This window comes from Gymnodraco acuticeps, unplaced genomic scaffold (genome assembly GCF_902827175.1).
Source record: "Gymnodraco acuticeps unplaced genomic scaffold, fGymAcu1.1, whole genome shotgun sequence".
Lineage (NCBI taxonomy): Eukaryota > Metazoa > Chordata > Actinopteri > Perciformes > Bathydraconidae > Gymnodraco > Gymnodraco acuticeps.
The window spans coordinates 3,643,964-3,716,052 of NW_022992160.1; the positions used below are offsets into that span (position 1 = coordinate 3,643,964).

General features: G+C 42.5%; 1 protein-coding gene and 1 long non-coding RNA gene across 3 annotated transcripts; both read right to left on the reverse strand.

Annotated features, from left to right (window-relative positions):
* Positions 1–17,133: 17,133 nt before the first annotated feature.
* LOC117538638 lies at positions 17,134–19,853 on the reverse strand. The gene is made up of 4 exons (XR_004567886.1): positions 19,740–19,853; positions 19,144–19,549; positions 18,339–18,406; positions 17,134–17,729 (listed from the first exon to the last, which is right to left on the reverse strand). It is a non-coding gene; the product is annotated as an uncharacterized LOC117538638 (long non-coding RNA).
* Positions 19,854–23,887: 4,034 nt separating this feature from the next.
* LOC117538639 (G-protein coupled receptor family C group 6 member A) lies at positions 23,888–32,343 on the reverse strand. 2 transcript variants are annotated; one of them, XM_034204507.1, is made up of 6 exons: positions 32,095–32,343; positions 29,908–30,199; positions 27,322–28,164; positions 26,958–27,173; positions 25,820–25,937; positions 23,888–25,334 (listed from the first exon to the last, which is right to left on the reverse strand). In XM_034204507.1, the coding sequence occupies exons 1-6, from the start codon at positions 32,283–32,285 to the stop codon at positions 24,232–24,234; spliced, it is 2,763 nt and encodes a 920-aa protein (XP_034060398.1). In that variant the 5' UTR covers positions 32,286–32,343; the 3' UTR covers positions 23,888–24,231. The 2 variants fall into 2 exon arrangements, with proteins under 2 accessions (XP_034060398.1, XP_034060399.1); XM_034204508.1 differs by lacking the exon at positions 32,095–32,343 and adding an exon at positions 31,199–31,286.
* Positions 32,344–72,089: the final 39,746 nt, after the last annotated feature.

Below are 72,089 nucleotides of genomic sequence, written 5' to 3' on the forward strand. Positions count from 1 at the left end.
ATTGAGCCCTGAGACCTCCTTGACCACATCCCCAACTGCCAGCTCTAGACGATGATTGGAGCAGTGCCACACAAACAGGCTTGGGAATTTACTACACAACTGGGTAGCAACGCCTGTTCTCTTCCCTAGCATGACTGAAGCCCCATCACATGCAAAAGAAACGAAACACTGACCTAAAAAGTCCTCGTTAAAATCTCTTCCAAGACACTCCATTAACGCCTTTGTGATGTCATCAGCCGTTGTTCCATCCAACTCGATCAGCTCCCAAAAAAACGTTTCGGGCTCAGCATCAGCTAATGCTGAGCGTAGACACACAACAAGCACCGTTTTACCACTAATAGTGGTAGATTCATCGACCAAAACACAGAGTTTTCTTTGGTTTTCTGTAATGTCTTTTGCCATTTTTTTCTTCAGCTCATGAGCTATGTGGTCGATGATTTCGCCACAGGTTTTATTGGAGTGCAAAACCCTGCCCACGTTCAGCCCATTCAGTTTCTGTACATTCAAATCAATTGGCATGTCTGTGAATGGCCGGCTATGTTTGCCAATTTTATATGCCGTTCGAAAAACTCTGATAGTGGTGTCTAATTCAGATGTATGCATAGACTGCACTTGATGTTGAATAGTTTCACGTGAAGCAGATGTAAGGATGTCAGCAGCTTTTACATGGGCTTGTGATTCTTTATGTTCTTTGATTTTTTTTCTCAGGCTAGCTTGTTGTTTGCCCTTGTCAACACCGAAATGAGACACTGCACACCCCATTCACCCCATTCAGTTGACAGTTTCAGTCCTTGTCCACTGTGTATTCCCAAAGATTTGACATCTCTGCATATCCGACATCCTAGCTTCTTATCTTTAAGAAGGAGCCATGCATTGGTCTTGCAAAAATATTGCACCTGGTCCGTTGTCCAGCAGTCAGGTGCATCGCTTTGCCCGGTGTTGGTGGTGGCAGTTGCTCCAGCAGCAGCTAACGTTAGAGGCTCTGGAGGAGGCGGCGGAGCTAGTGCTAATGCTAATGCACTAGAACTTGGAGCAGGAGGATCAACCAAAGAAAGCTCCCCATCAGACACAATTTCCAACACAGGCACAGCATTCTCTGTATTTGAAGTTTCTTCCGGCGACAACCGCTGTCTTTTTGCACTTTTATTAATCCACGCTAACATTTTAGAAATGCTAATTTGTGACGTAACTTGCTTTCCTTCTCTCGGGGGCGTGCCTGCTCTGTTCTATCACTCTACATAGCCACCCACTGGGTGGGAGTTGCACTGCATAAACACAACACACGTGCATCTAGGTATGTAAATTGTAAAGCATTAAAACATGGTTTTACTAACAGTTTTCAGTATGTTGTTACTTCGGCATTATTATTATTATTATTATTTTGAAACGTGTATTACTATTAAATCACGGTTAAATAGGTTAATTTTGACAGTCGTTTCCACCACAGTTTTTACATGGAGAAGATAAGCCCCGCCCCCTCTCCAGCACGTTCTGTTTGAATGACAGGAGTAAACAGCTGACAGCCGCTGTGAAACTCCAGCGGTTAGAGCGATGAGAATGTCCGTTCGGCACCTCATGACGCATCTACTGAGTACCGGGCGGCTGTATATATATATATATATATGGATGTATAATAAGAACGGCGGGAGAATGTTGAGTACTGGCACGGTGCATGAGTACCGGAGTACCGCCAGCATGCCGGTACTGAGCAAGAAGTGCCGGTACTCCATGGGTCAGAACCAGAAGTGCCGGTACTGCGTACCGGTGAGTACCGGCCCAATTCCAGCACTGGTACCGGTACCAGTAAAGGAGGTAGGGAAGTAACCAAACATGAGACAGTTAGAGCAGGAAATAGCACCCGAGGGTGGGGAAAGAGCCATGGCTAGCTATCAAGCTAAAGTAGCTACCGTTAGCAAACCCGAAAAGAGTGTAGGCAACTGTGGAGTTACAGTCGCTAAGAGAAGGAGAGTTGTGAGTGCTTAAGTTATAGTAACGTGTGATTACAACGTCAGGCAGTTGCCGTGATCAAGAGTTTTAAAACGATCGATTAAGTTAAGATAATAAGCTATCAGCAACAGAACAGGCACACGGGATACCCGGAGATGACAACAACCGGAAGTTACAACATGCTTACCGCAATAGTGGTCCGTGTAGAAACAGTCCCTAACATCACGGTTCCACAAAAATCAGACTGACGCACCTGACATACCGAGACCTTCTGGATACGGAAGTCCACAGACGAGGACAAGGGACCCACAAAGGTGGGTCGCAGGGTTGCACAATTTAACCTGCACCCTGGGAGAAACCTGTGCTGCGATATTTGATTTTTGCATAATTGCCCCCTGTACAGATGTGGCCAACGCCGAAAAGATAAAGTTCACTGACAAGTATCTCTGCATGTTTTATGAGAACACCATGTCTGGGAGACCTTGTGAGTCATGGGAACAGAAAGTACAGACTGACACTGAGGAGATTAGTGCCACCTATCCATTGCCAACGGTACGACTGTAATCCAGTACGACTAGTGATAAAAGATGTGAAAGAATGTGATGCAAGGGTGTTTACACTGGGGGCATATTCCGTGGGAACAGATCCAGTGGGTTCCTTTTTCATAAAGACTGTACCTGCACCAGCTGAACGATCTGCACAAGTGGAAGACATGCCTACAACTGTACAACCAGCCTCACCAATAAGCTATTTGAATGTTAACTCAATCAAACAATTGATAACTGTTGAAACAGGTTATGAAGACAGGAATGTATGGTTGGATTGGATGATTTACACTGCTGAACGCATTAACATAAATGACTGTGTTGCTTGCGCCCCCTCCAGACCAGTTTTAGGCACTGTTCCATTTAAGTCATCTCCCTGGGAGGACCCAGTGGGATTTGAATGTGCTTTGAAACTATATTCCTCCCCTGAACCGCCTGTAAATCCAGCATGTATTGCCTTACACTATGAGATGCCGCCATTGGAGATAGATACTCAGTATGTACCACCTTATTTCACCCCTTATGCTGCTAACTACACTTGTTTTTATAGAGAGAGCGAACCGAGTGTGAGTGTAGGAGACCTGCCTTGGTGTAAGGCAGTGGTTCTCAAACTTTTTCTGTTAGGCCCCCCCTTTGGAGAAAGGGGGGGGGCACAAATAGTCAGGCTCAGTGGCGGCGCCAGAGATTTATTTTGGGGGTGCTGTGGGGTAGCTTGACATTTCATAGAGGGTGCTCAAACATTTAGGGTTTCCCATTAATGTACCGGTCGCTACAGTGGAATGTTCCACTGCAACAATCCCCAAGCATATACAGTACACAGTGTACCTGAGACTGTTACAATGAAGGCTCGATATCAGCTCACGGCATATAGGTGTAAGCAGGGGTAAAGTGCTATTTTTATGTGTTGTGTGGACCTCACATAGGGGGGTCCGGGGGCAAGCTCCCCCGGGAACAATTTTAAATATTGAAGTTAAAAGCATCAATCTGGTGCACTTTGAGAGCAAAATGAAGAGATCTATGGATACATCTCTCAACACCCATTTGAAACAGAACTGTAAACAGATTTACTTTTTCTTTATGGATATTTTACAAATCACTCCCTTTTAAACTTTATTCTTTTTTTAATGTCATAGGCTATAGTATTTCATACCTGTTTTCATTTATTCTCTTATTTTTATATAACTATAATGATCATATCAATGTGTGCCTCGGAAATAATTGTTTACATTAATGGTGACCAAAACGTTTGAGACCCACTGAGATAACACTGAGAGAGTCCTTTAGCTCACTGAGGGCTCTCCTCCACCTTGTTGTTGAAAAAACTCCTTATATCCGTTAGCGTAGCTCGCTAGCACCAGAAGCTAACAACAACGATCTCCGGTACCGGTGCGCTCTCTCTCTCTTGCTCGCGCACACACACAAAATGGCTCGTTCCACACACACACAGAGCCGAGCTTTAATGAAACACAGAGACCCAGACGTAATAGTACTGTACTGCATCATATTATTTTCTAATCAATAATCTTTAAAACAATTTTTTTTAGAAATAACCATTTTTCCTCCTGGTCTCTCCCTGTCATGCCTCTGCGCCCCCCTCTTTGAGAACCACTGGTGTAAGGAGACACAATGTCATGGTCACAACAGGAGGGTACGAGGCGTCTTGGTTCAATAGACACACCACTGCTCGAGCTGACATGTGGTGGTATTGTGGGGGTAAGAGATTATTCCCCGTACTGCCCTTTAACTGGGCAGGTAGCTGTGCTTTGATACAACTAGTGATGCCGTTCTATGCCCTACCAGTGAGTGCCAGCCAAAGACCTCCTAGATCCCGTCAGGGAGCCAAGCAGGATAGATAGCCATAAGAAAAGGTCCGCCTACACGCCACCTGGGAGTTTTAACCCATCAATAAGGCGCGTTCACACCAAGTACTTTTCCCACAAAGGTTCCTGAGAACTTAGTTCTAGAGAACTCTTTTAGTTCTCTAGAACTAAAAGATCGAGTTCACACTGAAATTAGTTCCTGGGGGAGGATTAGGCAAATTAAGCCGCTGACGTCACTTCTTCTTCTTCTGCTTTGAGTTTACTGGCAGGCCGCAAACAACTTAAAGTTGCAATCCGCCATAAAACCGAGAGAAGAAGAAGAAAAACTTCCGCTTCCGCTGTATGCGTCTGTTTACCTTCCGACCTCAGGTATGGAGTTGACTGAAGTTGTGGTGTTGGTGCTCGTGTTATACAGCTTCGTAACTGAGTTATTTAAGCCAATAAGTCAGCCACAAATACAGCATGTTGCGTATTGCATAACCTGTGTGAGCGTCGTGGTGATGAGTACAGGGAGGAATGGACTGCCTTACCAGCGACCCAGCTTGATTGGCCAGCGCCAGCCATTGTCAAGACTGGGGGGCAAAACACGTGCACTTATGAGTTATCTGAACAGCATGTAAATTGACAATAAAGCTGATCTTTTGTACAGTGCATTTGGTTCTCTCTTTTATTTACCATAGTCAACAGACAAAATTACAATAGTGCAGACACACCTTAGTGCAAAGATAAAATGTCAGTATCAAAACAGTGTGGCAATATAATAACAAACTGCCAGGTGTGTCATATGCACAGTAAATAGGCTCATCAGTTAACACACCTTTATTATATATCCTCCTGAGAGGAACTCAGTACACTAACTCCTAAAATGTTCCCTTACTGATGTAAAGTAAAGGTTGTAACTGTTTGCAATAAAGTTGTGGGGCGCTGAACTGTTCTTTTGAATCTTTTGAATTTTGATATATGATAGTAATTACTTGTCTTTCAAATTTGAAGGAGGGTGAGCAAGCATCTTGAGGAACATTCATCATTAACTCCTCCAAAAAATAAAAATATATATATTCAATAATAAATGAATATGTGAATCATAACAGGGATTGACAGCTGATAGGAATAATATGATTGTTAATATTATCATATTCATATTCATTCATTCGATGAGACAGTTAATTAATGTATTACTTATTGCAGCAGTCTGCATTGATTTGGTACCCCTGCTGGTCTAAGAGTGAAACTTTATATTTAAGGCTTCACTGATGGGCCACAATAATGTTAACCTGATAAGCCCTGAGCCTGTTTTTCAGGTCTCAGGCTCTAAAATGACATTCCCAGAACAAATGACCTATCTTCACTTATAAAAGGGTTAAATTAAGCATCTTTTTTCTCAAAGCAAGGTTACATCTGTGAGTTGGATGTAGAAGTGTCAGAATCAATATAGATGTTTTTATTTTAAAGTAAATTCAGATTGAACACAGTAAAACAAATTAAGGTAACACTTTAAGGTACACAAATTCACCATCAACTAGTTGTTAATTAACATGCATATTAGCAGTATATTGGCTCTTTATTAGTCATTATAAAACACTTATTAATGCCTTATTCTACATGACCATATTCTCCCAGTACTAGGCCATTAGTTGAGAGTTTTTCCTCAATAATCCTCTAATTAGGGCTTATTTGTTGCAAGTAAGGAAGTTGTTGTACATGAGTTTTGGTCTTAATATGCTCTGCTCACTATGGGCCTAATAAGGCCACAAGAATAGTAATTCTCCCATAATAACACTTAACAAATATGATCTATTTTACGTAACAAGACATTAAACTATAAGTGTTAATTGCGTCTAAATAACTCAAAATTAGGCATTTATATATAAGAACATGTTCCCTATTTTAAAGTGAAGTCTTGTTCATAACCAATAAGCTAGTAATTTGACTAATTGACCTGAACAGGTTCCCTATTCTAAAGTTGCCTCCTCTTCACACTTTGTAAATACATTATAGGACACAACTACTGAAATTAACCTCAAAAGTACATGAACAAAGTAGGCACACGTTGAAATATCTGTTTTATTAATGAACTGCTAAAGAGAGGTTCAGACACATGTACCAAAACATGTCAAGTTTCTCCAAGGCTGAGAACACATAATGCAGCCTGTGCGTTTGAATAAAAACAGATTTTTTTAACAGAGTTTATGTATTTGTGATCATACTGTGTTACCTGCTTGTATGTTCTTACACAATAGGTGTACTATTCTCTCTGTGTTGTACTGTCTCAGTGTGAACATAGATTACACAGCCAGCTAAACTCTTTTGAGAGCCAGGGAATGAGCAGCCATGCTCCTTTATTGACTTATTTGCAGTCCACTGACATTCAAACGGAGTGAAACAATACACAAAGAAGATACAAGGCACTTAATGATCTCATATGCAGATTAACACATAGGATCGCTAAGTGTAAACAAGGTAAATATAGCTAATGCTAGCTGTGCAATAAGCATGTGTACAGGCTAGTATGGCTAACGCTAGCATGTTTGCTAACGCTACAATGTATGCTAACGCTAGCGCGAATGCTAACGCATTTTCTCAATGTGTTTAAACCGTTTAACCATCTCCAAATGTCATCACATAAACACAATACATGTTACTAATCCTTACAGTATAAGTGTAAGGCTTACACTTACACTTACAGTCATTGCTTTCTGACGGACTTGACCCTTTTACTCTTCAGGTTGCATAGGGGAAATTAGTAGCAGTCTACTCATGGATGTCTACTGCCATGCTATTCAGTTCACTTTCTCCTACTTCCTGCACCCGGTTTCCAGTCTAACCTTTGTTGGAGTTTTGAGGTTTTTACAACCCCACTCGGCTCCACGTGTCGTTTTGACGAGTCCTGCTTAAAATCATAACAGGAAGGAAATCAGACAGAGAACACCCAGATACCAGTTTAAACAATCTGTTTTAATTATCAAAGGTAATAATGCAATGCACTATAATACATTACAATACCATATAATACAATATACTAAAATCATATTGTAATGTTTTAAGAAGTAGCCGGCCCACTTCTGCCCTGTTCACTTGCTGCGGAGATCCTTCCGTCTTGACAGCCAGAGAAAAGAGGCCGAACTCAGGAATCGACAGAACATATACCAGAAGACAGAAGGAAGGGGTGAGGTCAGCTGGTCATCTTTTCAGGTCCCCTCATTGGCAGACGCAAAATATGCTTTGTCACAGTGACCCAGCGCTGGCCAGCAGAAAACCAAACAGGCCCATTTTACAACAAAACACATCTTATCACCCAAGTCATGTGTTTCTTTATGAAAGCCATACTTGTTGGGAATATAACAGTCACTATCCCATGACATCCTCAGAACTAGCTCCCCAACAACGCCTAACTGTCTTCATCATGTGTAATCATCTCTGAACTTTTATTCACCCGAAGTAAGCTCACCCTTAGTCTAAAAGGACCATTGTCTCTCTTAACTGTGTGACTAAATTCTCAAGGCCTGCAGGATGCGCATAATTAACTTAGAACGAATTTAGCCACTATATCTAATGGTTAACCAAGAAAAACACTCAAAAGGGTAATCTTTTCACTCAAAACAGAACTCACAAGTAATTCTGCATTTTACCCCTCAAAAATAGCCTAAAGCACCCTTTTGATGAAAAGGGTATAAGTGAAAGAAAAAGACTATTGCGCTAATCTACTTTAAAGAAAAAGGGAACATTGTTTCAGGAATCTATAAAAAACCTCTCTATATTTAAGAGGAAAAATGTATTTTGTTCCTTCAACTATTAATACACAGGAATGTATATACCCACACATATATTTAGGGATAACATTATGCAATACACCTCTTATATATTGGTGAGATTAAAATGAATATACCAAAAATATGCTGCATCACATCTTCTGCATAATTCTCTTCATAAACTTCCGCAATTCCCCCTTTTTATCTCTTTCTCCAGAGATAAACTTTAAACAAGGCATTTTGAAACATATACCCACTGTCATTCTTTTCTACTGTGTCCGTCCCCCAAACATTGTATAAATCCATCCGAAGCTGGTATTTAGAGTACTTGAAACCTTCATGGAGACAGAACACCACTTTCCATGGCAGTGCAGGAACCATGAGGGGGCAGCTGGGTGCTAGTGCAGTCTCCTTGTGTGGTGAATCATCAGCCCCCCCCCTCAGAGGAATACGCCAACAAGGGGCAGCTGATAGGGAGGGGGAGACGCGGCTAGCCCTTCACGGGTGGAACTGATCAGAGAAGTAGACTCCTCTGCTGCCTCGACAAGTCCCCTGTGCCGTCCTGGCTTGCCGTGTCTTTGTCCCCCAATCCGCTGACAGCAGCTTCTGGGCTGCCTGCTAGAGAGATGTCTTCCTCCTCCTCGTCCTCCGGCCCGCTGATGGCGTCTAGGGTCCTCGCAGGTGTTTCCCCGCCGCACACTGGCTCCCGTGGTACGAGCTGTCCCCCTTTTCTCCCAGGCAGACGGCATAAGAGGTCCGCTGGGTCACTCGGTCGGGGCCGGAGAGCCTGGGGTTGAGCCACTTTGTCCTGATGACTTTCAGCCAGACGAACTCTGCTGTCGGCCTCGTGCTTCTCGGGTCCCCCTTTTGGCGCCAGCGACCTGTGTGGAGAAATCTGATACAACTCCCTCAAGCCTACGCTCAGCTATTTTGACCCACTTGGAGCCTGTTGGTGGGGTGTCTTGAAACAACAGCCGTCTGTGAACCGGTTTTCTAAATTAATTGTAGACCTCCTATCTGCCAGTGCAGCTTCAGAATCTTAGTACTTGGATTGTGCCAACTAAATAAGAACCCCAACATCTTTAGGTAAACTAAATAACATATTTCAATAGCTCTGAATTTCTGACAAGCATCTGTGTTTATTTTTAAATGAAATCCTTGAGATCCTATTTAAAATCCAAATATAATATGAACTGCTAATGTTTCTGGCAAAGAAACACACTAATGTTATGGATTCAAAAACAACCAAAAGCATGATACTAACAAAGTGAATGATTTCCTGGTGATACTGCTTCTACCTGTCAGTGCTTAGATATTATCACGCTGAAAAAATGAATACAGAATTCCAACAAACTGTCATCAAATGTCTTTCTATTATAAATTTAGATGAAATGTATATCCTCATAATGACCTAAACAATAAAGTCTATGGCTTTTACTTCTTTACCAGGCTAGTTACATGATGTTGTCTAAATTAAATTCTGTCATTACATTACTATGTTTTAGCTTTAACTGTAATATGTTCTTTCTACATTTCAAACCTCAGTTACTTTTATACCTGTTGAAACATTACTCACAGGTCAACTTCTTCAGTATTCCATTCTGGAATGACATCTCTCACAGTAGCCCCTTGGCCACTTATTCTGCATCTGTGTTACCTGTTATAACTCAATCAATATTAGAGACATGTCAACATTCACCAAACAGTATCTTATCCCCAGATATGGAGCAGGTCAATTCTAAAACCGTCAATCAATGGTCAGATTGAACAATCGAGTTGGGGCAGCAGTACACTCCCCCTTTTTACACATGACTCATGTGTAACCAAAATCCTGTATGGGAAGAAAACCTTCAGGTAATAATGGATTCTAAGAAAATATCAAACATTTTTTCCCAAATGTACATCCATCATTTCCACAGTAAACACTCCAGTGAAATGAAGTGTTTCTCTCCATCCTTCAGTCCTAAAAGAAACAGAATCTTCATGTTTTAGTTTGAGTTCCACATTCTGCAAACTGCCACCTCCTGTGGGAGTGCACAAGTGCGGTTTTCCAATTCTGTGGAATGTTATTGAGGCCCAGAAAAAAATGTGTTAGTCCAAAAACATGCTTGATTAGTCATTGTTTTAAATCATGCAGTTGCACTGATCACATGCAGACATACACTCACATTCACACTCACACTGTCAGGTTGTAAAGTCAAGTTTGGTCAGGTCCACCCCAGAGTCAGTCATTCACAGTGCCTTGTCAAGTCACACTGTCGGTCAGGGTCAAAGGTCAGTTGGTCTCAGTCTTTTTTGGCCATGTGTCGTGCTCTGCAGAGACTTTGACATTTCAGCATAGGCCAGTATCCTTTGTCTACACAAATATGTATATATGGAGCGCCATCATTTATTAATTCACAATTACAACTATAATGTTCAAGATATCTCTAACTTTTCATTGAGACAGCTGCTTCCCACATTCCCCGAAAAGTGTTTAGCCAAAAAATGTCACTTCCTTATTGTACTACTACTGCAGTTTATCAACACCTAATCTATATTCAAATGTCTAATAGATCTATTTCAGAAACTTGTGCACATAATTATCATCTTGAGTCAAACCATTACTAGGATCTGTAAAGCTCTGCTATGTATTTCATAACTCATATTCATTTATCTTCAAATCTGGTCCACTTAAAAACAATGTTAACCTCTTTAACAGTGCGTGGAACCTTGGGTTTCCGAATATGTAACAATCACTCCTTCCTTTATCAAGGATTCTAAAAACAGAAGTCATTTCATCAATGGTTTGTAGCTAAATTTAGGAATTATCACTTATGGTAGGTATGTTTTTACTCTTTAACATCTCTAAATGTCAGTTAATTACTAACTAAATTAATGTCCATTAGGAGGTGGTGACGCTAGTCTTCCAAACTCATAATCTGGTGCCGTGCGCTTCCTGTGAAGCTGCATAAGATTTTAAAAACCACTGCAGGGTGGGTCGAGTGACCCCTCCTCCCTATTAGTCGTCAATAATATGCACCATTACAATGGGTGATTGAAGGCCTCACATTATGTCCAATTACAGCATCAGTCTTCTTTACTCTAAAATTACTTTTTAAATAGGAATATTTAGAAATGGAACAAATATTCAATCTTCAGAAAAGTTCTTAACCAATGTCTATCTAGTGAATAGCCAACATATTTGAAAATGTCAGATGTATAAAAATAAGCCTAAATACTCCCTTACCATCAAAGTCCAAATCTAGACATAAGGTGAACAGTTTTGGTAATGGACAATTTAACCTAAAAACAAAACAAAATTGGACTTGTGTCCTTGTTATTTGTTCTTCAAAATACATTAGCAAATACCTTGTGAAGTATTCGCAACATAACCAACCCTCTCTAGGATATAAAATCCATTCATCTTTTTACTCATAGTTAGTTTATATGTCAAGATTATTAGGTGTGACCTAATAATCAGATGTGTTGTTTGCTAAACAAGGATATTAAACTTTAATCTTTTCAGCATTCCAGACCATCGTTTAAACAATCAGCCTCCCTTCTCAAACACTAAACCTATTGTTGTACACCACCCTCTGGAAAACTCTTGCACAGTTATGCTGTAAAATCATCGCATAATTTCTTCAGAGTCTGAACAATCTGAGACAAGCCTGTCTCAGAACTTGTCATAATGTGAACAGTCAGTGATGCGTTGTCTTCTGCAGCTGTAGTGAATTGGATCAATGAAACTCTTGTTTTGCACTGGGATGTCCTGAGGGGGAAGGAACCTCTGGATCAATGTGGTACAATCAGCAGACACACGTTGTCCTCTGCACAGCAGGAATCCCCAAAAACTGCAGTTCCTCTTCACACCACTGTTGCCTCGGCAACAAGGCCCAAGCAAAATGTCAAACCCTCCTCAGAGATGCGTTCTTTGCACAGTTCTTCTGTTTCTGTAGTGAGCAACTCTTCACCAACACACTGATTCAGAGTACAACCCAAAGGTGGCGCACATCTATCCAGTGCTGCTATAATCACAGCAAATCAGCAACTGGAGAAAAACTCAATTTAAATCTCTCCCCCAAAGGGTTACAAAATAAAACGGCTGAGTGTCTATATGGTCAGGAATGCTGAAACATGTGAATGTTAAAACAAACCAATGGCAGTAGTCTACCCAGATTCTTTACTCCATTAAAAGTAGTAAAACCACATTGTAAAATATCTTGTCTAGTTTCTAGTGTCTAGTTTAATTCTAGTCAGAAAAAAAATAAAATAAACTTCATCTTTAAACTCTTCTTTAATTTGAAACCAAAAAAGGTCTTCCTTCTCCACCATGATCCTATTTCTACATCAAAGTCCAAACAAACTGATGATTTATCTTTAAAAACCATGAGGAATGACAGTTCTCATAAAACACTATTCTTCCTTACTTCAGTTCTAAATCAAATGAGCAAAACAGGAAAACCTCCTTAACCACTTGCCTATTCCATTATTTTTTTTTAATTGTTTATCTAACTTGTGTTACAAGCAGGTTAGATTTGTAACAGAACACAAAACTAACTGTATTTAGCGCTATATTTGAAAAACAAGTAATCTGATTACAGTTAATGAATATATATTTTGAACAGTTATTATTGGTGGAAAAGTTTCCTCACAAAATGTAATCTCCATTACTAAAGCTAAAACCTAAAGAAATCATCACGGAACAGTTTTCTGTCCTTACCACTTAATTGTTTCAATACAAACTAAAAAGCGTTGTGAAAACTCCCACTCTTGAGAACATCTCAACACTTTATTCCATCTGAGCACGAATGTTTATGACAGACACGCCCTATTAATCCAAAACGGCCCTTTAATGGTATCAATTGTGAACTTTCTAATCTAATGTGTAAATGCAACGTATGTTCTCTTTGGAACACAGATAGGACAGTAGCTGCTGAAAACTGGTTAATAGCAGCTTTCTGTTAACCTAGATAAGCATGTTGTTTTCTCTCTAGTAAATATATTTTTTATAACCTTCAGTACACATTTTACAAATATATAAATGTGCAAATATGAAACATACAGGTCAATATCACCTTGCTATTGGTAGCTGAGCTGTCATTACCCCAAAACATATTCTTATATAAATACCTAATTTTGAGTTATTTAGACACAATTAACACTTATAGTTTCATGTCTTGTTACATAAGAAGAGATCATATTTGTTAAGTGTTATTATAGGAGAATTACTTTTCTTGTGTTACTAGTGCCTTATTAGGCCCATATTGAGCAGAGCATATTAAGACCAAAACTCATGTACAACAACTTCCTTACTTGCAACAAATAAGCACTATAGGGTTATTGAGGAAAAACTCTCAACTAAAGGCTTATTACTTGTAGAATATGGTCATGTAGAATAAGGCATTAATAAGTGTTTTATAATGACTAATAAAGAGCCAATATACTGCTAATATGCATGTTAATTAACAACTAGTTGATGGTGAATGTGTGTACATTAATATAAAGTGTTACCCAAATTCAATTATAGTGTCCGTCCAAAAAAAAAATACTTATAGTGAAAACACCCTTGAATGATGGGATAGTAGACTAAAAGCTTTAGGAATCCAAACTATAACATTAATAAGTACTCTGTATCAATATTGATGCAAAACAAGTGAAATGTGACCTTTTTAGAGAGATTTAGCAAACCACTTCTGGGGCCATTTGGGTGGATTTGACCTATCTCTAGCCCCCCTTGGTCGATTTTGATGATTGACATCTCTTTTTAACCGCTAGAGCCAATAGAATCGAGAGGGAGTTCCACATACATACACACACGTTACCAAATAAGGAGTGAGAGTGACGCGTAGCCAAAACGGAAGCTGCATACACTCTGGTGGCTACAATTAGCAGCTAATATTTATTCTCCGATTTTACATACAAATGGAATTATGGATTTTCAATAATTTGACAGACACATTGGATTAACCTATGGATTAACCCTCAGCAGCGTTTTTATCGTTTTAATGCCATTGAACACGACCTTTGATCAGAATAACAGCTAAGGTGAGACGATCTCCCGTGTTTGCTCCGTAATGCTACAGCTTGTGATGTCTGTGTTTGCTTCCCCTGTCGCGAGTTCTGATCGCTCAGTGATGATATTAATACCTATATAATCTGTGGAAACTCAGCTTTATTAAGATATATTGTATGTGCAGTTACGATAAGTAATAAGGTTATCTTTACCTTGATTTCTGTGCCAAGTGCGTTAGCATTTTTTCGCTCAGGGGTCATTTAGAAGCTTCTTATGAGACTTGTGTTTTGTTTTGGTAAAAATGGTTCATATAGTCAGTTAGCTGAGTTTCTTCCCGTTAATCTGGTATGACACATTGATAGGTTTTTAAATATTAAGAAGCCCTGAGACACAGTTTCGTGAAAAATAACTACCCGCCGCAGCCGGATTAGGGACCTCTCGGGTTTAACAGGTTCACATTGATTGATATGACTGGGATTAAATCAGCATATACTTCTGCCAGGGGATGCCATCCCTCAAAATCTCCTGCCACCTTCTTGCCACCCCATGAATATTTTTCTAGATGCGCCCCTGGTGGTGTGGGAGCTGCTGCTCGTTCCAGCGGCGTCTGAGCCATGCTCTGAGCTAGCCTATGTTTCGGATATAAGGCAGGCTTCTTCCCCTGTGGATGATGATTATCTTCGAGTCGGAGATAGCGAGACACATGTGCAAAGAACAGCACCAGCAGGTAACCTGAACACATGGAGGACTGCGTAGAGCAGCAGCTAAGTGAATAAAGCAGGCGAGCAGCAGCAACATGAAACACAGCAGCAGGAACATGAACGCAGCAATAGCAAGTGAACACAGCAGTGGCAGCAGCAGCATAGCGAGGCAGAGGCAGGAAGACCTGGCAGCTTAAATAGACCGGCATGTTTAGGAGAATGTGTTTGGTTGGTTGTAAGAGAGACGAGGTGCGTCACGTTTTAATGTATCATTGGTGCTCGAGTTGACTGCCTGAACTAGCTCGCAGGCTTCGCCCCATTTAATTAAATTCAACTTTATTTGACAGATAATTCAACATCTAGTTTGGGTAATTTCATCAACAACACATGCTTACATGTGTTATCCAAGTTTAAATTAGGTAGAGCATGTCATATGACATCCTCTTGATCCTCACAGCCTGGTGAAGGCGGGTGCCGTTATCATGCACACACTGAAAACACTGAAACTTTTATTTAAATTAAATCTATAATTAGTGGCAAATAGAGAAAGGATGATATTATCTTACTGTTGCTTAGGTTTAAACTTGAAAAAGTCAATTGGTCAATTTACCCCCAGATGGCTCAATTAACACCTTTGATAATCTTACCCCAAGTTAAGCCACAAGACCATTTATTTTTCTGAGAAGTCATATTTTTAGGGCCCTTTGTGATACATGTATTATTTTCATTTTGATTGACAGAATACATCTTGAAGTAACAGTTGTTGTTGTCTTTGCCCAGAGGACCACATTGGCTCATCTCACCCCACTCTCCCCTACCAGTTACGTCTATATTATCTATATGGTCGTTTTTTTAAATATACTGCTACTTCTTTTTTTTTACCATGGTATACTTATTTGTTATTTGTTCGTTTTTTCACTTATTGTGTTTTTATTATTAATAACGTGTACCTACTATTTTATATAATATCTAAGTCTACTCTTATGAATGAATCTGCACCAGAGCCCTAGAGATAAGAGTTACGACACTCTTTGATGTCGCCGCCAGCCGGTCACGTGGTTTCAACCTGATCTCACCAGATTGCGTGACTCCACCACGACTCCTTAACACCACATTGCGTGGTGGAGTCACTAACTTTGTTACATTTACGTGTCGGCACCACGCAAACAACCCCAATGTAAAGTGAATTACCTTGGTCGTGGTGCACACACGCATTTCTACAACGTCCTGCAGTGAGCTTTGTATTCTATAAAACGTTTTTAAAATCTACTTTATAGCTTGTAGTAACTCACGAGAGGCTTCTTTTATTTTATTTGTATTCATAATCATTTGTATTTTTCGTCAGAATGTAGGTCTATTATGGTGCATTAGTTACCAATTGTTGTTCTCAAAACACAGTGCATTGTGTGTCATGCATTCTGGTGAGATCAGGTTGGACAAAGGAGCCTCATTCACTTTACATTGGGGTTGTTTGCGTGGTGCCGACACGTAAATGTAACAAAGTTAGTGACTCCACCACGCAATGTGGTGTTAAGGAGTCGTGGTGGAGTCACGCATTCTGGTGAGATCATGTTGCGTGGTTTATGTATGCCGGGATAATTCCAAACGCACTTCCGTGGCAATGCTTCTCTATGGCAAAAACAGCACAAACATGGTCAAAATAGTCATAGATTAAACCAACGCTGTTATTTTTTAAAGATTTCTTTCATATTTACATGATGTGGTTACACTTTGTATGAATTGGCACTATTTACAAGTTTCGTTATTTAACGATATTTTGAGGGGAAAGTGTGGTAGCACAAGCAGGCTATGTTGATGTCACGTCCGTAGTATAGTTGCGCTGCGCTGTCATGTTCTTCTATGGGACAGACAGACGGCAGCGATTGTGTTATTGAATGGTAAATATATATAAAAAAAACACACACACCCAAGTACTTTTTCAGCTGTAATTGCATTATTGCATACTTTTTATTGACAGTTTTGCATTTGGAGAGGCAGGGTGACAACGGAAAGCTTGGTAGCCTATTACTTAGATACGTTTTACATTTTTGGAGGGAAACGCTTGTGTTCATGTTAGCATGGGTAGCATGATCATGTTAAGACTATGAATATCATTTTATCACAACAATGGATGAACAATTGATATATGTGTTTGAACAAGAACAACAGGAAGAACAAAGTAAAAGGGACGAACACATGTGTGAACAAGTATTAAGAACAGTGTATGGAAAAAGTGACGTGTGTTAGAACAAAACAAAGTAAAATGAATGAGAAGGAGAACATAGAGGGTTAGGGTTCAACAGAAAAAGATTAATTCAGCCAAAAAACACAATTTTGATTAATCTAAAGTGTAAAACAATCTTCAACACAGACCAAATGAGTGCCCTTGGACAACAAAACATATGGTGGGGCAAAGAAACGATAAATTAAATTGAGAGAGTGGGAGACTGAAAATGATTACTATGATAAATATTCAAACTATTTACAAAACTATTTACAGAAGCTCCTGTTGAACCATGGTTCAATAGAGCAACACAAACAGGTTTGTCAATGACGAGGCCACTTTGCCAGGGGGAGGTGATCCAGCGACGAGACAATAAAAAAAAGAGAAACTGAAAAAAGCAATTCATATTAGGTTCTGTTGAGGCACTACAGGATATAAAACCTTCCAAGCCATGACCTCTGCCTGAAATCAGGACCACTCAGAGGAGAGTGCAGCACATCAAACTGGAGTCAGGAGTGTGAATAACACATTTTGGCCAAAACAAATTGTTGCTTACCAATACAGTGGCTGAACAATGGACACCAAAAAGTGAAAAACAGAAGCATAATTGTGCGAACAACAATTATTACAACTATTTACAAAAAAGCAATACAGAACTCTGGGGCATCCAGGAGCCTAACCATTTTGAAAAAAACAAAAAGGTTCCTTTGTGAAAGGGACATCCTCTTCATCTGTTTCCTGGGCCCTAAAAAGCAGAGCAAGAATAAGAACAGTGGTGAATAAGGGGAGAGAATACAGTTGGGAGCAGACTGAACATGTTACGAACTCAGACACTTAGGATGTAGGACCCAATTGCACGACCCGGGAGACAGAGGTAAAGTATTTGTAAGATACTTTATTTTCCAATACAGCAGTGAACAACAAAAACGGTAACTATCAATCTCTAGCCGAGATAACAAAAATAGCGAACAAAAAATGAAAGCGCTCACGTAGAGAGGAATGAAACTTTTTACGAGCACAAGAAACATTGACCTGACCATAGCATAAGACAATACGAACTGACGAGGAACACTGGGAGACAGGGGAATTTATACACATGACAATGAGAAACAGGTGGGAACAATCAGGGTCGGACTGACGCAGAAAGGATGCCAGGTGAAAACAATCAGGAAGCCTGGAATGAGAGATAATTGGTGAGTGAGAACACAAACATAAAACATGAACCTGAACCTCTCTAGCATTTCTGTCGGTGCACAACAGAACAGAGGACATAGCAATATTCATGTTAAAATGTTTGCACAACAAATATTATGGCACTTTCGTTTATTGCATTTTAATAGATCAGTTGTCATACCATGGTTGGATGTGCAGCATTTGGATGCTCTAATCGATCCGAGAAGGGGTTCCGGATGTATGGCTTCCCTAAGGACGTAGAGCGAAGGAAGAGATGTCAGACAAAACCTGTGTCTGACAGAGGACAACAACAGCAGAAAACTCTGTCATGTAAGTAATGTTCACAGAGGTGACATGACTTGTTAACATTTTAAAGGGCATCATATTTCCAAGTGTAGAGAATTATGACTCTTCAATGACATTTGAAGTGTGCAGTGGAAACTGATCAAACCTACCTACCTACAGGTACATTTTGAAGACGACCAATATATTGGCAACAAATCAGGAGGAAATTTGAGGTTGAGGCCAGACGCTGTTCCAACAGTATTTATACATTGGCCTAAGGAGTCAAGGAGTATGCCTCCAGCTGTTAATGTCAGGAATGATGACCACACCTCTTATGGCACATCAAACATTGGTATGATATATGAAGCTAACAATGTTTCCCATGTTATATAATTCAAGGATAGACTACACTCCTAATGTAACCTTCAGATTATACAGCTTCAAAACTACCAGGGTTCAGGGATTCTCTGAAGACTCATATACCACATGTAGATAATCTACAGATTTCTTCATACTTTAACATTGCCAATAGACGGACTTAGATGAATGTCACTATAGGAGTGTAGTGTACCCTTAAATGACAATAGGTGCACATGTAAAGGGGAATGAAAGGGACATAACAGACAGAGAGAGTGAGACAGATGTCAGCAGACTGCCAGGGGCCAGTATGTCAGGGGCCGACAATCAAGAGGCCACCTTACCAGAGATCAGTGTGCCAGGAGCCAGTCAGTCAGGGGTCAGCTATGAAGAGGCCAGTTTGCCAGGGTCAGTTGTGACCGGGCTCACGTGGAGGATCTAATGAGGCAACTGAGAAGGGAGAGATTACTAAGAAAGAGAGCAGAGAGGGCTCTGGTAAACCGGAAAAGGATTAATTCGGCATTAAAAAAAACCACAATTTGATTAATCTAAAGTTTAAAAAAATCTTCAACACAGACCAAACTAGAGCCAGATTACCGTCCATCTGATGAGGTTTTCACCCTTGTTCAGAACGTGGAGCAGCGTTTCCGTGTGAGGATGAGCGATTCCCTCATGGAGTCCTCAAATGCAGTGTCACAGCTGGAACAAGAAGCCATGTTGCTGGACAGCAACCTTCCCTCATGCCATGACCTGAAGAAAAAAATCCTCTCAACATACATCAGGCTGAGGTTAAGGATTGCATCAAAGTGCATCAGGGCTTAGAGGAAGGATAAACATAAAGGGTATCTTGGCAGCAAGAGTCAGAGTAAGAAGGCAAAGAAGACCCAACAGACCTCAACACCGAAGGTCATAACATCTAGGCCACTGCCAAACACCTTACTCGTTGCCATCGATGTACTTGGCATCTCCATTCCTGGTCCACCGTCAGCAGCCTCCAGCCTCCTCTTCTTTCAGCAGTCATCACCTGCAGCCGTTGCCAGCACCACCCTCCTCCAGCAGCAGCACCCTCCTCCAGCAGCAGCAGCACCCTCCTCCAGCAGCAGCACCCTCCTCCAGCAGCAGCAGCACCCTCCTTCAGCAGCAGCACCCTCCGCCAGCAGCAGCAACATATAAGGCTGAAAAAGTGCTTTTTTAAAAAGTGTTTATTTTGTTAAAAATAAACATTTCGGATGCATGACCATGTTTTAGGCTCATCCTTCATTCACTGCTGTAGAGTAGCCTGTTCAGTAGGCTATTATTTTTTTAAGACTGAATAATACCTTTGAAGAACAATCATTAAACTAGTGTGTATATTACAATACAAAGGAATCTATCCTAGCATGCCATCAAGCATTAAAAAGTAGCGCTACGGAACAGTACAACAAAAAACTAAGTACAGTCAACATGTCACATAATGAAATGTTAGTATATCCCAAAATTCAATGAAATATTAAATGAAATATTTATCACAAACGCCACCTCATTTCTACTAGTGCTAGCAGTTAAGTCATCATACAAAAAAAGCCGACTAAGGATGGCTGACACGGTCAGGTTCAGCAGATAAAAACCAAAATAACAATAAAAACACATAATCAATCTAAATCCTGCTTGTTAGTTACCCAGCATCATTGATATATAAGCTGCAAGCGATTAATTACTGAAATCTTACCTTCAAAACTGACGAAGTCGCGCTAGCTAACTAGCAGTCAATGCTAGCAAATTTGGTTGTAACAACCAAGATAACATATAGATAATTACGCTGTGCATATACAAATGAAGACCATTATAAGCATCATAAAGGGCCTCTGATACAATATAGACAGTTGACAATTCAAAAGAGTTCGATATTTCAGCAACTTACCTCTGGAACTAATCGACGGGCCGTAATGTAAGTGAATGAGGTCCAACGCCCAAATGACAATATTTGGAACTATTTCGATGTCCATACCCCGGAAGTAGGCACCGCCATGTTTTACAACGGAGGTCTATGGGAGTGTCGTAACTCTTATCTCTCTAGGGCTCTGATCTGCACTATACTCTTGCTGTCGTATAAGCAGGGTCGGCTCTAGAACAAATCAAATGGGGGGGGCAATCATTTACCAAGGGGGGGCACATACTGCCGTCAACAACCAACACACAAACACCAACTTCAATTTAAAAAAAACATGCTGTAAAGTCTATTGTCTTTCACACACATTGCAGGGTGTAGTGCTATTGTATAGCGCACCTATGACTTGTGGATACATGCACGGTTGTGGCACGACCACCAAAACAGAAACATATGGACATAGGCCACCATATAAAAAGTGTGCAAATGTATTTAGTATCCTATCCATGTGAACATGTTTTAGGTGGGGGTGGACCTAACCTCCTCTAGGAGGGTCTGGGGGCATGCTCCCCCGGGAAGATTATTTTTAAAATATTGAAGTTAAAAGCATCAATCTGGTGCACTTTGAGAGCAAAATGAAGAGATCTATGGATAGCCTACATCTCTCAACATCCATATGAAACAGAACTGTACACAGATTTACTTTTTCTTTATGGATATTTTACTAATCACTCCCCTTTTAAACTGTATTTTTGTGTTACTGTCCTATAGTATTTCATACCCGTTTTTCATTTATTCTCTTATTCTTTAATAACTATAATGATCATATAAATGTGTTCCTCGCAAATACTTGTTTACATAAATGGTGACCAAACCGTTTGAGACCCACTGAGATAACCTACACTAAAGTGAACTATCTAAACACTGAGAGAGTCCTTACCTCACTGAGCTGAGGTTATACGATCCTCTCAGTCTGACAGGAGAGGACTCTCCTCCACCTTGGTGTAGAAACAGCTCTTTATATCCGTTAGCATAGCTAGCTAACCAGATGCTAACAACAATATTCCACGTTACCGCTCGCGCACTGACAAAATGCGCTCGTGCCACACACAGAGAGCCGAGCTTGAATGAAACACAGAGACCCATGTACTTGTACTGTACTGTATATCATATTATTTTCCATGGCTTTACTGTATAATCAGTGTAACAGATGGACAGATCACCACCGGCTTTCATCTAAACACACAGCCACGTAATGATAACAAAACAAAAGTCGGGGTCATTGGTCAAGCAACACACCAATCAGAGAGCAGCAGTGAGCACACCTCAGGCTGTGTTTCATATAAAGAATAAATAAAGAATACAAATGTGTATTCCTTATTTCTGATGTATTTCACACAAAAAACTTTTGGTGGAAACGTTTTAACTTATGTGATTAAAAAAAAAAACCCGGCAAAGTGGCAATAAGGCTTGGGGGGGAACAGTGACTCATTTGGGGGGGCATGGCCCGCGAATGACCCCCCCATGATGCCGACCCTGAGTATAAGGGTTAATTCCCCGTTGTAGGACACATAAAGGAATTCTGATTGTGATAGAAACAATATTATTCTCATCGTATGCTTTTTAAAATAATATGCTGTTTATTTGCTGAGACAGCCCAGCACATTGAGTCTGATTGGCTGGACTCTCTGCTCTTTCCAGAAAGTCCAGGGCTGCTTCTCAGGTCGATTAAATGAAATCCTTGCTTCCCTCACTTGCGTCGTTTCCCTGCGTTTAGTCCCTCCCACCAGGGAAGCATGGAGGGACGCAAGGAAACCACGAGAAGCAGGGAAATTAGTTTTAAGAGCAATGGGACGTCCTTTCCTCCGGAGCGTCACGTGAAGCGACGTCCGTTTGTGATGACGCTGCACAGCTGATCGTCTGACAGTAGCCAGCTCTGTCCCCGTTATTTCCACACACACCCCCGCCTCTGTTAGTACACATTTACTGACACAAACATTTGTATCATCTGTTGTAGATCCCAATAAATAAAATAAATAAGAACTCATTCTCAAAAAAGATAAACGCCATTCTTAAAATGTTACATATTTGTAACTAAATGAAACATGAATTGAAACAAAACACGGTATAAACTGAGGAGTGACTCCCATGAGGTTCATGTATTTTCTTCACTCTGCTCTCATGTCAAGAAGCATGAGATCAGTGCATGCACTGCATCGTCCAATCTGTGAGCGATACACAGTAAGGGGGCGGGGCGAGTATCTGAGGATTTCATCGGAGGATGGTCAGGTGGTTCCTCCATTATCGCTCCTCGCTCCTCGATCCTCGGTCCTCGGGCAGAAATAAGAGCCATGGGACGGTACTCAAGATGGCGCAGGCAAATTAACTTCCGGTGAGACCGAGGACCGAGGAGCGAGGAAATGAAAATAGTCGACCTGAGAAGCAGCCCAGGAGTAGCCGTGGCTTGTTGTAAATAACTGTGAATCATGCACCAAACAGGGAAAAGTGGCAGCACAGCATTCCACAAATGCATGTAACACTATACCTTTTCAATCAAATGTTTCTTTTGTTTTGTTTTTTCTCTGAAATAATGTCCGTCTATTTACTGCAACTCACTGCTGTCACACGATCAGGTTGTGTTGGGACGTACAGTTTTAATATATCTTTTATCCAGAGCACACTGAAAAAATCAACATTGACTTTAAATGTATTATGTCAAGAGGTTCCACATAACTGTATTAGGTTAGTTGAAAGCAATAATAATAAGTTGAACCCATATCAACTTGTGTTGGTTTAAACGTAATATTATTGCTTTCAACTAACACAATACAGTTCAATTCTATTCGGTTAATTTTAAATATTTTTTTATGTTAACATCATTATTTGTTGATAACAAGACTAGGTTATGGTAATTCGCTATAGATATGTGTTTTCAGTTATTGGCTGTTTTTTTGTGTGTTGTCCAATCAGATGGCTCTGCATTGTGATAATGCATGGCCATCTGCACTAGTAAACAAAGGCAGCCTCCTAATCTAGCATATTAAATGTATTATCTTCATTATTTGAAGGTAAACCCAAATGTACATTGTTTGCCAACATACATGTGTATTGCTGTGTATTGGCGCATATCATAAACTTAGTAAGAGAGAATAAAATAAAAAAACTAAATAAAATAATGCAAATATCAAGAAATCCATCCCAAAAATGGAAATACAAATATGAAAATAGAAAATAGCTAATTTATTCAAATGAAAACATTTCCAAGGAATATGCAAAGGTTTGAATAATATGCAATGTTCAGAGATAAAGTCCCAACATAACAGGTTGTTGTCCTGATGGGCAGCATCCTCAGAGAGTGTCTTAAAGTCTTCAACATGTTTTTAAGAATCATTTTGAATTTCACATGAGTTGGATACAATACAAACAAATCATCCATGGTTGTCTGTATAATAAAGTTTTTTATGGATTAACAACAAAACACATTTACAAAACATTCACATTCAAAAGGGAAGCAGGTATATTATAATATCAATGCAGTACATAGCAAACCTTCCTGGAATCAGTTTTAACAGGATATACTCCTCTTACGCGTCATTTTGCGTTTTGTAACTAGTGTAGTATAGGAAGATATGCACAGTGTCCCTGAGCTACACGATGTAGGTGATGTACTTGATATGATAAAGCTGTCACTCTTTTCTGAGGATAAAGTAACTCTAGGGAAATCTATATTTATCTCTGTCACCACATCATGTTTTGGACTAGAGATGGCTCGCCATTTGTTCAGAATCCTCTCCAGTGTTTCCGTGTTTGACTTCCAAAGCACTTGGTAGCACTTCGGAGAAAAATGGCAAAAGATGATGCCATAGCTGGATACTAGAATGGCTGAAGCCTGCACAGTGGTGCTACTTTCATTGTTCATGATATATACTGGGATGAAACACACCCATACAAACAAGTACATCAACATGCTGAAGATGATGTTGCCTGTCTCACTGAACTCCTGGGGAACCTTCCTCCCTTTGAAGGCCAAGAGGAAGCCAATCAATGCTAGCAGAGCTATGTAGCTCAACATAATACCAAAACCTATGTATGTGTGGCCCTCCCTACAAGAGATTAAGTGTGTCATGCTTTGTGGGTCTGGAGGTGTGTCATCAATATCAGGAGAATCAAGGATCAGCCATAGCAGACAGATGACCCCCTGTAGCGAGGTTATCACGATGACGATCACGAGTGGCTTGTAGAGTTTATGTAGTCGCCTGCTTGTCAGCTGGCCAAAGGGAAGGAAAGCCAGGAAGGTGCGGAAGGCCTTGACGAGTACGCACGACATGCACAGGGTGAAGCCCAGGGCGTACATCACCTGGCGGGCCCGGCACAGATGAACGTTGGGCTTCCCCATGAACCATATCACACTCGCAAAGCTCACTGACAGACCGGCCATCATCACGCAGGACAATCTCACCTCAGCTCTCTTCATTGGCGGGGAATTTCTGTTCACCAGAAAGATAATGAAGGTAACCAACAAGAGCAAGATGCCAAACACTGCGGCTGCCGTCAGGATGATGGGAAGAGGGTCGCTCCATCGCAAGAAGGACTCCTTTCTTTGCTTGCATTGAGTCCAACCCTTGAGAGACCAAGTTCCATTGGGACACCTTTGGCAGGTACGCAGGTCTGTTAGAGATCAGAATCAGGATCAGAATCAGTTTCCTTAGAATTTGCATTGGTATAAATGGTGCATACAAAGACACAGAAATAATTATACGTAGCAAAACACTACTATATACTACTATATATTTTAAGACTATTGTAAAAATGCAAAACAAAGACAATATTTACACAAAATACAGTTAAATATAATACAATGGGACAAATACTATTTTCAAAGTGGAGAGCTTTGCGGATTTAAAAAGAGGTAGTGTGGAGCAGAAATGTGCAACATGTACAAAGGGTTGTGCAGGATTTACAATATTAAAAGAACAGGATATATAGATGGTTACAATAAGGCCATTATGGTTTATTTAGTTCTACAGGAGGTACACTTATCTGAAACAGCCCTATGTAATTGACTTTGAAAAGACGCAGCATGATTCAGACAGCCAAAACAACACTTGTCAGTTAATTGAACATAAATCAGTATCAGTTTCAATCAGGCATACCCCATTCAGCTGAAAAGGTCCCCGCTACACATAGGGTGCAATTGTGACAGCAGGATGCGTTCAGGATCTTCTTAAATGAGCCGGGAGCGCAGCGCTCTGAGCATCTAGACTGAGGGATCTGAGACAGAAAACAAGAGAACAAGAGTCACTTTAACTGATCACACTGTAGAGAGGGTCTACTTGTGAAAGCATTCTTTCAAAATAAGTTTTTGAAATATGCAAAAGAAAAACATTGGTTGTGTTAACAAAGGACACTCTCCATTCCCATATTGGATATTCATGGCCAAGGCCCAACCACAGGAACAAACTTAAAAATAAAACAGTGTCTAAAGTCTGCCTTAAGTGTCAGGGTCTTTGGAGGTCCATTGCACATGAAACAAACTAGGCCATGCAAGGTGTCTCCCCATCACATCTAAATGCAAAACTCCAAATGTCTGTTTCCAAATGGCCTCTATCAAAGCCTGGAATACAGTCCAACAAACATAGCTTGGTCCAGATACTACAAAGCAAGATTAGAGGGTGGGTGAGGTCATTTGAGCTAAACGCCAGAGTTTCCGTGTCAGGAAGGTGGTTCTCTTTTAACCTGGCTAGATCCCAATGGAAAATGCTTTAGACCTGGTTATGTCTACATTTACAGGTACAATATATTTATAGTTCACTTTGTCATTCATCATTATACGCTTACTTGCAAACAAAATAAAATATAGCTTTCATATCAAAAGGTCACCGCTTTGGATTATGTTTCATGCTGAAGTTGAATTTATTCTCTGTCAGCATTCTTCTCTTTTCTGTGGACAAAGGTTGCCTCAGTCATATTTTAGTCATTAGTAGGTGTCAACAATCTTATGGTAGAAGAGTCAAAGATGAACCAAATACCCCCTTTCAGGCATGAAAAGTTATGCAAGAATATATCAACTTAAGATAGAATTTCAAACTTAACTAGTTTCACAACTCCATTACAATGTGCCTGATCACTATGATGAGTAGTGGACTGCAGTTTAAAGCTTAAGGCTGGTCAAGTCTTCAGACCCCCTGACCTTTTCTTTCCTAATTACTGTCTTGGGTAAGGACACAGAGAGTGACTCACTTGACTATTGCAGCAATCAAACCTGTGGGTGTGAGAAGGCTGTGGACTCACCGTGGTGTTTGCTGTTGAAAACCAGATGAAATCTTTTTTTTCAAATTCTATTTGTTTATTGAGGACATGGTAGTTCCCAATCTTTAGGAATCTTCTGTGGTCTCCATCCTTTTCCCATATGATCAGATTATAAGAATCTTCAAAATCACCATTTTTGTCAAAAATGAAACTGCTGTTTTCAAACTCAAACTGAACTTTCTTCAGTTCTTCAAGAAGCTGCAAAGTAAAGGGTGGAATGAATGTCAATTATAATTGTCCTTTTTCAGAGATCAGTCACAGTAGCATGCCTTTACCATACAAATTAGGAGGATCTACACTTTTAAATCTAAATCTGTTCTCATCTGAAGATAATATACATTCTCACCTTCCATGGTGGGAAGTTGATTTCTCCCAGGCATGAAGAACCGTTGCACTTCAGTAGCTTTTTGAGAGCATTTGCGGTGGCCCACACAGCAAGTCTGTGAAGGAAGGCGAGACTTGTGTCCAGAGCCGTTACAAGATGGTCATCATTTTGCTCTTGGGGATCCTTGAAATTGCAAGCATTGCCAGCTTTCATTTTCAATTCATCAGGACTGGGACAATAGGACGGAGCTTTGTCTGAGAAACATTCTGGGGTGCAGTTAAATCTCAGGTTCTTGTATTCCTCAATGAAGTGGTTGTATCCTCCTGGAGTCACTGTTAGATTCTTGAGATATTTATCAAAGGATTCATTCTTGCCTGTAACAAATGTGAAGCCCAATATGTCCCCCACCTTGTTGATCCCTTCCATTTGAGCGATGGACCGGCTTCTGGACCAGGCATCACTGGCGATCCAGGTCCTCGATGTGTTGGTCCTGATCATCTCCTTCAAGAGGGCCTCCACATGCACCGCCTTGAGGATCAGCAGCACCACCCGGGCCGTGGAGGAGCGGATGCGCTCGGCGACCTGCTTAATGCGTGGCGATCTCTGTGAATTATCGAGGGAATCGGGCAACACCTCCTTGTAGTTCAAGCACACGCTGTTTTCCTCGGCATCCTTGAGGAAGCTCTGGAAAGCTGCTCTGCCATATTCATCGTCCCCGTACACAACCCCGACCCAGTTCCAGCCGAAATCATGCATCACTTGGCCAATCGCTTTGGTCTGATGCTTGTCACTGGGAATAGTGCGCAAAAAACCTGGATAGCGCCGCTTATCACTCAGGTCCTGTGCAGAGGATGTGCTGCTCAGCTGGTGATGAAAAATGTATTTCTTTAAATACAGAACCTTATTAATAATGAATTATTTGTTGAATTTAAGCTACCAAAAGTTCCTTTATATCCTCACATTTGCACCCAGAAAATTATGTTTCAATTTACCAACAAAATAAAGAACTACATATTTAAGTAGGCAATAGTTCACGATTGAATCTTTTGCAACTCTGGAACAGGAATTTCCTTTGGTTAAATAATATCGTATCTTATTTGATATACTGAAACAATCTGTAATAGATATTGTAAAATATGTTTGAAGTCTAGTAGAAGATAGATGAGGAAATCATTCCAATTTAGTTTTGGTGGGTTGAGGGAACACTTTTCCCAGTATGTGCTCAACCTTAACCTCTTAGCAAAATTACTGGTGGTAAAAACAGCTAACCTCATGCCTTACCAACTGCAACAAATTCCCTCTGGTAACAGATACAAATAAGCTGGGTCCAAGTGCTGCATGGACCCAGCTTCTGTACAGTAAACTAAACCGAAGCTAGGATCGGTACTAGACACATTACTTGAAATACAAAATGATCAAATCTGAGCTTCCTCTGCTGGCTGAATGAATCAGGAAATGAATATGTTTTAATTGTAGTCTATTAACGTAATGGCATTGCTAATGCCCTCCTCAGTTGTGCTGCATCCAGTGCAGCTCTTAGAAATTGAAGCAGTTTTCCAATCAGATTCCCCCCTGTGCAGCAGAGCTGCCCTCAGAAATGAATCGATTCTGCTGTTGAAAAAACATGTCCGATGATTATGATTGTCTTCCTTACTAACAGAGGCTAAACTAGCTATAGCCAGCAAATATCGCAGAATTAATCCAAGTTCAAATTTTGATATTTATTTCAAATTTCTATCACATTTGGATTTGAAATGAAGGGCTTTAGACCCAACCCTTTGCCTTGAAATGATGAGCAGCTTTTCAAGTTGAATTTTGTACGTATCGTAATTAGTTATTGATTATTTGGATATTTTCAGCTGGTATGAGTAACTTAGTAAGGTTGGCTGTGCCTTTTAGTGTGTGTGTGTTTTTGGCAAGGAAGCCTGTTGAATCCTGTTCGGTTTATTTGTGTTTTACTGCTTTTTCTCGTATATGAGTAAATGTGATTGGTTGTTGTGATTTTGCTCTTGTATCTTTGGTATTGACTTGTTTGGGCCATATGCAATGCCTATCTGTTCTGCAGCATCCTGTTCATACTGAATATGAAAGAATATTTTTTATAGAACACATTGTGAATTTTGGAAATAATAACATAAAGTTAATCACAGACACAAAGATTCAGGACTGCAGCAACACTTTATTCCCCCTCAATAATGGTAACTGTCACTGTGAGAAATGGGTAGTTACCGCAAATGTTTCGAAGGCGGACTAATTGGGAAGTCAAATATATTTCCAAAACTTAAACATTGACTTTAATTAAATGTATTGTGTCAACATATGTCTCATAACTGCATAAGGTTAGTTGAAAGCAATAATATTAAGTTGATATTATATATTTTATATTATATATATTTTGTATAGTCGACGGTTCAGTTTTTTCAGTGTATTAAATGCCCACAATGAATTCTTGAAATGAATTAAAACAGTTAATGTAGCAGCAAAGTGCATTAGACACCGTCAAAAGATTGTTTAGAACTGAATTAGTGATAATGAATGAAAACAGAAAATAACTTACTGAATACTTAACAATAAAATGTTGCTAATCAGACAGAATGTGAGACTTACTAGAGGGATCATGTACACACTCAGCAGTCGAGCCACAGCGATGGACACCTCAGAGGACAGAGCCCCTAAAATAATCTTCACCCTGGGCCTGAAGTCCGAGTAGTCACAGTCCACATTCAGAGACCTGTTGACAGCGAGCATGTACTCCACATTCTGCAGCGCCGTGCTGGCGAAGGAGCACGTGTCGCACATCATGTATCCCAGACGCACTCCTGGGAGGAAGCCAGCCGCATTTATCTCCTCGATTTCATGGATCACAGCCAAGGACCTCATGAATGACGGCAGATGAAAACTGAAAATGTACAGTGTAGAAAAACATTAAGTGATCAAGAAAAAGCAGGCATATCTTTCTATAAATATAAACCTGTATTCACATTTTGACAAGAGGCATTTCAGCTTTATGAAGGAAGCTTTGAAAAGAGGTGTCGGGGTGAACCTCCACCAAGAAGTTACTCAAGTACTGCATCATAGTAAAATGTTGAGTACTAGTACTTTACCTCAGAAATTCCATTTAATGCTACTATATACTTCTACTCCACTTAAAAGGGAAATAATGTTATTTTACTCCACTACATTTATTAAAAAGCTTTAGCTACTTTTAACAAAATGCATCTCTAAAAGTTACTCTAGTGGACTAACTAACCGTTTAAGTCAAAAAAGAGTCCAAATATTTAAATATTTTTATAAAAAGTCAATTAGAACTTTGTTTGTCTACAACACACTGAACAAATGTAAACATTGACTCTAATTCAATTTAAACTTTAAACTAGGTTAGTTGAAAGCAATCATATTAAAGGTGGGGTAGGTCATTTTGGAGAAACCAGCTCGAGTGCGCTGGAATTTGAAAATACACAACCGGAACAAATCTGCCACTTCCTTACAGAGCCTCTCCTCCAACACACACGTACGCGCACATGACCAATGAGGGCACGAGATAAGTTGGTCGTGCTTTTTACAGCGCCACGGCTTCCACAGATGAAATTTTTTGATGGATTTGTTGTCAAAGCACTTCAGATATTCATTGCTATCGGGATGTTAAGAGCATTCCATGGAATATAACAAAAAGTGTATCTCGAGCCGGTTTCTCAAACTTACCTACCCCACCTTTAAGTTGAACCTAATATGTTTTATTTAAACTTAATATTATTGCTTTCAACTAACCTAATACAGTTATATCTCACAGGCTCCGCCCTCTACTGGACTCTATGGGTACTACCCCTTGACCTTACTCTACGAGCGTTCACCTACTGAGATATCTTTAAACGTACCCGGCCCCTCTGGGCGGGCCTACCTGAGTGTGCGCGCAAGCCCACCCTTTATAAGGCGGCCTCGCCTCCTGACTGTCATCCTTTTCTCTTCAGCGAGCAGGATAAACAACTGAGAGCGAAAGAGAGAGAAGAAGATTGAGAAATAATGGAAAACTCCACCCACTGTTCTCGTCTGCTTTTTAATAAAACATTTTTTTGTCTTTTTAACTGCACTTGGGTCCCGATTTTCCCCATCCCTGACACAATCATAAATATTCAATGAGATTTAGGTGGTAGGCTATATCTTTGTGAAAATCTCATACATTTTTTAAAACTTTAAACATTCTCTGAGATTATAAAGTCATACATTTTAAAGAATAATCTCAAAACTCAAACTCTTCTAGTTTAAAGTCATACATTTAAGAGAAAAAAACCCCAAACATTTCTATATGTTTCTCAATGAACCACATTGTTTCACTCACCCGTAGATTTGTGAATTTGACCTCAATTTTTTTTTTATATCAAGATTTAATTAATTTTTCATGTGGGAGTCTTTTCCACTCCCCGACTCTTAATTATTTTACTCTTATTACGTACAATGGTCCAAATGGCAAAATAGCAGTCTATATCCAGTGGAAATTAAAAAATCTTTTGCACAAATAAATAACACACACTGAAAAAACCTAAACGTTGACTTTGTTTAAGTGTTTTATGACAACATATTTCACGTATAAGAGTAGCAGTTTGAAGCAATATATTAATATTTTTTATTTAAACTTAATATTATTGCTTTCAAATAACCAAATACAGTTATTTGAAATCTGTTGACCTAATACATTTAATTAAAGTCAACTTTTCAGTTTTTTTCAGTGTATATTTAAAAGGAAAGATATCCCTTCTGAATATCTAATTGAACAAACATATGTGTTTTTATACTCACTCTGAGCAGTGGTAGCTTTCAGGTCTAATCCTTTTATCTGGAGCCTTCACTTTATGATGACACGGCATCAATATACCAATCACAACATCTCCAGAGGCCTGTGCTCCACACATGGAATGAGCAAAGTCACATTCCCCCCCACAGGCCTGGAGGCTGCTCAGAGCTATCAGGGCCGAGAGGAGACGGTACATCTTGATTCCCTGAGTGACAAAGTCTTTCTGGGATGTTTAGGAACGCTTGTCTCTTAAAAGACGTAACACCAGGGAGGTGTAAGAATGTTAACGTGCAGGAAACCTGTTTTAAAGAGGAACTGGAAAAAAATATTGCTTCATCAAATTTCACCTCCAGACACGCCCTCATGTGCTGGCACAGGGAAGCAAAGTGACAACAAAAAAGTGTGGTTGGCACGATTGTTGGGTAGAACAATGGAGAATGTCTCTGTTGTTTCTGAAGGTGTGTGCAGAGGCCCTTAAAGTTAGTGTATAATGAATAAAGCAATCATCCAACCAACTGTTGGTTGACCACACACACATAGACTGTAATACCCCTGATGTGCAATAACACTGCCCGTAAACAAAACTTTGTCCAATATACACTCATGTGCAACATACCCTTGTGCATTCACACTTAATTTTTTCTTCCAATTTATTTTCAATCTTTAAACAGTACCAGCTACTGTTTTTATGGTAAACATTTCTTTTTACCATGGTGTACTCATCTGTCATTTTTTATTTTATTGTGTTTTTACTATTAATAACGTGTGTCTATTTTTATATGTAATATATACATAAGTCTACTCTTTCTAATAAACTGCACTTTACTCTTGCTGTTGTAAATGTCCTCGTTGCGGGACAAATTAAGGAATTCTGATTCTGATGGTTCTTTTTTATCTCAATATTATTCTCATGACTGTTTGCTTTTTGAAATATGCTGTTCATTTGCTGAGACAGCCAGCACTGAGTCTTCTTGGCTGGACTCCTTGCTCTTTCCAGTAAGTGTTCATCAATCATGCACACAACAGGAACAAGTGGCAGCACATCAGCATTCCACAAATTGTTGTGACACTATAAACCTTTTCAATCAAGTGTTTCTTTGTTTTGTTATTTCCCTTTAATAATGTCTATTTACAGCAACTCACTTATCAGGTTGTGTTGGGACTTGTAGTTTTAATATATATTTTATCGAGATTAAACGCTTGGTCACAACACTCCATCCATCCATCAGTCCAACCTTTAATATTCACCACTCACATTAGAACGCCTTGTCAGGAGTGGAGTGTCACTTTTGACACTCCACTACATGCTTAGTTTTAAACACGTTAATGCTGTGAACCTAACCGAGTCGCCAGCCAACTTTATTGTTGGCTAGTGTGTGTTTGTATGTGTATATGTGTGTGTGTGTGTGTGTGTGTGTGTGTGTGTGTGTGCGTGCGTGTGTGTGTGTGTGTGTGTGTGTGTGTGTGTGTGTGTGTGTGTGGTGTGTGTGTGTGTGTGTGTGTGTGTGTATGTGTGGATGGATGGATGATATTAAACCTTTATATTGCTGATAGAAACGGTATTCGTGAAGTGATCAATCTTAATTATATTTACAATTGTAAAGTGCACATTTTATTAAATGTTTATATGTTGCCTGGACAAGCACAATGTACACTGCCCTTGAATCTGTATATGTGTATATTTATATTTTGTATTGATCCATATATATACTCTATAGATATTTATATATTCACTCTTTTGCGTATTCTTATTGACCTTCTACTGTTGATATGCATATCATTATTCATTTTAATTGTATTCTATTGTTTTTTATTTAAATTTTATTATATATATATATATATATATATTTTATTTTTATTTACTTCAAATTTATGTTCAGTGTCTTGCCTACATGACGCTGTGGCGAACATTTCCCCAATTGGGATCAATAAAATGTATCTTATCTTATATTGAAACCAAAATGTGTTAATATTCACTTCAGCTTGTTTCTAGTATGACTTAACCCTTGTATGGTATTCGGGTCTGTGGGACCCGTTTTCATTATTTAGCTAAAGAAAAATTATATGATAAATTATTTTTTCAAACCCAAACTCATTTTCTGTGAAGAACATATATCAGAACACATTTTCAATGACCACCGTACACCACCCCTACACATTTACATTACAGGATGTTCGGGGCTAACACAAGTGTTGAAATTGTAGGTCCTGTGCACCTGTCTGGGCCTTCTGTGTGTGTGTGTGTGTGTGTGTGTGTGTGTGTGTGTGTGTGTGTGTGTGTGTGTGTGTGTGTGTGTGTGTGTGTGTGTGTGTGTGTGTGTGTGTGTGTGTGTGTGTGTGTGTGTGTGTGTGTGTGTGTGTTTGCGTTGGTGTGTGTTTGTTAGTGTGTGTGTGTGTGTGTGTGTGGGTGTGAGACTTTAGTGTTTCTGACCCTGCCATTGCCGCACAAGGTTGCAACATTGTTGATAAATGCAAGCACCGAAACCGGCCTGCTCTCACCTTCCCGCATTATGTTTTGCGGGAACCAGTCTTTATTTCTTTCCCACTCTATCCAAGCTGCAAGTTTGGGGCAAGACACAATAAATAAAGCTTCTTCAGTTGGGTCCTTATCACAACTGATCAAGATGGCCAAAAGATTCTCTGCTCAGAGGGCCTTGCAAATGATTTTGAAAGAGAGAGAACCATTTGATGATGAAGTAGAGGAAGAGGAAGAGGTTTCAGAATGTGAGGATCACATTTCTGAGAATTCTGAGTCTGACAGTGACTTTGAAGAAGAGGATGAGATTGAGCATCAGCTAGCTATACACAAAAAAGACGAGCCATAGGACCAGCCGGTCAGCGGGCAAAAAAACAGGTAGCACTTTAATTCATGAATGTGATCTAACAAATGTAAAAGGGAAAATATTAACTATATATGCTGTTTATATTGCTTGTAATTGGGATGAAGTGAACATCTATTGAGCATTTTAACATAAAATAGTTAGATTGTGTTGAATTGAAGCCCAAAAAGGCAGCGGGTCCACCAGACCCACAAACACTGGCTGAGTAACAAAAATATGAACACCATACAAGGGTTAAGTTATGTTGTGACAAATAATCATTCATTCAATATTGAATAAAAAGCTTTCTGGGTTCATGTTGAGTGCTGACACTGTGATAATTAATAGCTCTGTGTTTCAGGAGGATCAGGATGGACATTTGAGATTGATCAGGACAAGGATGCCCTCTGCTGGCAATTTACATCCAAACATGAACATGTCTGTCTGTGAGGGGCTGACTCAAAACCTAGTGCTGGCGGGGGTCACTGGGGAGGTGTGAGTGGGGGTGCTGTTGAATCTGTGATATTTTAATTGGAACTGGTGAAGGGTGAAGGGTGTTGGCTTACAGTATCAAACCTACAAGGAATTTGCTTTGGTGTCTGGTGGTGCGGACATAAACAATCTAACAAAAATAAGTTGCAATAGTAGGTCAAAAATATAAATATGATAAAAATAAGTATTTTTGAGAAACTATTTAGCATTAAAAGCATTTGGTAAAGAATGAACATGACAAATATCACATTATCTTTAGAAAATGCGGGTAAGTACTAAAAACAAATAATAAGAGGTGAGTCTGCTGTGTACAGAAATTCATTTCTGAAAGGGATGTAAAGATATTAGGTCACATAGAGAAGCCATTGAAAAAAAAACTTGAATTTTCAATACAAATATTAATATTAAATAAAGGAGGTACTAAAATCCAATATAAAAACGTGTGTCTGCACTCAACAAAAATTGAAACGTTGACTAAAATAAATATAGTATGTAAACAGATAACACATTATTGCATTAGGTTAGTTAAAGCAATAATATTAGCCTACGTCTAAATAAAAAACAATAGGTTCACCTTAATATTACTTCAACTAACCTAGTACAGTTATGTCTAACCTGTTGACATAATCCATTTAATTAAGTGAATGTTTATTATTTCAGTGTGCTGTGTACAGATTAGTTTTCATTTCTGAAAGGGATTTAAATCTTTCATTAAAATATTAATATTAAATAGAGGAAGTACCTAAATCCAATATAAAGAGGTGTGTCTGTTGAGTACAGACTATTCTTTCTTTACATACAGTGTAGTATGTTGAAGACATACACTGTCATGTAGCAGTGTTTGTAGCAGGACAAACACTACATGACAGTTAAATGAAACTTAGCGCAAGTTCTTTCACACTCTGAGGCCCAATCCCAAACCACGCCCTACACCCTACCCCTACAAACTACCCCTCCGTGATGGAGTGAACTCCGCGGAGTGACACTCGCAGCTCAACGAGGCTCCCTCCTGTCAGATGGAGGGAGTAAATACAGCAGCAAGCTTTGGGTCAAACTCCCCTCTCTCCGGCAGAAACAGGAAATGCCGTAACTGTATGTACGCATAAGTTGGAAGTTTACTGACATTTACATACCTTGTTCACCTGGCTCAAGACATTTTTCTCATAAAAAATACAACAATCCTCAAGTGGTGGCTCACACATCAACCCCAGAGCCACCACTTGAGAATTGTTGTATTTTTTATGAAAAAAATGTCTTATGTCCATCTTTAGAAACTCTGAGTCCGCGGCTGAGTTTAAAGTTTAAACATTTTCACAGAGGAGAGGTACGTACCTGTCAGCCAATAAAACACGTGTATTTCCATGCAACTCTCTGATTGGTCTGGTCCAGAGCCCTAGAGAGATAAGAGTTACGACACTCCCATAGACCTCCGTTGTAAAAAATGGCGGCGCCTACTTCCGGGGTATGGTTCCAATCTTTATTCCAGACTCAGGTCCATATCACAAACAAAGACAAAACACACATCAATAAATCAGATAAAAAGCTAAACACAAAACAGATAAAAAACAAACAGATAAAAACATAAAATCAGTCCAATCACAGCGAGCCACACATGCTCACCGTCTGTAGAGGCTGCTGCGCCAAGGTCTCCAAATCATGGAAGAGAACCGGGTAGAACTCTTCACAGGGTTAATTCAAATCGAGATAACATGATTGTCCGAGTCTTCTAGGCGACACATGAATTTGTACATTAACTTTCTTAAAAGGGCTTGACAGGTAGGTACCCCCAAGATAACAAACATCTGGCTTGCACTGTGCCATCTTGGTACCCTCAGCAAGCAAACCCGTAAAAGCATTCGTTGTTATGCCACTTTTAGTTTGTGCATGCTTCTAGCCTTGTAAGTTACCCACAGGTGAGCTGTGTATTTTACTTCCACAGGTGAGCCGTGTAGTTACTCCACAGGTGAGCCTTGTAGTTACTCCACAGGTGAGCCGTGTAGTTACTCCACAGGTGAGCCGTGTAGTTACTCCACAGGTGAGCCGTGTAGTTACTCCACAGGTGAGCCGTGTAGTTACTCCACAGGTGAGCCGTGTAGTTACTCCAGGGTGAGCCGTGTAGTTACTCCACAGGTGAGCCTTGTAGTTACTCCACAGGTGAGCCTTGTAGTTACTCCACAGGTGAGCCGTGTAGTTACTCCACAGGTGAGCCTTGTAGTTACTCCACAGGTGAGCCTTGTAGTTACTCCACAGGTGAGCCGTGTACTTACTCCACAGGTGAGCCGTGTAGTTACTCCACAGGTGAGCCGTGTAGTTACTCCACAGGTGAGCCGTGTAGTTACTCCACAGGTGAGCCGTGTAGTTACTCCACAGGTGAGCCGTGTAGTTACCCACAGGTGAGCCGTGTAGTTACTCCACAGGTGAGCCGTGTAGTTACTCCACAGGTGAGCCGTGTAGTTACTCCACAGGTGAGCCGTGTAGTTACTCCACAGGTGAGCCGTGTAGTTACTCCACAGGTGAGCCGTGTAGTTACTCCAGAGGTGAGCCGTGTAGTTACTCCACAGGTGAGCCTTGTAGTTACTCCACAGGTGAGCCTTGTAGTTACTCCACAGGTGAGCCGTGTAGTTACTCCACAGGTGAGCCTTGTAGTTACTCCACAGGTGAGCCTTGTAGTTACTCCACAGGTGAGCCGTGTACTTACTCCACAGGTGAGCCGTGTAGTTACTCCACAGGTGAGCCGTGTAGTTACTCCACAGGTGAGCCGTGTAGTTACTCCACAGGTGAGCCGTGTAGTTACTTCACAGGTGAGCCGTGTAGTTACTTCACAAGTGAGCCGTGTAGTTACTCCACAGGTGAGCCGTGTAGTTACTCCACAGGTGAGCCGTGTAGTTACTCCACAGGTGAGCCGTGTAGTTACTCCACAGGTGAGCCGTGTACAATGGTGTACAGAAAGCTTTAAAAAGTGATACCTTGACATCTACAGAGCACTTGTGAAACTTCTGCATTAATATGTTTGCCTGGGCATACCGTTTGCAGCGCTGTCTATGGATGTCTTTGTCATCTGTGAGATCATCAGAAATATAATGACCAAGGTACTTCATCTCACTGCACACAAGAAGAATGTTGCTACTGAGAATACAATTAGGAAATACAGCCTTTTTATCCTCTTTACTTTGCACAATCATGATGCTGCTCTTCTTGGCGTTATACTTAATATTAAAATCAATGCCATACTGGGAACAAGTCCTCAGAAGCTGTTGTAAGCCAGCACTGCACGGGGAGAAGATGATTAAATCATCTGCGTACATAAGGTGGTTGACAACAGTAGCACCGATGACACAGCCAGTTTTACACAAGTTCAGTTTCCTCGACAGATCATCCATGTACAGATTAAACAACAAAGGAGATAAAATCCCACCTTGCTTGACCCTATTACCAACATAAAAATGTTCAGACACAGTATTGCCCCACTTCACCTCATAGTCTGATGTGCATACCAGAAGGCTAAGATCCTTATTATGTACTTGGTTACCCCTCTCTGGCACATGTTGTCAAATCATTTGTAATGATTCAGTCGATCAAATGCCCTGGAAGCATCAATAAAACACAGAAACATGGTGGAATTATGGCTTCTATATTTTTGCTATAATGTCTTTTAAAGCAAAAATACACATATCTGTGCCATGTTTTCTTTTAAAACCGAACTGGTTGTCAGCTGTGGTAATATACCTTTCCAGCCTATCCAACATAATTTTCTCCAACACTTTGGAGAGAATGCTAGCTAAAGCAATGGGTCTGTAATTATCAATGCCATTAATCTTCCCAGCTGTATCCTTGAAGACTGGCACAAGTAGCACAGATAACATGGAATCTAAGACACCATGATTAAGGAAACCAGTAAGACACAGAGCAAGAAGAGGAGCAAGCTTAAGACTGGCATGTTTTAAGTGTTCAGCTGAGATGAGATCCGGGCCACAAGCTTTGTTATTTTCTAGATTCATTATAGTGTTGTAGACTTCCTCTGATCTAACTGTAACATTTTCAGTGGAGTCAACCTTTTCAACCACAAATGCATCACTCTTAACACAGTTGAACAACTCATAATAGTGTTGTCGCCACAGTTCTGCGATGCTGCCTGACCCACACACTCCTTCAATGGAAGACGGTAAGGGAGTCTTACAGCTGTTTATGACTTTGACCTCTTTCCAGAAATCATAGCAACTATTGTTGCGCAGCTTTCTGGCAAGTGAGTCAGCCCTCATTGTGTCCTCATTTTTTTTAATGAAGCAGACAGCATACTTATATTTGGCATTAGTGGCCTGTTTATGTTCAAACAAAGACCCCTATCTCGGCCTTCCTGATTCTGCCCACAATTTAAAAGCATCTCTAGCAGCAGTGTGTAGCTCAGACACATGTTCATTCCATCCAGGTTTTATACTATGCTCCTTTTTCTTACTGTTGTAAAAACCCTTACTTGAGGCATTTAACACATCAATAATAAGATCATATGTGAAACATAGATCACTACCATGCTGCACATTTTTACAGTTGGTGTCACTGCACAGCATTACTTCTCTAGGAATTACAACCAAGTCTAATGATTTGTCAGTGAGTTAGGTATAGTGATTAATATCCTTCTCACTTAACTTTGACCAATCCAGCCTCCCTGTGCATGTTTTATTGTCATCAACAGATAGCACCGGAATATTTTCAACATTTAGGGTCAATACAAAAGGAATGTGATCTGTAGTGGCCAACTCATAACAGATGTCAATGTTGTCCAGAGAAAAGTGTGCATATACAGTGATCTAGCCATGACACAGTATGCCATAATTCACTAATATATGTAAAGCTTTTCTCAGGTAAAAGAGATTTGCTTGACAGTATGAGATTATTATCGTTACAAAAATGCAGTAAACATTTGCCAAACAGAGATTTATCATCCGAAATGTCAGCATTCAAGTCCCCCACTACATACACAAACACTCTAAAAACAAATGCCTTGGCTCAACAAAGAAAATGAACGCAGCAGTTTGCATCGATGTTTATTGAGTTAAGACAACTTCTAATGAAATTGTGTTAAAGCAACAAAGTTATTTGAGTTAGGGGAGAAGGCTTTTCCTCTACAATCAGAGGTGTTTTTAATTACCACTTACTTAATAATTGGTTTTGAAGTTGATTACTCAAAAGATTAAGTTGCTCCAACTTGTTTTACCACATGATTTAAAAGGAATTGTAAGTTGTATGTACTTAATTACCCTCATTTTGAACACACATTTTTAAGTTGATAACCATTTATAAATGAAGTTGCTCCAAATATATTGTATTCAATAGTTTTTTTTTCTTAGCTTTTTCATGTTTTTGCCTTTAAAGAAAGAAATTAATTGATTCCACAACAAGAATATGAGGCAATTCACTTTTTATTTTGAACTGCAGTTGTTTATTTCAACACATGATGTTTCAATCAGGAGATAATTATTTAGTTTGAACATGTATTGACACATCTCATATGATAAGGTGCATGAACACCTGAAATCACAGCTGACTGCAGGAGAGAGGAGAACCATTTCATAGTTTGTCTGCAGCACGTTGATTGGCTGCTGGAGAATGAGGTGAAATGTAATAGGTTAAAGAGAACGCCCATGATGAGCTGATTATATGCAGCTGCGGAGTGAATGTATATACCCAGTCTTCCTGAAAGAACTTGCGCTGAGCTTCATTTCAATCTTGAACAAATATATATATATAGTTCTCTGGTAAAGTGGAAAGTAAAGCTGTGGCTGCATCTAAAGAGGCAGCCATATTTGAAGCAGCTGCAGCAGATTTGGAAGAAGGACATCTTGGTGAGTTACAGGATGTAGCTCAGGAGGATCCAGCAAGACGCACAACAGAATACATTGATAAACATTCATTTTTACAAAACACTCACAAACAGTTTCAAAACGTGGAAACACAGAAACTCACTTCTCACAACAACAGACAGCAGGGCATACACAAGGGTGCAGATGAGCTGGGGATTCTGGGTAGTGTAGTGTCTTCTGCCATCCTTTACTCTGAAAAAATATTTGTTTCTCCGAATCGAAGGGGAAAAATACAAAAGCATTGCACCCAATTTAAACCAATCAATGTTGTATAATTAACAAGGATAATCTGGTGTTTTTTAGTCGATGAGTAGTGCAGATAACACTGTAAAATCAATCGACAGTAAGGGGAATACTTACTTCCGGGTGTACAATTCTCCGTTATCCAATGAGAATGGACGCTCACATTGCCTTTAAGGGCAGCCGATACAAACGAATGCCGTGCTTCCATGAGCGTCCATAGAAGCATATGGACATCCCGGAAAGCTGAAAATGGACGCTAAGGGCCCCCCCCCTTGCGTTGAAAATGGACGCTAAGGCCCCCCCCTTGCGTTGGAAAAAGCCGACACAGGACTTGACATAACGTCAACATAGGCCGACCTGGGAGTGAGGATGTGTTGGATATGGCGGCGCTTAGAAGAATGTTATGGATGCCCAGAGGTGATCGGAAATGCCCTTCTAAAACGAATAGAGACATTTCCAACCATCTCAAACAAAGACATCCACCAGCTCAGAGAGCTAGGTGACTTGCTACTGGAGATAGATGCCGCTAAATCTGGTGGATTCCTGCCTGGCCTAGCATATTTGGACACTGCAAGAGGTGTTAATCCAATAGTGGAAAAGCTTCCTTACAGCCTACGAGAGCGCTGGGTAACGCAAGGCTCCAGGTATAAGGAAGATTATCTTGTGCCTTTCCCACCTTTCAGCTTCTTTGTGAAATTTGTATGTGCCCAGGCAAAGATCAGAAATGATCCAAGTTTTGCATTCAGTCTCTCCTCTTCCCAAAGTGACATTAGAGTGGATAGAACACCTACATACACTCAGAGAACAGCTGTTATATCTCTCACAGGCGCCGCCCTCTACTGGACTCTATGGGTACTACCTTACCCTGCGAGCATTCTCCCACTGAGACTTCTATAGACGTAGCCGGCCTTGGGCGGGCCTACCTGAATAAGCGCGCATCACACCGTATAAAAGGAGGCCTCACCTCCTGACTATCATCCTTTTCTCTTCAGCGGCGGAAGTGTTTTCACGGAGCTTAAAAAGACGAGAGAATAGAGAGTTATGCAGTCAGTTCTTGACCACAGGACCTGTCCGAAATGTCCTAACCTGATCGCGGGAGTGGATCCACACCCCTTCTGCTTCCTATGTATGGGGCCTGACCACGCCGTGAACTGTATGGGCCCGACACCGGCATGCTCAGCCTGCCAGATGCTTCCTCGGTTCACACGTGAGCATCGTGGGCAGCATTTCCTGTCGGCGGAGGCCCCGCAGGAGGAGGTGGAGGATTCGGAGCTCGACGTCGTCGAGATGGGCGAGTCAGGAGAGGAGGAAGTGCCGTTCCGGTTCTCCCTTCCGTGGGGCCAGTCAACCCCGATTCCGGAGGACGAGGACGAGGACGCCTCGGTGTCTGGAGGTCCGACTCTCAGGTCTGCGCGGAGGGATTTCCCAGCGGTGATGACCCTGGCGGTGGAGCGTGTAGGCCTACAGCTCCCCCCACCGCTGCCACCGAGGCCTATAAGCCGCCTGAGACAGGGGTATTACGGCCCGGTGCATCCAGCGCAGCCGACCTTCGTTTCGCTCCAGCTGCCTGATATATGGCGGTGTGTGGAGGCGACATGGCAGCAGCCATTTAAAACGAAGGCCCCAGTAGCCGCTATGGCAGGCATCATCAAGGTGGAGGGCCGCGCGGACACAGCGTGTTCGGGTGTGCCCCCCCTTGATGAGAGCCTGGCGGCCCATCTGCTTCCGGGGGCGGCTGGTTGGGCGGAGGGTAAGCGACCCCTGCCCCCGCTGCCCCGGGACCGATACATACTGGAATATCTGGACAAGATGTTCAAGCTCGGTACGCAGATGGCGGCTGCAGCAAACAATCTCGGCGTGTTGGGCGTCTCCCTGATCACCCCTCAGGCAGTCGCTCCCGCCCTCCTCTCTCAAGAGGGGAGCGATTATTCGGACCGCGCTATAGGTCAGATGAACAATCTGATTCATGGCGTGGCCGCTGCAGCAGGGCGGGTGATTTCCTTGGCCACAGTGGCGTCTCGTCACGTGTGGTTGGGACTCACTGCCCTATCTAAGAAGAACCGAGAAGATCTCCTCGGAGCCCCCGTGTCTACGGAGGGGCTCTTTGGGTCAATCTCCTCGGTCACCCAGCGCTTCAGCCGCCTGGAGGAGGAAAGGGTCCAGCTTAGCCGGATGCTACTGCTGGCCCCTCCTCCGGCCCCGCTACGTGCTCATCCATGCATTTCCATGCAGGCGAGGGAGCGCAGCGCGACAATGAAGCGGAGGGAGAGGCGCCGGCACGGGGGTCCCGTTGCTGCGGCGCCCTCCACCTCTACGGCCCATCCCGTGGTGCCGACATATCGGCAGCCACGGGGACGGGCTGCCCGACCTCGGCAGGCTCCTCAGCAGCAGAGAGCGGCCGGGTGGGGTGCGCCGTCTGCCCGGAGCTGACTGGCGGGGGGAGGTAGTGTCTCGGCGGGGGGAGAACAACTCTTCGCCCAGGACGCAAGGGTGAATCCCGCCTCCTCCCTATTTAATGCACAGATTCCGAGAAAAACTTTCAAAAATAAAGAAAGGGTTAATCTGTATCCAAGTCTAAGTGTCCTTTGTTTCCACAATGCTACACTTACATGTCTGTACAAATTCCCCACTCGCCGCCCCAGTCATAACTCCTGTAAGAGAGGAGGCTAGTGGGAGTGCGCAGATGAGAGTGATAAAACGCAAGCAAAACTATTGTAGTGCTATACGTGTACAGGGGCATTATGGCCGGCATATTGCTGTTAGGGAACACACTAAGCCTGGGGCTAAGACTCCAATTAATGCAATTTACCAGAGTGGTAAGAGTTGCATTATGGCAGCGCCCGCACTCACAGAGGAGCGCGTGGCGGTGCGTTCAGGGGCCTTAGTAGAAAGCACCACTCCTATAGGGACTCCAATCAATGAGGTCCACCGTAAAAGTGAGAACAGCATTATAAGGGAGCGCGCGCTCACACATGAAAGTGCGGCGGTGCGTTCAAGGTCCTCAGTAAATAATCGGCCCTTTCTGTGTCGACCCTCCATGGGCAAATCTTCCCTTCACGGGGAGTTTTGCGGCGGGACGGGTCGCCAGAGAGTACCACAGCTTTATAGCTGCGGCTCCACAGCTGAGGGCATGTCCTTTAACACAGTGTTATGGGGAATGGAAACTCAGCTGTGTACTATCAAAGTGGATGGACAGGACGCTGAGACGGGGTTATTCACTCCAGTTTTGCAGCGTCCCACCCCCTTTTATGGGCATGCGAGAAGTGAATCTAGTCTCTCAGGAGGAGTTGGGTTTCCTCGCAGCAGAGATTCAGGCTCTGGTGCAAAAACAGGCGGTATCTGTTGTGCACCCTCAGCGCATGGAAGAGGGTCTTTATTCCATGTACTTCCTGGTTCTCAAGAAGACAGGGGAATTCAGCCTGAATCGCCACATTTCCCGCAGGAAATTCTGCATGTTGACTGTGAAACAGTTACTGGGGCTTGTGCAGCCGGGCGATTGGTTCACCACCATCGACCTGAAAGACGCGTACTTTCATGTAGAAATTGCTCCAGAGCACAGGAAGTATCTGCGTTTGGCCTTCCAGGGAATAGCCTACGAGTACAACAGGCTGCCGTTCGGCTATTCCCTATCCCCAGGCACATTCAGCAAAAGTGTGGCCACAGCGCTTCAACCGCTGCGCGCACACGGCATGAGAGTTTTATTTTACATAGACGACCTCATAGTCATGGCTGGGTCACGGGAACAGGCAATGTTTTGCACAGCACAATTGATCACACACCTGACCAAATTGGGCTTTGCGATCAATTGGAAAAAGAGCACCCCCATACCTCACCAACGGGCGCTGTATTTGGGTGTGGTGCTCGATGCAGGCGCGTCGCGCGCCACCCTGTCAGAGAGCAGACGTGCATCCCTTCTTCAGGGGGTGCGCAGGCTGCGACAGGGGGCAATAGTGACAGCTTTTACTGTCATGCAGACATTGGGTCTCATGGCGGCTGCTGACATGGTGGTCCCGTTAGGGTTACTATATGCGCCGCCTGCAGAGGTGGTCCTCCAGCCTGCGCTTGGATCCCAAGAGGCACAGGCGGCGGCTGGTGACCATCCCCCCCTCAGTGGAGGGCAACCTCCGGTTTTGGGGGTCTCCGGATCACCTCCGGAGGGGGTCTCCACTGGGACGGGTGACCTCCTACATCACAGTGTTCACGGATGCATCCAGAACAGGATGGGGAGGGACCTGCCTGAAGAGGGCTATAGGTGGGCGCTGGGCTCTAACAGAGTCTCGACACAGCAACCTCCTAGAGCTACGGGCGGTAGTGTTAGTCCTCCAGCATTTCAGGCCCCTAATTCAAGGGAGGCATGTAATGGTCAGGAGCGACAACAGCACCACAGTGGCTTACATCAACAGGCAGGGCGGAGTTCGATCTGCCGCCTTGTTGACCACAGCAGAGGAACTGTGGTTACGGGCTTCAGAGGTGGTGTTATCTCTGAGAGCCCTCCATATCCCGGGACTGGAGAACAGAGGGGCCGACCTCATGTCGAGGAGCGGCCCCCTGCCAGGCGAGTGGGTGCTTCACCCGAGGGTGGTGAAGCAAATCTGGGCCCAGTTCGGGAGAGCGGAAGTGGATCTGTTCGCCAGCCGGCGAAACAGCCACTGTGCCCTGTGGTTCTCCGTGGCTCGGAGCGACGACCCACCCTTGGGGGTGGACGCGTTTGCACACGAGCCATGGCCAAGGAAGCTGCTATACGCCTTTCCACCGCTGCGTCTCATTCTCCCCCTCCTGAGGAGAGTGAGGCGAGAACGTCTGTCAGTCATCCTAGTGGCTCCGGATCGCGTTGGGGCGCCGTGGTACTCAGAGATGACACAGATGAAGGTGGGCCAGCCCTGGGCGGTTCCCCAGTTCTGGGGGGCGATGTCTCAAGAGGCAGGTGCAATCGGGGCGTTACCCACTCTCGGCCGTCCTCTCCAGGTTTGGCTCCTGAGAGGGACAGGCTGAGACAGGGTGGATTGTCTGATAGTGTTATTCAGTCTATCCAGGCAGCTAGAGCTGGATCCACCACAGCCTGTTACAGGCCAAAGTGGCTAGGATTCTAGCGATGGTGTGAGGAACGGAGAATAGAGCCCCTATCTTGTGAGTTAGGCTCTATTTTATCCTTCTTACAGTTGTGGACAGAGGGCTTGCGCATTCAACAGTGAAAGTGTATGCAGCAGCCATCTCGTCCTGCCATGAGGGATTTGGCGGCAGGTCAGCCTTTAGTCAACCACTGGTGTCGCGGTTTTTACAGGGGGTCAGGAGGCTGCGCCCAGTAGTGCACGCCTCCACCCCACAGTGGGACCTGCCCCTAGTGCTCGAGGCTCTGGCCTCGGGCCGTTTGAGCCTCTGGAGCTCTCCTCTCTGAAAGCATTGTTGTGGAAAACAGCTTTGCTTCTTGCCTTAACGTCAGCCAAAAGAGTGTCCGAGTTAACTGCTCTGTCGGTGCACCCGAGCTGTTTACAGATTCGGGGTGACCAGAGCGGCGCGACACTCAGACCGAACCCCTCCTTTGTGCCCAAGAACCTAAGGAGTGCGTTCAGGTCAAGGGCTATTCAGTTAGGGGTTTTTAGTCTTCCCCCCCATGGTGGGACCAGGGAGGCTAAACTGCACCTCCTCTTCCCGGTGCGTGCGCTAGCATGTTATGTGGAGCGCACGGCTGCCCTTAGACGCACCGAACAGCTATTCGTGTGCTTCGGGGGCGGGGTGATCGGGAAAGCTCTGTCCAAGAAACGCCTGGCAGGCTGGCTCTGCGAGTGCATTGCACATGCCTACGGACAGGCAGGGAGAGCCTGCCCCACGGGGGTTCGTGCACACTCCACACGGGCTGCGGCTGCGTCAACAGCCTTATTCAACAGTGTGAGTGTGGAGGATATATGCACAGCGGCGTCTTGGTCGACGCCAGGCCCCTTCATAAGGTTTTATCTCTTGGACATGTCGGGCTCTTTCTCCTCGTCTGTGCTTGCGGAGGCAACACAGGACTGGTAGGGGGAGGGGGGTTATGGGTCAGTTGGCATCTGACCCCCTCCCCGGAGGTAATGCGCCTTCGCTGTTCTCGGGCCTTCTGAGGGTCCCGGGAGGGGCGGGGGGGGCGCACTGGGCCCTTACAGGGCTGGAGGACTACTCTCCTCCTGTCGAGAGGCAGGAGGGGGGTAGCCCTCCACACTTTAGTCCACACACTCTGCACGGGGTCTGTGTTTGAGTGTGGGACATGGGCTCTGACGCTCTCCCTGTTATCCTTAGGGATTCAGGGAGGCAGGCGTGTAGTAAGCCCATTCGGGGCCGAGGGGGCTCTCCCCATCCGTCTATGGGCGGGGGGGGGGGTCCCCCGGCACTGTTTTTTGAGCACACTTTCTGCGAGGTAAGCGCAGCAGGGTGTGCTCTGTCAGCCACAGCCCAGATTTCTCCTCGGTTACAACCGGGTTAAAGGAGAATGTGGGGCAGCAGCTGCTGACCATAAAAGCCGGTCAGGGGCAGTAAGGTGGAATATTGTTGTTGGACGACAGTGCGCGTATACATCGCGGCTCCACCCACTGTACCCATAGAGTCCAGTAGAGGGCGGAGCCTGTGAGAGATATAACGTCGGGTTACGTATGGTAACCCTTGTTATATTAGCACAGGCGGAGCCCTCTACCCAGGGCACTGTCTGTCCTATTCCGCTCGCTGAAGAGAGGTGTAGGATGATAGTCAGGAGGTGAGGCCTCCTTTTATACGGTGTGATGCGCGCGCATTCAGGTAGGCCCGCCTACAGCCATGCATCCTGGTCCAGCTCCTTGGTCGTTTGGTATGTTCAGACCTGAGAATGAGCAAAGCGGCGAGTCTGGAGGACAAAGGCCACCTGAAGTAACTTCCATGTGTACAGAAATCTGCTGTGGTGCTCCCAAGCCCAGATCGTGCTCGAAAATCTGTTTGGTGAATGTATACCAGGCTGATTATCCCAACAAGTCACACAGAGTGTATGCAGTGCTGGATGATCAAAGTAATCGGTCGTTAGCAAAATCACAATTCTTCAATCTGTTTGGCTTGAATGGCAATGCATCTCCCTATACTCTAACAACATGCTCAGGCAAAGTAGAGACAGCAGGAAGAAAAGCATGCAACATTATAGTGGAGTCACTTGATGGAAAAACTAAAGCAGCACTCCCTCCTCTGTTGGAATGTAACAACTTGCCTGACGACAGGTCAGAGATTCCCACTCCGGAGATCACACAGTATTTTCCGCACCTCAGACTGACAAGATTCCTCCCCTCGACACCAATGCTCCTATTCTCCTTCTGCTCGGAAGAGACATTATGCGTCTACATAAGGTGCGTGAACAGTGTAACGGGCCTCACGACTCACCCTATGCCCAGCGCCTTGACCTTGGCTGGGTCATAGTAGGAGAAATATGCCTGAATGAGACTCACAATTCAAACAGTGTCAACGTCTACAAGACCCATGTCCTTCAAAATGGACACCCATCCTTTCTTAAGCCGTGCACAAACAGCATTCAGGTGAAGGAGAGGTTAAATGGTCCAGCCAAGCATCATCTTCCAGCCCCTTCTCACAGCCTGGAAAACGTCCTTAATGGAAGTTTAGATTGTATAGGAGAAAGTGTGTTTAGAAAAACACCTGATGACGACAAACCAGCCCTGTCTGTGGATGACAAGGTCTTTCTCCGAACCATGGAAAACGAGGTGTATATGGATGATGAAAACCACTGGGTGGCACCACTGCCCTTTCGCTTCCCCCGCAAACCCCTTCCTAATAACAGGGAACCTGCCTTGCAGCGTCTCTCCTCTCTCCAGCGCTCATTCAAAAGCAGACCAGACCCAGAGCAAGAAAATAAGACTGAATCATTTGAACTTGTGCAACCAGAGACTGATAAAGAAATGTATCCTCAAGTTATCTCTCTTGCAACCAAAGTCACAGAGCAGAGTCTCGGATCTCAACGGTTCAAACATTTCTCTACTTGGAAGGCTCTAGTAAGAGGTATGGCAATGCTCATTCATGTAGCCAATTCCAGCAAGTCTCACACTGTATAGTGCAATGGATGGGATCACTGCAAACAGTCACACACCTCAGAGCTCTCTCAGGCCAAAACAATCATCTTGAAGGCAGTGCAGCAGGATGTTTACAAGAACGAGGTGGACTGCGCAAATCAGGGCATTAATGTTCATAGCCACAGCTCTCTTGTGAAACTGGACCCATTTCTTGACAAGGATGGATTGCTGAGAGTTGGGGGTCGCATCCATAAAGCCCAATTGGAAGACCAAGAGAAACATCCACTCATTCTGTCAGCCAGTCATCATGTTGCCACTCTCTTAGTCCGACACTATCATGATCAAGCAGCTCAGCAAGGTCGTCATTTAACAGAGGGCGCACTGCGCACCACCGGTGTCTGGATAGTAGAAGGGAAGAGGCTCATTTCGAGTATAACATTCAAATGTGTCATCTGCAGGAAGTTGAGAGGCAAGTTTGAGGTTCAGAAAATGTCCAATCTGCCTGCTGACAGACTGTCCATGGATCCACCTTTTACACATGTAGGGCTTGATGTCTTTGGTCCATGTAGTGTGATAACTCGTCGCACAAGAGGTGGTGCTGCTGAGAGTAAAAGATGGGCAGTCATTTTCACATGTCTCAGTACGAGAGCTGTTCACTTGGAGGTTATTGAAACCATGTCCACCTCAAGTTTCATTAATGCCTTGAGGCGCTTCCTGTCGATTCGTGGACCTGTCAAACACCTCAGGTCACACAGAGGCACAAACTTTATTGGAGCATGCAGAGAGCTTCAGATAAACACGGACGATCCTGAGATCAAGACCACGGTTGTACATGGATATTTAATGCACCTCATTCCTCACATATGGGTGGAGCTTGGGAGAGGATGATTGGTGTGGCTCGACGGGTCCTTGATGCACTGCTGTTGAAGAATAAGGATAAACTTACCCATGAAGTCCTGGCCACTTTGATGGCTGAAGTTATGGCCATCATGAACGCCAGGCCTCTGATTCTCATCTCTTATGATACAGACCTTCCTGAGATACTCTCACCTGCTACTCTTCTAACCCAGAAGGCGAGTGTGACACCCACACCCCCGGGGACTTTGAACTGGATCACCTATGTAAGGTACAGTGGCGCCAGGTCCAGAGCTTGGCGAACTCCTTCTGGAAACGGTGGAAGCAGGAGTATCTGGCAACTCTTCAGCCTCGGAGGAAGTGGACCGAGGAGCAGCCTAATCTCCAGGACGGTGACGTTGTTTTGTTAAAGGACGTTCAAGCACAACGTAATGACTGGCCTCTTGGTCTGATAGTAAAGGCCATTCCAAGTTTGGACTGCAAATTGCGAAAGGGTCAGCTAAAGAGTACCTTAGGCCCATCAGCGATGTGGTGTTACTGATACCAAGGGTAAAGAGATGTAAATAGTGGTAAACAGGTTTACCAAGCGGGGAGTGTTCTGACACCGCATAGTGTATTGGCACCCCCTAGTGGCAAAAGTCGGTACTGTAACTTTAAGGCACCAAATAGCGCGACTCTGATTGATTGATTGATTGAAAAGTTTATGAACAGCTTGTATATTGGGTACAGTACAGTACAGCTCAAAACATACAATTGTTAAGGGGATGCAGACCAGAGAAAGACTTTCGTCTTGTTTACATCAGGGTCCCCCATTTCCAATTCATAATGTCATTTAAGACATATAAGACATACAGATGGCTTATTTACAATTTACATACAGGTGGTTTTTTACATACAGATTGCTTATTTACAATTTTCATTTTAGATTTCGTTCTAATACATCCTAACCGGACATTTAAGACATACCAAGTCTACAGATATACAGTTAGTAACAGAGTCTAAAATGCGAGTATATACATAGATGGGGGGGGGGGGGAGCTGTCCATTGAACGACAGGTTGAGATTTGTACCATTACCGGGGCCAGTTTTGCAATGCTCTCCCCCGAAGGTGCTCTTTAAGAGAGGTTTTGAAGGTAAGTATAGTTTTACTTTCCTTTACAGTTGTGGGAAGAGCGTTCCACCTTGATGTGGCATAATTGCGAAACGTGTATTCCCCCTTTTTTGTGCCAAATCTGGGTTTCACATGATTTGTGGAGCTCCCTCTGGTGTTATGATCATGGTATTCCTTGACCTTTGGGAATAATTTTGACATGTACATGGGTACCATAGAGGTGTAGTGGATCTTGTAGACCAGGCCCATTGCAAGTAGCTGTACTCTGTCGTCTACTCTAAGCCATCCTAGGTTGTCAAAGTGGGCAGAGGTGAGGTGGGTTCTAGATGAAAGGTCAAGCAGTAGTCTGACCAGTTTATTTTGCGATGTTTGAAGTTTTATTTTTCGCGCCTTGGAGGTGCTATGGTACCATGACGTGCAAGCATAGTCATAGTACCCTTGAATGAGTGCTCCTGCCAGAGTTTTCAGGGTGTTTTTGTTTACCAGAGAGGAGATCCGGTATAGGAATCTAGTTCTTTGATTGACTTTTTTATTACATTGGATGCCATTTTGTCACAGGAGAGGTTTGCCTCAAGAATAGATCCTAGGTATGTAATTTCCTTCTTACTTGTGACAATAATGTCGCCCACTGCAACTGAGAAGTCGTCGGATTTGCTGAGATTATGTTTCGAACCGAAGAGAATGGACTCTGTTTTACCCAGGTGTAATGATAATTTATTATCGGCGAGCCAGGTGCAGATTCTGCCGAGCTCGGAGCTGAGGGTTTTTTCAACCTGCAACCCGTTCCTGTCAGAGACCAGCAGGGCTGAGTCGTCCGCGAACAGGAACAAGTTGCAGTCACATGCTGATGACATGTCATTTACATAAATTAGGAACAGTAACGGACCTAATATGCTTCCTTGTGGAACACCACAGCTCACTGGGAGGGGGGGGGACAGAGTACCGTTTACCTCCACCATCTGTTCTCTCCCCTCCAGGTAGGATTGCATCCAGCTCACCGATAGTTTATCAAAACCAATTGCTTTTAGCTTGTCAATCAGAATGGGGTGATTGACAGTGTCGAAAGCCTTTTGTAGGTCCAGCATCCCCATGCCGCAGTACTTGCCCTCGTCCACCTCTTGTTTGATGTGGTCGCTCAAATAAAGAAGGCATGTGTCAGTGGAGTGGGATGTTCTAAAGCCAGATTGAAATTCATAGATTAGTTTCTTTTCCGCGAGGTACTTTTCGACCTGTTCATATACTATTTTTTCCATGACTTTCGAGATGGAGGTAAGTATAGAAACAGGGCGGTAGTTGCCTGGGTCCAATTTGCTGCCCTTTTTGTGCAGGGGGGTTACTCTTGCAATTTTGAAGTCTTTGGGTACTTTTCCCTGTTTTATGGAGAGGTTAATTATGTGAGCTATGACTGGTGAGATGGCGGTTGCTGTGTCTCTGAGGAATTTGGAGGGGATATTGTCGTGGCCAGTGGCCTTGTTAGGTTGGAGGGCGCTCAGTTTAATGAGTACTCTCCTTCTTGTGTTTTAGTTTACACAGCAAAGCCATGCAGAGCACATCGTAGCTCAGTTCTATGCCACAGATCATTTTGTTTTAATCCTTGGAGTAGATCTGTCTGTAAGTATACAAACTTACCTGTGTGCCAAGTTATGTGTTTCAAAAATGTGGTTTAATTTATTTTGTGGTTTCAATGTTTAAGATTAGCTATAAGCTAACTAGCTGCTAAGCTAACGGACATAGCTCATTCTTAGCATAGGCTGTTGATTATACTGCACTCTATTTGCATTATGTTGCACATGTATTATTTCAATTGTGTAACTTGTGTTGTATTTTTCTGTTTATTCTTGCAGTTTTACAATTTCAAGCCTCAGTAAATGGTCAACTCAACAACTGTCTTCTGAGTCTTTGTTCACTATCTGTTAAGCTATGCAGTGTGATGCATACGCAAGGGCAGAATAGTCTATATTGTATCAGAGGCCCTTTATGATGCTTATACTGGTCTTCATTTGTATATGCACAGCGTAATTATCTATATTTTATCTTGGTTGTTACAACACATTTTGCTAGCATTGCCTGCTAGTTAGCTAGCGCGACTTCGTCAGCTTTGAAGGTAATATTTCAGTAATGAATCGCTAGCAGCTTATAATAATAATAATAGCTTCGATTTCTATAGCGCCTTTCAGGGGACCCAAGGTCGCTTCACAAGTAATAGTGCAAAGACAAACATAACAAAACAAAAGACAGACAAACAGAACAACAGATCGATTTAGGGGCCGAAAGCCTTGGCAAACAGATGGGACTTGAGGGCCCTTTTGAAGGCTTCAAGTGTGGGGCTGTTGCGTATCTCCGCAGGGAGAGCGTTCCAGAGGGTGGGGGCTGCCACACTGAAGGCTCTATCCCCATAGGTTCGCAGTTTGGTGCGGGGGGTGGTAAGCAGGCCAGAGTCTGAGGACCGCAGGTTCCGGGGTGGGGCATGTGGGTGAAGGATGTCTGATAGGTACTGGGGGGCAAGGGCATGGAGGGATTTGTAGGTAAGGAGGAGGATTTTGTAGGATATGCGGGACTTGACCGGCAACCAGTGTAGGTGGATGAGGGTGGGAGTGATGTGCTGCCACGGTTTTGTGTGCGTGAGTACCCTAGCAGCACAGTTTTGGACATACTGGAGCCTGTCCAGGGTTTTGTTGGGAACCCCGAACAGGACACCATTGCAGTATTCCAAGCGGGTGGTGACAAATGCATGGACTAGGGTTTCGGCAACCGACTCCGAGAGTGACGGTCGGAGTCTGGCAATGTTCCTCAGGTGATAAAAGGCCGATTTGGTCACAGATTTGACGTGGGAATGGAAGGAAAGGGTGGAGTCGAGGATGACACCCAGGTTGCGGGCTTCAGGAGATGGGGAGATGGAGCAGCCGTCAACCTCAAGGACGAAGTCACCAACCTTCTGGAGCAGGGCCTTGGGTGCCACAACCATGAGCTCTGTTTTCATGCTGTTTAGTTTCAGATAGTTGCATGACATCCATGCTTTGATGTCATGCAGGCAGTTGATGAGAGACTGAGGGGGGAGCTGGGAGGATGGAGTGGTGCTGAGATACAATTGGGTATCATCAGCGTAGCAGTGGAAGTTGAGTCCATGATGTCAGATGATCTGGCCGAGGGGGAGCATGTAAATGGTGAACAGGAGGAGGCCAAGCACAGAGCCCTGGGGTACACCGTGGTGGACTGGGGCCGGGGCTGAGTTTGAGCCACTGATGGAGACAAACTGTTTCCTGTTGTGGAGGTAGGATGTCAACCAGGACAGCGCTGTGCCAGTGACACCTAGGAGGTCTGAGAGGCGGGTGAGGAGGATGTTGTGAGAGATGGTGTCAAATGCTGCAGAGAGGTCCAGGAGGATGAGGATGCTGAGGCGGCCAGAGTCAGCAGCAATGAGGAGATCGTCGGTGATCTTGATGAGGGCGGTCTCAGTGCTGTGTTGCTGTCTGAAGCCGGATTGGAAGGGCTCATAGAGCTCATTGTTGGACAGGTACTGATGGAGTTGGCCGGCGACCACTCTTTCCAGAGTTTTGCTGAGGAAGGGAAGGTTGGAGATCGGCCGGTGGTTCTGGAGGTCGTCGGGGTCCAGGCCAGGTTTTTTGAGTATGGGGGTGACTGAGGCCAGTTTGAAGCTGGTGGGGACTATACCAGGAGCCAGAGAAGCGTATATCAATGATGCTGGGTAACTAACAAGCAGGATTTAGATTGATTATGTGTTTTTATTGTTATTTTGGTTTTTATCTGCTGAACCTGACTGTGTCAGCCATCCTTAGTCGGCTTTTTCTGTATGATATGACTTAACTGCTAGCACTAGTAGAAATGAGGTGGCGTTTGTGATAAATATTTCATTGAATTTTGGGATATACTAACATTTCATTATGTGACATGTTGACTGTACTTTTTGTACTTTTTTTTTGTACTCTTCCGTGTTAACTCATCTGTACTGTACAACTAGCCTAGCGCTACTTTTTAATGCTTGATGGCATGCTAGGATAGATTCCTTTGTATTGTAATATACACACTAATTTAATGATTGTTCTTCAAAGGTATTATTCAGTCTTAAAAAAATAATAGCCTACTGAACAGGCTACTCTACAGCAGGGAATGAAGGATGAGCCTAAAACATGGCCATGCATCCAAAATGTTTATTTTGAACAAAATAAACACTTAAAACAAAATAATAAGCACTTTTTTTTATTCAGCCTCATATGTCAGCCATGGCTGTTGCTGCTGCTGCTGGCGGAGGCTGCTGCTGCTGAAGGAGGGTGCTGCTGCTGGAGGAGGAGGGTACTGCTGCTGGAGGAGGGTGCTGCTGCTGGAGGACGGTGCTGCGGCTGGAGGAGGGCGCTGCTGCTGGAGGAGGGTGCTGCTGCTGGAGGAGGCTGGTGCTGCTGCTGGAGGGTGCGGCTGCTGGAGGAGGCTGCTGCTGCTGGAGGAGGGTGCTGCTGCTGGAGGAGGGTGCTGCTGCTGGAGGAGGGCGCTGCTGCTGGAGGAGGCTGGTGCTGCTGGAGGAGGGTGCTGCTGCTGGAGGAGGGTGCTGCTGCTGGAGGAGGGCGCTGCTGCTGAAGGAGGCTGGTGCTGGCAACGGCTGCAGGACGTGATGCCTCTTGATTGTCGGCCTCTTCATAGCTGACCCCTGACTGACTGGCTCCTGGCACACTGATCTCTGGTAAGGTGGCCTCTTGATTGTCGGCCCCTGACATACTGGCCCCTGGCAGTCTGCTGACATCTGTCTCACTCTCTCTGTCTGTTATGTCCCTTTCATTCCCTTGGAACTCCACCTCAATATCTCCCTGAATCTCTGTAACAATAACAAGGCAATCTTTCTGTTATATGTGTATGCTGCCTTTACATGTGCACCTATTGTCATTTAAGGGTACACTACACTCCTATAGTGACATGCATCTAAATGTGTATATTGGCAATGTTAAAGTATGAAGAAATCTGTAGATTATCTACATGTGGTATATGAGTCTTCAGAGAATCCCTGAACCCTGGTGGTTTTGAAGCTGTATAATCTGAAGGTTGCATCCTATCCTTGAATTATATAACATAGGAAACATTGTTAGCTTCATATATCATACCAATGTTTGTGCCATAAGAGGTGTGGTCATCATTCCTGACATTAACAGCTGGAGGCATACTCCTTGACGTGGATTTCCTCCTTTTCGGCTTAGGCCGATGTATAAATACTGTTGGAACAGCATCTGGCCTCAACCTCAAATTTCCTCCTGATTTGTTGCCAATATATTGGTCGTCTTCAAAATGTACCTGTAGGTAGGTAGGTTTGATCAGTTTCCACTGCACACTTCAAATGTCATTGAAGAGTCATCATTTTCTACACTTGGAAATATGATGCCCTTTAAAATGTTAACAAGTCATGTCACCTCTGTGAACATTACTTACATGACAGAGTTTTCTGCTGTTGTTGTCCTCTGTCAGACACAGGTTTTGTCTGTTGACCATTGCCATCCATCTCTTCCTTCGCTCTATGTCCTTAGGGAAGCCATACATCCGGAACCCCTTCTCGGATCGATTAGAGCATCCAAATGCTGCACATCCAACCATGGTATGACAACTGATCTATTAAAATGCAATATAAACGAAAGTGCCATAATATTCGTTGTGCAAACATTTTAACATGAATATTGCTATGTCCTCTGTTCAGTCTGCTCCCAACTGTATTATCTCCCCTTATTCACCACTGTTCCTATTCTTGCTCTGCTTTTTAGGGCCCAGGAAACAGATGAAGAGGATGTCCCTTTCACAAAGGAACCTTTTTGTTTTTTTCAAAATGGTTAGGCTCCTGGATGCCCTAGAGTTCTGTATTGCTTTTTTGTAAATAGTATTGCTTTTTTGTAAATAGTTGCTTACCCTAACCCTTTTTATAAATAGTTGCTTTTTTGTAAATAGTTGTTTGTAAATATTTGTAAAATGCCCCCCCCCCCCCCAACCACAATGGTTGTTCGCACTGTTGTTTTTTTATTGTCTCGTCGCTGGATCACCTCCCCCTGGCAAAGTGGCCTCGTCATTTTTATTTTTATTGTTGACAAACCTGTTTTATTGTTGACAAACCTGTTTTTGTTGCTCTGTTGAACCATGGTTCAACAGGAGCTTCTGTAAATAGTTTTGTAAATAGTTTGAATATTTATCATAGTAATCATTTTCAGTCTCCCACTCTCTCAATTTAATTTATCGTTTCTTTGCCCCACCATATATTTTGTTGTCCAAGTCACTCATTTGGTCTGTGTTGAAGATTGTTTTACACTTTAGATTAATCAAAATTGTGTTTTTTGGCTGAATTAATCTTTTTCTGTTTAACCCTAACCCTCTTTGTTCTCCTTCTCATTCATTTTACTTTGTTTTGTTCTAACACACATCACTTTTCCATACACTGTTCTTAATACTTGTTCGTCCCTTTTACTTTGTTCTTCCTGTTGTTCTTGTTCAAACACATATATCAATTGTTCATCCACTGTTGTGGTAAAATGATATTCATAGTCTTAACATGATCATGCTACCCATGCTAACATGAACACAAGCGTTTCCCTCCAAAAATGTAAAACGTATCTAAGTAATAGGCTACCAAGCTTTCCGTTGTCACCCTGCCTCTCCAAATGCAAAACTGTCAATAAAAAATATGCAATAATGCAATTACAGCTGAAAAAGTACTTGGGTGTGTGTGTTTTTTTTATATATATTTACCATTCAATAACGCAATCGCTGCTGTCTGTTTGTCCCATAGAAGAACATGACAGCGCAGCGCAACTATACTACGGACGTGACTGCCCTGGCAGTGACAGCAACACAGCCTGCTTGTGCTACCACACTTTCCCCTCAAAATAACGAAACTTGTAAATAGTGCCAATCCATACAAAGTGTAACCACATCATGTAAATATGAAAGCAATCTTTAAAAAATAACAGCGTTGGTTTAATCTATGACTATTTTGACCATGTTCGTGCTGTTTTTGCCATAGATAAGCATTGCCACGGAAGTGCGTTTGGAACTATCCCGGCATACATATACCAGAGTGTCGTAATTCTTATCTCTCTAGGGCTCTGGTCTGGTGGTGTCTTGCCTCTGTTGCATTCACTGAACATGGGAAATTACAATCCTGCCGTCCTCTAGGTAAAGTACGGTTAAAATATTATATTATTGAGAGAGAATTTGTCCGGGGCTAAAGAAAAACGACGCGCCTGACGGACACACTCGCTGTTTGAGGGCTTGATAAGCCACTCCACCTCCACACTTGTTGGTTTTGAACAGCACCTAATGTTGCGGACCCTGCGTGCAAACGCGCAAACGGATGGGGTAGTGTGTAGGGGTAGGGTGCAGTGGCGGCTTCAGGCCCGGCTCCAGGATGAAATGACTGAGGGGGCTGTTAAAAAATCAGAGGGGGCGACTTTTTTTTCACAACTGTCACGGCCTAGCTCTTGGCAATAACAAAAACGTGGAACGGACGCATTATAAGAAAATATATTTATTATTACCATTAAACCAGCGCCATATAGATAGAAGAGTTACGACATCTCCGTTCACTCCAATGGACCAGTTTTTTTTACAGCAATGGCGGATCGTGGAGCTCTCAATAGTTCCCCGGAAGTTAGCTTGCCGCTGATTTGCGGGGCTATCTGCGGCTAGCCGCGCAGTAGAGTTGCAGCATAATAGACCGTTTGTGTTGGACTTTTAAAGGTAAGAAGACGTTTAAAGATTTATATTGCGGATATTATCAGCACATCTGAGTCAAATTAATATGTGTATTAAAGGATGTTAGTGGATTCCGTGACGATTATCCCTGAATCTACTGATTTAGGGAACGTTTACAGATAACAGATTAGGCTAGGATTCCGGATAAAGTTAGCAACACACGTTAACCACGAACAGCCTATTAATCCGTTCTCCTAATGTTATTTCAACCCAACGTTGTGGAATTAGAGAAAAGGGGCTTCTTAACGTGCTTTTATCCGGGGTGGAGGGAGTTAAATATTAGTTAAATATAACATTGGGGCGTCTGATTGTAGTGGGTGGAGGTGGTGAAATGAGGATATCCATTTTAGAGTTCAAGCTAGTATAATATAGTTCACGTTACACAATAATAAGGAAGAGAGCTATTTGTGTGATACATCGCTATTGATATGGATTTAGAGTGCATATTTGAGACTTCCAAAGAGTAAACAAAAACGTAACTTATGGGTGAGTGTTTTTAGCAGAGCCATATGATGTCCTTGTGATTCTGTTGATTATTACTTGTCTGTATTATGTTGCAGCTCAGCTGATTTTGGATTGATGGCAAAGGGAGAGGGACTTAAGTGAGAGTGAAAACACAAGGTAAGTTTCAAATAGGTCAGCAATTTCCCATTACATTGCATTTAGCTGACGCTTTTATCCAAAGCGACTTACAATAAGTACATTCAACCAGGAAGACACAACCTTGAAGAAAACAGAATCATATAAGTACATCAGGTTTCATAGAGCCAAAACATTTCAAGTGCTACTCAACTGGCTTTAGATAAGCCAGTCCTTTATCAGTATATAAGTGCTTTGTTAAAAGTTCTATCGCTCGAAGTGGAGTCGAAAGAGATGAGTTTTCAGTCTGCGCCGGAAGATGTGCAAGCTATCTGCTGTCCTGATGTCAATGGGGAGCTCATTCCACCATCTTGGAGCCAGGATAGCAAACCCACGTGTTTTTGCCGATGGGAACTTGGGTCCCCCTCGCAGCGAGGGCGCAGCGAGTCGTTTGGCTGATGCAGAGCGTAGTGCACGCGCTGGGGTGTACGGTTTAACCATGTCCTGGATGTACGAAGGGCCAGATCCATTCGCAGCATGGTAAGCAAGTACCAGTGTCTTAAAGTGGATTCTAGCAGTTACCGGAAGCCAGTGAAGGGAGCGGAGGAGCGGAGTGGTGTGGGAAAATTTAGGTAGGTTGAAGACCAGACGAGCCGCTGCATTCTGGATGAGCTGCAGAGGTCGGATGGCACATCCTATAGGTTGCTATATGTATTTAACCCAGACTGTATATATAAATGGACGTAGGGTCCGTGACGTCACCCATAGGATTCTGCAGAGTTGCCGTGAAGCCCTTAGTAGGTGGAGTCGGCCACAAACGGCTCGACAGTGACGTCAGAGTTCAACTCTCGCCTTCTCCAGCCTGCTCCAAATAAGGGCAAAGAGGCGGAGCCGAGGCGGGACCTGCTGCCACCGAGCTGGAAGTTCCAGAGCTAGCTGAAGCTACCAAGCTAAGCTAACATGCTCCCCATCTGCACGCTGCCGTCGCATTTTACGTTTCTAAGGTAAGCGGATATGAAACTATTCAGCAAAACTATAAATAATAATCTAAGTTATTGAGTTTTAACATAATACTTCAGAATCTTAAAACCCCTTAACGTTTGTATGCAATTGTGTTAAATTCAACACTGGAATCAAGCAAATATTAATATGTTTGCATGACATTAGTTATTTATATTTTGATATCACTTAACTATACGTTTAATACATTTAAGTCAAGCTAAGGTACATGTGATGGTAGCTAGTTAGCGCTCTTACCTGTGAGGCCTCCTCCAAACAGCATAATAACCAGACTGTATCATTAAAACTAAGTACCAGTTATAGATCCTTGACTTTAGACAAACAATTCAAAAGACAAAATGTATTTAAAGACCAATCTTTATTTGAATGTGCCTCTTAACCTGAGATATTAGTTATACAGTAATAGTATTGACAATCTAAAAAAACTGAGCAACTCAACAGTCAACTTTATGTTTCTTATTGTCTAAAGCATTTATTATTTTCATTTTCCCCCTCTCATATTCAGTGTGGACGGATTGAGACAGCATGGTGTCCAGAGAGCAGCAGAGACTTCTGGGAGAAACCTCCGTGTGATGGACGTCCTGTCTGTTGGTTTGGAGAGGACTGAGGGTCTTTCCTCTGCGAGGAGGACCAGGCCTGATGGAGGAGCCCATGCTGGGCAAAGCTGATACCAACTGCACAGGCCTAGTCGGTCACTTTATTTGACTAAATGTGTTTAATACATTTAATAGGTTTACACCTTCTGTCCATATGTGCTTTTTATTTAAAACATTTGATTAACTTTTGGTTCACATTTCAATAAATTGTATTTGTATTTGCTCTCCTTTTGTCCATTATTCTTACTGAAAATGTTAGATTACACATTCACATCTGACTGAAGATTGGCCCCATGTATTTGTGACGTTGCAAAACAAGGTACATGTTGTGAAGCTCATAAAGTGAGGCAAATAGAAATAATCAGCTGATGGAGTGTAGATGGGGAAATAGCTGCATTCGATCAGCTGACTGTTTTTACAATAAAAGTAGTTTCTTAGTGAATGTCCTGTACTGGTCTTAAAATCTCATAACATCAGCTTTTAATGTTCCTCTTGGATGTTCTTCTTGACCCTCAGAGAAGGAGAACATGTCGTGTCTTTCAGGCATGTACTTTCCTAACAAAAATGACAGGAAACATAAAACATATTATTGCAGAACAACTGTGTTATTTATGAAAGTGGTGTGTTTGTGTGTTTAGGGACTGTAGATATAATTATTTTGTAATTGTAATGTTTTTTTTTATTTCAACAATGAGCTACAAAGACAATCAGATTATGAATGAACAGTATGAAGTTCATCAACATTGAAATATATGTTATTATCAAAATAATATTTAACTGTTATCAAAACGTAGTGCAACTGTAGAAGCTTGCTCTGTTGTCTCACTGAAATAATCACTTTTACCACGTTTTTTACAGACAATATTGAGAGATACATAGTAGCAGTTCTCACTATGCGTTAAATATATTTGCCTTCAATACATTAAATTAGAAAGCTGACAGTCATATTGCTTGTTATCATCTAAATGTAACTTTTTGGATGGAAAAAACCCTCAACTTAACTGATGTGTAGGTGATCTAGTATTTAGTATTGTTTAATGGAATGTATATCAGTGTATTCAAGTCAATACTTCATTCATTTAAACCAATATCTTTCTTGATTCTTTGTACAGTATGAAAAAAGAGTCTTTGTACCTGTGCTGAAGTTCACTGCTGTGAGGAGTCCAGTTCTGTCTCTTACTCTCTGGTCCAGCCTGTCTGCATCACCTGGACACCTTAAACAAACAGATATGTAAAGTACCATGTGTACAAACAGTATAACTGATTCTCTTCTGTTGAACATGTTGGATTGTGTATTGTCCGAGTCAGGGGCCTTTTTATTTTACTATAACTTTGGAAGTTGTGTTGCCAATGCTTACTGTTTATTTGATACCCATTTGGTAATGCAATTAATAAAAACAACAAGGTTTGGGTTCGTTCTTCAGATGACTGTGACGTTAACGTGTAAGCTCAATAATGAACTCCAGCTCAACCAACCATATTGTAATATCTAAGTAATCATCTTGAAATATGACATTAATAATTGTAATATACACACATCTTATTGTGAGGTTGATTTCACATACACTACTTCGACATTAGCTTGTCTACATACTTGAGCATAGCCAATTTAAATTAACCTTAGATGCATACAGTTCTACCTACATAATAAAATATCTCTAAGTTACAAGGATGTAACCTTATTTTATCAACCTCAAACAGTATTATCCCACTTAACACTTGTCTATTTCGTTTTAACCTTTATATATACAGTCTATGATTTGAACTTGGAGGCTACGATTACAATCGTTAGCACCGATGTAGCTACCACTAGCTTACATGCTAACCCAAGCCTTACCATTCATTACGTAGCTGATTAAAATCATTAACACATAAATAAAGCACTCAAATTTCACTTACCGCATTCATGCACCGTCTGTTTTAAGCGCAGAGCGAGTCACAATAGTCCGATATATAAGCATGAAGAACAAACAACCACGGCCGGCTACAAGTTGTGTTTCCTGGATGAGCTGAGCAGGCAGAGTCCCTGTAGCTAGCTTCACGGAGCAGCTAGCAGAGAGACAAGAAGCTAACAGCGGCAGGCACTTGACAGAGCCGTCACTCAATGTGACCACGCCCTAATTTATGCACAAACTTTAAGACCTAATATAAATAACAGGGTCGCGTTAGAAAACAATTCACTCACAGATCCATAATCATGAAGGTGGAATCTAACTATATCGATAATAAAAATGTATGGAGCCAGGGGTAGAAACATGTTTTTTTCTGCTGTAAAGTTGGGCATTTTAACATGGGGGTCTATGGAAATTGCTCCTTTCTGCAGCCATCGCCTAGCGGCCAATATATGAACTGCAGTGTGTGGCACTTCCGTATTGGCTTCCCGGCTCTACCCCACAGTTTGCCGCTTGATTTAACCCTTTCTCCTGTCTCCCTCTCTCAGCACAAGAACCCCAGGGGGATTCAACGGAGCCTGAAGACCAGTGCTGGAATTGGGCCGGTACTCACCGGTACGCAGTACCGGCACTTCTGGTTCTGACCCATGGAGTACCGGCACTTCTTGCTCAGTACCGGCATGCTGGCGGTTACCGGCATGCTGGCGGTACTCCGGTACTCATGCACCGTGCCGGTACTCATGCACCGTGCCAGTACTCAACACTCTCCCGCCGTTCTTATTATACATCCATATATATATATATATATATACAGGCGCCCGGTACTCAGTAGATGCGTCATGAGGTGCCGAACGGACATTCTCATCGCTCTAACCGCTGGAGTTTCACAGCGGCTGTCAGCTGTTTACTCCTGTCATTCAAACAGAACGTGCTGGAGAGGGGGCGGGGCTTATCTTCTCCATGTAAATACTGTGGTGGAAACGACTATGTCAAAATTAACCTATTTGACCGTGATTTAATAGTAATACACGTTTCAAAATAATAATAATAATAATAATAATGCCGAAGTAACAACATACTGAAAACTGTTAGTAAAACCATGTTTTAATGCTTTACAATTTACATACCTAGATGCACGTGTGTTGTGTTTATGCAGTGCAACTCCCACCCAGTGGGTGGCTATGTAGAGTGATAGAACAGAGCAGGCACGCACCCGAGAGAAGGAAAGCAAGTCACGTCACAAATTAGCATTTCTAAAATGTTAGCGTGGATTAATAAAAAAGTGCAAAAAGACAGCGGTTGTCGCCGGAAGAAACTTCAAATACAGAGAATGCTGTGCCTGTGTTGGAAATTGTGTCTGATGGGGAGCTTTCTTTGGTTGACCCTCCTGCTCCAAGTTCTAGTGCATTAGCATTAGCACTAGCTCTGCCGCCTCCTCCAGAGCCTCTAACGTTAGCTGCTGCTGGCGCAACTGCCACCACCAACACCGGGCAAAGCGATGCACCTGACTGCTGGACAACGGACCAGGTGCAATATTTTTGCAAGACCAATGCATGGCTCCTTCTTAAAGATAAGAAGCTAGGATGTCGGATATGCAGAGATGTCAAATCTTTGGGAATACACACTGGACAAGGACTGAAACTGTCAACTGAATGGGGTGAGTGTGCAGTGTCTCATTTCGGTGTTGACAAGGGCAAACAACAAGCTAGCCTGAGAAAAAAAATCAAAGAACATAAAGAATCACAAGCCCATGTAAAAGCTGCTGACATCCTTACATCTGCTTCACGTGAAACTATTCAACATCAAGTGCAGTCTATGCATACATCTGAATTAGACACCACTATCAGAGTTTTTCGAACGGCATATAAAATTGGCAAACATAGCCGGCCATTCACAGACATGCCAATTGATTTGAATGTACAGAAACTGAATGGGCTGAACGTGGGCAGGGTTTTGCACTCCAATAAAACCTGTGGCGAAATCATCGACCACATAGCTCATGAGCTGAAGAAAAAAATGGCAAAAGACATTACAGAAAACCAAAGAAAACTCTGTGTTTTGGTCGATGAATCTACCACTATTAGTGGTAAAACGGTGCTTGTTGTGTGTCTACGCTCAGCATTAGCTGATGCTGAGCCCGAAACGTTTTTTTGGGAGCTGATCGAGTTGGATGGAACAACGGCTGATGACATCACAAAGGCGTTAATGGAGTGTCTTGGAAGAGATTTTAACGAGGACTTTTTAGGTCAGTGTTTCGTTTCTTTTGCATGTGATGGGGCTTCAGTCATGCTAGGGAAGAGAACAGGCGTTGCTACCCAGTTGTGTAGTAAATTCCCAAGCCTGTTTGTGTGGCACTGCTCCAATCATCGTCTAGAGCTGGCAGTTGGGGATGTGGTCAAGGAGGTCTCAGGGCTCAATCATTTCCAGATCTTTTTTGACAAACTCTATTCCTTGTTCCATGCCTCCCCCAAAAATCAGAGGCAGTTAGCGCAGTGTGCGCAAGCAGTCGGACAGCGTCTCCTGGTGATAGGGCGTGTTTTGTCCATCCGCTGGGTGGCTTCAAGTGAAAGGAGCGTCAGAGCAGTCTGGGAAAACTACCGAGTGCTTCATGATCACTTCACAAATGCTGCAAACGACACGAGCAGGGATTCCAGAGACAGAGCAAAGTACAAGGGCCTGGATGATGTGCTCACATCTGCAACGTTTGTCAGCAATCTGGGACTGATGTACGATGCGCTCACAGAGCTCAGCGACCTCTCTCGGCAACTCCAAAAAAGAGAGATGACACTGCCTACAGCAGATAGGCTCTTAACTCGAGAAATACGAGTTTTTGAATCCATGGTCACCATGCCTGGCCCACACATGACTACAGTTCATACAGCTCTAGCTGAGAAGTCCTTCAAGGGTGTTGCCCTGCGTGAGAATGGCAGGCTTGTACAGATTCATGCAGGTCAGTTTTTCCGCAGTATGGTAGAGAATCTGAGACACAGAATGACTTCCACAACCTCCTCTCATGTCAGCACAAGAGAAATCCCATTACATGGCCGGGAGGCCCGGGACAATCAGCTAATCCAGGACATGAAAGTTATCCATCCTGGAAGTTGGCCTGAAGAGGAGTTAGACGTACAGTATGGGGACGTAGAGGTGCTACGTTTGTGCGAAGTGCTGAAAGTGGACAGAAGAGAGACTGTTCAGGGCTTTCGCGAATACAAGGAAACCAGGGCATCCCGTACACCTGCTGCCATGGAGCCTCTACTGAAAGCAGTCCGAACCATCGCTGTCTCCACTAGTGAGTGTGAGCGGGCATTCAGCTGCATGAACGATATCCTTACTGCAAAAAGGAATGCTCTCTCTGTCAGCCGACTGTCCAGCCTGGTTTTCATTAAATGTAATGGACCATCACTAGGACAGTTCAATCCGGAACAGTATGTGAGGTCCTGGCTGGCAAAGGGAAGGAGAAGTGCTGATGAAAGAGCCTGTCCAGCTCCAGCCCCTGATACTGATGTCCCCAAGGCCTTCTGGAGCCTTTTCTAACAATGTGAAGTATATTGCAAAGCAGCTCACCCAGTGAGAAGACTTTTGGCATAATGTGCCGATTTGTACAGATCCTGGAGATAGAAGGACTTCAGACCAACCAGGGAGTTATCTGATCAGCTTGGTGTTCAATGTAACTCTTTACCATGGCTCAGACTTTGTTACTTGCAGTTACAGTTTCTCATTTTAGATTGTGCAAATTTTGCATTTGTTTTGACATGTTCTTTGTTCATGCTCTTTATCATTTTTCTGAGTTGGAAAGTTAGATTGCATCATAGTTTACTTTATACATATTTGTATTCTTCAGTGGTGAAGTATATTGCAAAGCAGCTCAGCCATGTGAGAAGACTTTTGGCACTTTTTCGTTTTCTGAGTTGGAAAGTTAGATTGCATTCAAAATGTACAGAAATACTTAATTTTGTTAAAGCTTTTTATAAAAAATGCTTCTGACCAGAGCTTTGTTTCCTTGTCATTAATGTTGAACACCACCAGAGGGGCTCTCACCTGAAAGGTCTCTGCTTCATGTGTCTTCAGCAGAAGATCTAGACTTTGATTGCTATATTTTCAGTTAATATTGACCTTACTGAGCTTTAGCCATATCCGCTGCCTATCATAAAAAATGTTAAGTACAGTGAACCTTTCTAAAATATACAGTAGTAAAGAGACAAACCCACCAGCATTATAGTAGCCAAATTCTTGTTTGTGGGCTGTATATATAAAATTGACTTGAAAAAGTTGCTGATTTTAGAGTACTGGCACCTTTTTCATTCCAATTCAAGCACTGCTGAAGACCTGCAATGAGACCCTCACCCTGCACCTGAGTCTCAACTCCCAGAGTTTTGCAAGCCTCTCCCTATTCCTTATTATGATTAAACAGACGTTAAGCTTCCCAATGGTGTGTTCTTCGTTTTGTGAAAAATATGATTACCTCACATATGTTGTTGCTGTTGTTGTCTTTTGTGATAGTTAAATTGCTCCTGCTGACTTGAGCCAGCCATTCTTTTCTCCTCTCTGTGTCAGTGGGGAAACCTTACATGTGTACTCCTTTCTCTGAGCGCTTGGAGCATCCCCAGGCAGCACAGCAAACCATGGGGGAAACTATATGCCAAGACAACACAGAGGAAAAGGCACAGACAAACTGCATGATATGCTATTCAATGTTTATTGAATTCCATTTATTTACAATGGATGTTCCTAAAACAACACATTTAACATCAACATCATGCTGCTGCTTGTGCTTTGACTCAGTTGACAATCATTGATAGGCACCTGTGGGTCTCCTGTCCTTTCTGAAAGTCATAAAGATTACATTAGTCATTTAGATTACTTATGTCCTCAATTACCAGGGGATTACTGAAACCACCATGAATTAAAGAAATGGTAGCAATGTATCTAATCAGAATTTTGAAACCTTCCTTCCCTCCCTCTAAATATATCAATAAACATTAGGATGTGATGCTTCTGACTACCATACAGGTTTAAGAAGATAATATTGGTTTTAAAGAATTCAAAGCAATAAACAACAGGCTCTTTAACCAAGGCAATGTTAGCCTAACATGTATATGTTAACAGGTAAGATAGCTGTTCACACTGTATATTTTTCTACTTTTTGTAATGCTATTTTATTTCTATTTAAGATGTTTACATTTTCGATTGTTTAATTATAGTCTTTTAACTGTCTAATGTACAATGCCTTGTCTTTTGCTGCTGCAGCGTAAACATATCCCCAATTGGTATCAATAAAGTACTTCTTATTTTATCTTAATCCTCAAATATTAGCAAATGTTACTTTAAAAAAACATTGATGCAACTACATACACATATCGATATGTTGTATAAATATTGCAAATCAAAACCTTTATTCACAACTAATTACCAAAAATTGCATTTCTATCCTGGTATTAATGCATTCAAATCGTGATTCAAATGGCCCACCACGAACTTCCGGGGAACTATTGAGTCTCCCTGAACCACATGACGATCAAGTAATTTGGACCTCCGTTGTCGCAACTCTTCTCTATGGCGCTGCATTAAACTAAACAGCTACCACAATGGGATGTGTTAATCAGTAAGATCAGTAGTGTATGTGTGGGTGTGTGAACATGGTGTGGTTGTGCAAAGTGTTGAATGTCAAACTAAGGTGAAGGGAAACAAAATCATAAGTCAGGTAGCTGCTCTCCAAAACAGATCCTCCAACCAACACACTCTCACTCCCTAAGCGTCCAGGAGCGACGTTTGGTCAGTGTCCGTGGCGTCCAGTTGTGACGCTCCTAGGCTCCTTCAGCGTCATAAAGGGACGCAAATAGCTCTCAACTGATTGCAATGTATTCCCATCTGCGGCGGGATTTGACGCTCATGGAAGCACGGCATTCGTTTGTGTCGGCTGCCCTCAAAAGGCAATGTGAGCGTCCATTCCCATTGGATAACGGAGAATTGTACACCCGGAAGTAAGTATTCCTCTTACTGTCGATTGATTTTAAAGTGATATCTGCACTACTCATCGACTAAAAAACACCAGATTATCCTTGTTAATTACACAACATTTGGTAACACTTTATATTAAGGTACACAAATTAACCATCAACTAGTTGTTAATTAACATGCATATTAGCAGTATATTGGCTCTTTATTAGTCTTTATAAAACACTTATTAATGCCTTATTCTACATGACCATATTCTACAAGTAATAAGCCATTAGTTGAGAGTTTTTCCTCAATAACCCTATAATTAGTGCTTATTTGTTGCAAGTAAGGAACTTATTGTACATGAGTTTTGGTCTTAATATGCGCTGCCCAATATGGGCCTAATAAGGCAGTAGTACCACAAGAATAGTAATTATCCCATAATAACACTTAACAAATATAATCTATTCTTATGGAACAAGACATGAAACTACAAGTGTTAATTAAGTCTAAACAACTCAAAATTAGCTAAGAACATGTTCCCTATTCTAAAGTGAAGTCTTGTCCATAACCAATAAGCTAGTAGTTTGACTCTAATTAGGTATTTCTATCTAAGAATATGTTCCCTATACTAAAGTGAAGTCTTGTTCATAACCAATAAGCTATTAGTTTGACACTAATTGACCAGAACAGGTTCCCTATTCTAAAGTTGCCTCCTCTTCACACTTTGTAAATACATTATAGCACACAACTACTGAAATTAACCTCAACAGTACATGAACAAAGTAGGCACAAGTTGAAATATCTGTTTTATTAATGAACCACTAAAGAGAGGTTCAGACACATACATGTACCAAAACATGTCAAGTTTCTCCAAGGCTGAGAACATATTATGCAGCCTGTACTTTTTTAATAAAAACTGATTTTTAACAGAGTTTATGTATTTGTGATCATACTGTGTGACCTGCTTGTATGTTCTTACACAATAGGTGTACTCAGAGCCGTATAATAGAAGAGTTATGACATCTCCGTTCACTCCAATGGACCACTTTTTTACAGCAATGGCGGATCGTGGAGCCTCTCATTCGTTCCCCGGAAGTTAGCGCCAAGGCTAGCAGAGCGGTAGAGTTGCAGCATAATAACCGTTCGTGACGGACTTTTAAAGGTAAGAAGAAGTTTAAAGATTTATATTGCGGATATTATCAGTACATCTGATTCAAATTAACATGTGTATTAAAGGATGTCAGTGGATTATCCCTAAATCTACTGATTTAGGGAACGTTTACAGATAACAGATCAAGCTAGGATACCGAAGCAAGTTAGCAACAGACGTTGAACAACCTTTTAATTGTAAATTCCGTTCTCTTAATGTCATTTGGTCCAACATTGTTGAATTAGAGAAGAGGGGCTTCTAAACGGGATTGTATGCGGGGGTGGAGGGAGTTAAATATTAGATAAATATAACTTTGGTGCGTGTAAGAGTGAGTGTTTTTAGCAGAGCCATATTGTGTCCTTGTGATTATGTTGATTATTACCTGCCTGTATAATGTTGCAGCCAGTGCTTGAATTGGAATGAAAAAGGTGCCAGTACTCTAAAATCAGCAACTTTTTCAAGTCAATTTTATATATACAGCCCACAAACAAGAATTTGGCTACTATAATGCTGGTGGGTTTGTCTCTTTACTACTGTATATTTTAGAAAGGTTCACTGTACTTAACATTTTTTATGATAGGCAGCGGATATGGCTAAAGCTCAGTAAGGTCAATATTAACTGAAAATATAGCAATCAAAGTCTAGATCTTCTGCTGAAGACACATGAAGCAGAGACCTTTCAGGTGAGAGCCCCTCTGGTGGTGTTCAACATTAATGACAAGGAAACAAAGCTCTGGTCAGAAGCATTTTTTATAAAAGCTTTAACAAAATTAAGTATTTCTGTACATTTTGAATGCAATCTAACTTTCCAACTCAGAAAACGAAAAACGAAAAAGTGCCAAAAGTCTTCTCACATGGCTGAGCTGCTTTGCAATATACTTCACCACTGAAGAATACAAATATGTATAAAGTAAACTATGATGCAATCTAACTTTCCAACTCAGAAAAATGATAAAGAGCATGAACAAAGAACATGTCAAAACAAATGCAAAATGTGCACAATCTAAAATGAGAAACTGTAACTGCAAGTAACAAAGTCTGAGCCATGGTAAAGAGTTACATTGAACACCAAGCTGATCAGATAACTCCCTGGTTGGTCTGAAGTCCTTCTATCTCCAGGATCTGTACAAATCGGCACATTATGCCAAAAGTATTCTCACTGGGTGAGCTGCTTTGCAATATACTTCACATTGTTAGAAAAGGCTCCAGAAGGCCTTGGGGACATCAGTATCAGGGGCTGGAGCTGGACAGGCTCTTTCATCAGCACTTCTCCTTCCCTTTGCCAGCCAGGACCTCACATACTGTTCCGGATTGAACTGTCCTAGTGATGGTCCATTACATTTAATGAAAACCAGGCTGGACAGTCGGCTGACAGAGAGAGCATTCCTTTTTGCAGTAAGGATATCGTTCATGCAGCTGAATGCCCGCTCCCACTCACTAGTGGAGACAGCGATGGTTCGGACTGCTTTCAGTAGAGGCTCCATGGCAGCAGGTGTACGGGATGCCCTGGTTTCCTTGTATTCACGAAAGCCCTGAACAGTCTCTCTTCTGTCCACTTTCAGCACTTCGCACAAACGTAGCACCTCTACGTCCCCATACTGTACGTCTAACTCCTCTTCAGGCCAACTTCCAGGATGGATAACTTTCATGTCCTGGATTAGCTGATTGTCCCGGGCCTCCCGGCCATGTAATGGGATTTCTC

Excerpts from the sequence above, each read along its gene's own strand:
- LOC117538639 (XM_034204507.1), bottom strand. The coding sequence starts at position 32,285 with ATGTACCGTCTCCTCTCGGCCCTGATAGCTCTGAGCAGCCTCCAGGCC. Across the intron at positions 30,200-32,094 it reads GAAAGCTACCACTGCTCAGA|TTTTCATCTGCCGTCATTCA; the intron begins GTGAGTATAAAA and ends GTACATTTTCAG. Across the intron at positions 28,165-29,907 it reads GTGTGTACATGATCCCTCTA|CTGAGCAGCACATCCTCTGC; the intron begins GTAAGTCTCACA and ends TTTCATCACCAG.